This window comes from Anolis carolinensis, chromosome 6 (assembly GCF_035594765.1).
Source record: "Anolis carolinensis isolate JA03-04 chromosome 6, rAnoCar3.1.pri, whole genome shotgun sequence".
Taxonomy (NCBI): domain Eukaryota; kingdom Metazoa; phylum Chordata; class Lepidosauria; order Squamata; family Dactyloidae; genus Anolis; species Anolis carolinensis.
In genome coordinates this window covers 19,185,871-19,246,115 of record NC_085846.1, presented here as the reverse complement: position 1 = coordinate 19,246,115, position 60,245 = coordinate 19,185,871, and the positions used below count along the sequence as shown (strand labels likewise).

At 41.1% G+C, this 60,245-nt stretch overlaps 2 protein-coding genes across 2 annotated transcripts in view; both read left to right on the top strand.

The window, feature by feature from the left end:
- The first annotated feature begins 3,309 nt into the window (after positions 1-3,309).
- Positions 3,310-38,566, top strand: LOC100552147 (serine protease 27-like). Its single transcript, XM_062957131.1, has 8 exons — positions 3,310-3,323; positions 3,729-4,003; positions 6,546-6,715; positions 9,268-9,424; positions 32,256-32,418; positions 35,334-35,608; positions 37,250-37,419; positions 38,333-38,566. The coding sequence occupies exons 1-8, from the start codon at positions 3,310-3,312 to the stop codon at positions 38,564-38,566; spliced, it is 1,458 nt and encodes a 485-aa protein (XP_062813201.1).
- Positions 38,567-51,434: 12,868 nt separating this feature from the next.
- The window catches only part of LOC100551951 (prostasin), an 11,511-nt gene continuing 2,700 nt past the window's right edge, over positions 51,435-60,245 (top strand). Inside the window, exons 1-5 of the mRNA XM_003225260.4 lie at positions 51,435-51,873; positions 54,569-54,589; positions 55,885-56,044; positions 57,621-57,889; positions 59,235-59,404. Coding sequence (XP_003225308.1) covers positions 51,816-51,873; positions 54,569-54,589; positions 55,885-56,044; positions 57,621-57,889; positions 59,235-59,404 — 678 coding nt within the window. The 5' untranslated portion in view covers positions 51,435-51,815. The remainder of the gene's footprint in view (positions 51,874-54,568; positions 54,590-55,884; positions 56,045-57,620; positions 57,890-59,234; positions 59,405-60,245) is intronic.

Genomic DNA, 60,245 nt, shown 5'->3' with positions numbered 1-60,245 from the left:
TAAACTCTGAGACCAGATGTCTGACTCCTTAAAGATTCTCACGAAAAGCAGACTTAATTGGGTACATTCTTAGCTGCTATCCTCGCACTCCTGCGCGAAGCTGCTTCCAAACCCCTCTGTTGTTTACAAAACTCATGGCGAGAGAACACGGGAGATGTAGGCTCAGGGTTTGTTTGACATACTTCTGGGACACAACTTTCTTGCAGGTGCAAGGTTCCCAGATCTGCCTGGGAAAGATCTGGCTGAGAAGATTCCAGTTCTGACTGGGAAGGTAAAAAACCCAAGTTTTCTTCTTCATCAGGCATTACAATGTCATGAGCAGGACTACAAGGCCCATGAGTCATCACAAGACCCCACAACCTCTGAGGATGCCTGCCAAAGATTTAGGTGAAACATCAGGAGAGAATGCTTCTGGAACATGGCCATACAGCATGGAAAACTCACAGCAACCCAGAACCTATCTTGTTTGTAATTTAGGAACTGCCTGTAATTAAACACCTACATTAATTCCTTTGATTTGATGGGCCCAATGGTGAAGAGAAAGAGTGTCACTACTTTAACTGCCATGGTTCAATGTTGTGGAATCATAGAAGCTGTAGTTTCATAAGGTATTCGTCCTCTTTGCCAAAGAATGCTAGTGCCTCACCAAACTACAAATCCCAGGATTCCAAAAAAGTTGCAATTATGTGTTCTTTATTATTCAGTTGTCTACTAAGTTTGTGGCATTTATGGGTTCTGGTTATTATTGAAAAGTGTGAAAAGAACTGATTACTGAAAAGCACACCACTCAAAAGGAGGGAATGCTATATAAATTCTACAGTCAGTAAGTATTATCTCGCTGAATCTTTTATCATCCCACTTTTTCAGCTGGGCTTTTAAATGCTCCCATTTTTGTCTCTTCTACCACTTTTCTCCTTTGTTCTCACCTTATTTCAACTGTTGAGAACTGAGCTCAAAGTGAAAAAATAGTTTGTACTCGTTTATCACAGAAGGATTGGAAGAAGAATCTTATCTCTCCCAGAAGGCTCAAGCAAAAGTAATCTGTTACAGCTTCACCTTGTTTGTGCTTTATCCTTCATTAATAACTTCTGGCATTGTGAAAACATTCTGATGTTTCTTGACCACATGTGTCCCAGTTTTCTTCTGTGAAATATTGGAGAATAAGCAACTGTCCTGTTTCTTCTTCCTCTGCAGTTTGTGGACAACCAGTGATCTGATCAGTAATAAAGAAGACAAAGCTCCTGATACAATATACCTTTGTAGGTGTAAAGGTATGGATTTCCATCTTGTTCTCAGTTTCAAGCATCAAAATATCTTGAGTTGATCCTAATTTATTTATTTCGTGTCAAAAGCATTGCATAATAAATAAGTTTAAAAGTGATAAAATAAAGGAATCACATACAGCTAAATAGTTTTGGACCAAAAGCGGGCAACAGCAATCGCACTGTCCGTAGCTTTAAACAACTCCTCCTCCGTGCATGAGGCAGGGCATTGTGGGCAAGCATACATATGAGGAGTTGTTTGTTCAGCTCCACAGTAACACAAGGTGGAAGATTCCTCCAGGTAGTGCCATCTTGCCAGTTGATCCTAATAGGTGTGCAACAGAAAACCAAGAAAACTAAGGACTGTGACAAGTTCTTCAAATTGAATTGCTCAGCCCAAGTCAACAACTTGACAGGACAAAGTGGAATGATGATTGGTTTCTCGTTTGAGATGATACTGATGGACATACTTGCTTCATGTGGGGTGGGAGTGAAAAATCCATATTCAGGTTAGGCAAATAAGTTAGAACATTTGAACCTTGCTGCAATTTGCAGCCTCACACATGAAGTAACAATAGATAACTATAACACAGGAGGAGTCAAGAGATAGTCTGCTGTTCAAAAAAGAAGATATTACAAGATCATCCTGATTACTGGACTGTGTGGAACAAAAGTAGGGAAGGAGAAATATTTGAAAATATTTGAAAATCTAACAAAAATATGTTTCCTGGGTATTGGGAAATTCTGATGAAGAAATCCTAGAATAATTAGGGTCTTCACAGTTCAGGACTTATTCTGCATATAAGAATAAAATTAACAAAGAGTTACATCCCTAACCTGGGGTAAGGACTGTGAATTTGCGAGATGGGTTTGCTAATGCCCTACCTTTTGTTCTTTCTTTTTTTTTTTTGCCAAAAATTGATTTAAAGTATATGAGTTTGGCTCCAAATGCTGCTGTAGGCAGAGAAATTTGAAAAGTGTTGGCTGAAATCACTGGGTTGCTGTGAGTTTTTTGGACTGTATGGCATGCTCCAATAGCATTCTTTCCTGACATTTCACCTGCATCTGTGGCAAGCATCCTCTGGGGTTTGTTCAAAAGGCTGCTGGAAATGAAGCAAGAGGATTGTATCCCAGTGGAGGCAAGTGGAGGGAATTCCAAACAGCGAACAATCAAGTGCCAGTTAACACCTCCCAAAATAAGAATGGCTCCAGGAAACAACACTGACTTTGTAGCTGTAAAGCTTCTCAATGCTAATCAAGCTTGCCAATTGCAACATTTACATTTGGGTTCTTTCCCCCACCCTGGACCATACATACATACATACATACATACATACATATATATATATATATATTCCACTTGCCTCATTTCCAACAGACCTGAACAAACCTCTGAGGGTGCTTGCTACAGATGCAGACAAAACTTCAGGAAAAAATGCTACTGGAACATGTCCACACAGCCCAAAAAACTTACAGCAACCTAGTAATTTGAAAAGGATAGGAGCTAATCACAACATCATCACCAAACCATTTCCTTTTGAATCACTAGAAATGCCCCTGTGTTACAAGAGAGACCTGTATAGTCATTCTGTCCCGAGGTCACCCAAACCTGTTATCTCATATATTTTTTCACAAGCATTTAAGTAGGATCCAGTGGCTAGTCCAATTATATGCTTGAATATGAGAAGGTGGTACTTCACCTCAGACAACAGAACATCTGAGCTTTGCAGTACAATGATTCTGTTTTGAGCTTTACAACACAGTTATAAAAATACAAAATTGTTAACTAGTGGGGATTTTTTTATTGTTCTCTCTAGTAAGTACACTTTATAGCAGTTTATTTGTTTCTGCATTAAAAACACAATATAAGCATTTTATAGTATACTATACTATGCTTTTTAATAACAGGATAGCATGGTTTACAGAGGTTTGTGCTAAATCAAGTCTGGACTTCCCCTACAAACAAACAAAAAACAAAACATTTAACCAAGAGTATTGTCTTTTAGATATACCACATACCATAAAACAACATGACTCTCTAGAAAAGATGAAAAGCATTAGGTAAGGGGAGGACGGAGCTCCAGGCTGATGGACTCCATCAAGACAGCCGTAGCCCTGATTCTGCAAGAGCTGAAATGGGCTCTTATTAGCAACATGTCTTGAAGGTCTTTCATTCAATGTTGTTTGTGTGCTTTCCAATCATTTCCAATTAATGACAACAATTTATGTCCATGCCATCACAGCTAAGGGGAGATACAGCGTTCTACATCTCAACAACCACTCAATTCTTACTCTTAGCCTAGTATAGTTGAGTGATAAGATTATTTGACTTTATCTGATCATAGTTCTCTGGTATCCCAAATAATCTGGCCATCAGTAGCACAACAGACGAAATCATACAAGTCTTGAAGAAACCTCAAACTTGGCACTGCAAGTTCTTGTTGTATATTTCTCTTATATTCATAGTGCCACAAACCCTGATGACTATTTCCTGGTATTTGGAGCCTATCAACTATCAAATCTCTCAACTGATAAGGTAGTCAGAGATGTGAACAGGATTATTCTTCATTATGACTACATTGGTACCTATGACTCCAGCGGGGATATTGCTTTACTTCAACTCTCGTCCCCTATGGAATTCACCAACAACATCCTCCCTATTTGTCTGCCAGAGTCATCTGCAGAATTCTATGCAAACACCAATTGCTGGGTGACAGGATGGGGAAATACACAAACTGATGGTGAGAAATGTTCTTTGCCATGCCTACTCAGTCTCTGCTGACTCTCATGACAAATATTTCATTTCACAGGTGAGAGGGACAATTCGGCTCCTTTCCTTAGGAACTTTAAGGAAGTGGAAGAAGCATGGGGTCTACAGCTTAGTAAGGCTGCCAGGCTAGCTTGCAACCAATGTCCCAAGAAGCTGCAGAAAGGATGAGGGGAGAAGTGTGGCAGTAGGAAGCAATCAAGTCATCCTGCATTCGTTGGGTTCAGGCAACCTGGGGACATGGGATGGCAGGCCCTACCCACCCTTGGCTCCATAATGTGGTGGGCCCTGGCTGTGATACAGGTCCTATCTCTTCTCTATCACTTGCTGTGACGTCAGTCACATCAATGGGGAGCACTGGGAAGGGAGGGGGAGAGGACAGATGCATTCATGCTCCGACTACCATCACCCCCTACCTCTTTTGGCTTCCCATTACTGGCTGGCATCAGTGGAAGTGTCAGGGAGCAGGTAGATCTCGTGTCACAGCTGGAGAGTGCTGTGACACAGGGGGCTGAGGGGTGGCTCCCCAAGATGCCCTCCCCCCTCCATGGCAGCTGGGGGAACAAAGTCCAGGGGGAAAAAATGACATCCAGCATACTGTATTGGCCCCAGATTTGGAGTCACTGTAGATTTGCTCTTAGTCCACAAAAGCTTATGCTACAAACTTTATTCTCTCACCACTTCATCACATTTACTAAATTCCACTGAGCCCTACATCTCACAAATGACCAACCTGGACTAAATTTGGAGCAGAGAAAGCCCCCTGACCAAATAAATATACTGGAGAAGTTTGGGAGGAATTTACTTTGATTTTTGAGAGTTCTAGTTCACCTGCATCCAGAAATACTGTGATCCCCACAGACAATGGACTGGGACCAAACTAGGCATAGAGAATCCCCATGCAGAGGTTTGGGGGGGGGGGGGGTGGCCTTGATTTTTGGGAGTTTTAGTTGCCCACATTCAGAGAGCACTGAACCCAGCTGACGTTGGATCTGGACTAAACTTGGAGCACAGACCCAATATGTCCAACTGTGAATACAGAGAGGGTTTGGGGGTGATTGACCTTGGAATATGGGAGCTGTGGTTCACCCTTATCCAGAGAGCCCTCTGAACCCCACCAATGATGGATCTGAACTACAATTGGCGCACAGATCCAATGTAGCCAACTTTGAAAACTGGAGGGATTTGGGGGTGATAGACCCACAATTTTGGGAGTTGTAGTTCAACCACATCATTATGCATTTTCTAATGGGAGCACTCATGAATAACAAAATGAAATACTGGCTTTTCCCCCTAATAAACATCATTACAAATTACCAAACGGCTATTACCAAACATCCCAAAACAAAATATGCTCTTTTCAAATAGCCCAGGTATCACTGGGCACACAAGCTAGTATATAATAAAAGTGTCCATACAAAGAAAGGGTTTCCAACACATTCCAAGGCAACATATTCTAATATATTGTTTCTGTTTTATGGACTCAACACTTAATACCCCAAAATAGTGTGTCTTTAAGTCTAAAGCTGTAAAGAAGTGGCGGGGAAAAACTACATCTCCCTAACTTCATTGCATGCAACATCCACCATAAGATTTCAAGGAGATGAGGTGTTTTTTTTTTTTCAACAAAGAACACGGGGCAGGGACAGTGGGTAGCCAGGGACAAATCTCTACAGTGAGGTGGCAAATGAACTGAAGACTGCTGAGTACAACTAACATGGATAGATTTAACAATGTGATGAAGGTAGGAAAATCTTCCATTTCATTTCAAAACAGAGTATGACTAAGCACTACTATAAACATACTCTAACAAACACTTCAATCAATTTGATGAAGTGGCCAGTCTGTAAAGTGCTGCACATGTGAAGTAGTGTCGGCAGTGGGCACCATCCCTGATTTAAGAGGGATACAACAGCAACATTCTCTTCCTTTGCTCTTCAGGCATTCAGGCAATGCACTTTGCCAAAATAACTTCATCCCAGTTGTCATCACTTTGTCCAGAAAGGGAGGTTTATCTCCTTACCTTTCCTGCATCTGGTTATCAACTCTCTGACTGCATGAAACAAGTAAAGGAAATTTGTAGGGGGAGCAGGAAGGTAGTACACAGTAGCAGATTAAAATGGGGACAAGTGTGAGGTTGGAGAGCTCTGGTTACAACCATCTTCCTAGTCTTCCCTCCCTCGGTCCACCCACCTACCTTGTCTCCTCATTTCTGCTCTCTACCATCATCCTTGTTCCACACCTCTGTAACACGGATCGGCTCTGTAGCCTCATTAAAGTTGGAGTTCACCTATTCTGATGGTGTAACCAGGTGCTGTCCTATGCATCTCTATAGTGATGCCACTGGTTCTATTGGTTATGGCAACAAGCTCTGGCAATGGGTAAGGAATGCTGTGCAAATGCCCATCATGTGTCATGTGTTTTTCTACAGATTGCTTTCTACTAATAATATGGATGTCCTCTCTCTATGTATCAAAGAGCTCCTATCATCATGCTCTGTTGCTTCTTTCCTCCAGTGCCATTAGAGTACCCAATGACTCTCCAGGAAGTGAACCTGCCTCTCATCAAATGGGAAACCTGCAACATTTATTATAATAAGAATCTAATCCAAGGCCAGAGCCAGAATCCCGTGAAGGCTGATATGCTCTGTGCTGGTTATGAAATAGGTGGGAAGGATTCCTGCCAGGTAAGAAGCTCGATCTACAAGGACCACCTGGTGGTGCGGCGGGTTAAACCACTGAGCTGCTGAATATGCTGATAAAAAGGTGGGTGGTTCAAATCCAGGGAGCAAGGTGAGTTCCCACCTTGCTAGCTTCTGCCAACCTAGCAGTTCGAAAACATGTGTGTAGATCAATAGATACTGCTTCTGTGGGAAGGTAACGGCGCTCCATGCAGTCATACTGGCCCCATGACCTTGGAGGTGTCTACGGACAACACAGGCTCTTTGGCTTAGAAATGGATATGAGCACCAACCCCAGATGTCGGACATGACTAGACTTAATGTCCAGGGAAACCTTTAACTTTACCTTAAGAAGCTCCATCACCTGTTCTTCACTGAGCCATTGCCTGCCATAGGATATCCTGTCTTATTTATATCCAAAAGATATCAGGGCACCTACAATAATACAATAAATAATAGCAGTCTTTCAGAAAGCTTAAATATATATCTAATTATTGAGCAATTAAAACTAGTTATAACAAATGTTAAATAGCACTATGTAACAAAAAAATTTAAAAATCTGTTTCTGCTTTGAAAGTGTTATATCCTGTTTCATTCTGCAGTAAGGTAAAGATAAAGGTTTCCCCTGATGTTGTCCAGTCATGTCTGACTCTGGGGGTTGGTGCTCATCTCCATTTCTTAGCCGAAGAGCCGGTGTTGTCCGTAGACACCTCCAAGGTCATGTGACTGGCATGACTGCATGGAGCGCTGTTACCTTCCCGCTGGAGTGGTACCTATTGATTTACTCAAATTGGCATGTTTTCGAACTGCTAACTTGGCAGAAGCTGGAGCTAATAGTGGGCTCTCACTCAGCTCCCGGGATTTGAACCTGTGACCTTTCGGTCTGCAAGTTCAGCAGCTCAGTGCTTTAACACACTTCGCCACTCCAGAAACTTCATTTTTGTGCTGCAACAAACTTTGTTGAATTGGTTGAGGCTCTAAGGAACTTAACACACACACATGCTGTATCGCCAGCAAGCAGGTGTATAGGCCAACTCCATGATCTCGCACACTACTTCGGTGCAGCAACTCCTAACCAGGGCAGAAATGTGCTGGCTCCATTGGATGCATCCTAGGCTGCTTCCACACTAGTTGGGGATGGAGCCTCCAGCAGAAATTAAACGGTTCCGGCCCAGCTTATCTGTTCGAACGTGTCTCCTGCTACGACCCACCTCGAAGCTTAAGATCATCAGGCGAGGCCCTGCTCGCGGTCCCGTCAGCCTCACAGGTGTGGCTGGCGGGGACGAGAGACAGGGCCTTCTCAGTGGTGGCTCCCCGTCTATGGAACGCCCTCCCCATTGAAGTCAGGCAGGCTCCCTCCCTCCTGTCTTTCCAAAAGAGAACAAAAACGTGGTTATGGGACCAGGCATTTGAGCATGAGTAGCAGCAAAAATGAGATATGAATATATGACCTACTGACATTGGCCACCTGGCCAATGTCAGTAGGTGACCACCTGGACATGGAAAGCGCCTTAAATGTGTGTGTGTGTGTGTGTGTATATGTGTGTGTGTGTGTGTGTGTGTGTGTGTGTGTGTGTGTGTGTGTGTGTGTATATATATATATATATATATATATATATATATATATAATTTTTATTGGTTTATAAGTGTAGATACAGCGAAAGCGAGGAAAACAAAATTGGTGGGGATAGTGCAGAGAGGTGGGAAGGGGAAAGTAGGTAAGGAAGACATAAGGAGAGAAACAGGATAAAGAGAGAGAGAGAGAGAAATATATATATATATATATAGTAAGGGGGAGAAAGAATACCCCCCTTAAATGTATATTGAAATGTATAATTATGTATATTTTTAATGTATATGCGGGGACATGAGAGACGCCTCCCACAAGGATGGTAAAAACATCAAAACATCTGGGCGTCCCCTGGGCAATATCCTTGCAGAAAGCCAATTCTCTCACTCCAGAAGCAACTCAAGTTGCTCCCGACATGGGGAAAAAAACTCAAGGATGGGGAACACTTTTTCAGCTTAGAGACCAAGTGTGCACATGGAAAATCTTTCAGGGCTTCCTTCACCTGTATTATGTGGGAAAGTGAAAGCTAATAGAGTAAACTATTTCATATCAATTTGAATCTGTCTAATACAAAGTTCCGGAATACCTTATGAGTACAAAATCATATATGGTCTCAGTATTTAAGCAGAGTCTACCCTGGTTTGTGCTTGGATAGGAGAGACTGCAAATGAATTCCAGGAAGAGTGCAAGAGAAAGTGACCATTATTTACTTCCTGTTCACGTCCTATTCCAGAAAAAAGATGTCTCATAGATTTAGAATGGCCCCAAAGGTGGAAAAAACATCTCCCATTTTGGGGCCTTTGGGGGAAAATGATCCCTGGCCCCCCAAAAAATGGATCTGTGGCCACACTTCACCTACCCCAATGAATTCCATTGTTTGTATTGAGGGTGTGGCTGATGCTTTAAGCCTGGTCCATACCCTCACCAACTTAGCACTTCAGAGTGTTTGCAACTGACATGTCTTACCAACCCTCATTAACCTCCACAGGGTGATTCTGGAGGACCTTTGGTTTGCAAAGTACAAGGAAGCTGGTTCCAAGCTGGAATTGTGAGTTGGGGACGAGGCTGTGCCCTGCACAACTACCCTGGTGTCTACACATCAGTGCCTTACTACACAAAGTGGATCAGTGCTACTTTGGAGGGGAGTAACAATTCCAATAGTGGGTCTCAAAATGCACCCCTTCTGGCAAACCTAGAGTTTCTTCTTCTGTTGGCCCTCCTTTTGACCCTTTGAGCTCTCAAACCTCTGTCTCACCACTTATTAAATGGAATATAATGATTCAGGGAAAATTCAAGAGTGTTCCATTTTCGTTATGGCCAAATTTTTCACAAATAATTATGGGAGTATTCAGTATCTATATCAAGCAGAATGTAGCATAGCCAGTGAGCTCATGGTAGGAAACTGGAGAAATTACTCAGGATGATCTTGTAAGATTAAATGAAAAACTTATATTGGTTGGGTTGCTGTGAGTTTTTTGGTTTGTATGGCCATGTTTCTCCCATCCTAGAAATTCCGCAGATATACATGCCACTTGCCTCAATTCCAACAGACTTCTAAACAAGTCTTTGAGGGTGCTTGCCACAGGTGCAGGTGAAACATCAATAGAGAATGCTACTGAAACGTGATCATACAGCCCGAAAAACTCACAGCAACCCAGTGATTCAAGCCATGAAAGCCTTCAACAACTTACATTGATTGTTTCATAAAATTTGTCTTGGGACAGAAAAGGAAAAAGATGAAAGATTACCAAAATCTGATAGAAGATTCCCCTAAGGATAACCCTCATGTGTGGATAAGGCTTGAGTATATAGATCAGAAACTTTCCTGTGCACTTCATTCAGATGAACTGCAATGCATTTGGATCACCTTTTTCAACTCCCTCCCCCAAAACGTTGAGACCTGTGACTTGGAGAAAATCCTGAGATATTTACATTAAACTCTGGAGCTTAGTGATGAACAATAATACTGCTTTTTCACATCACACTTAATCACAGTGTGCCCTTGATAACCACTGAGGTTTTGTTATAGGACAAAATAGGACAAAATTATATTCCTAAATCTGTGAATGCTCATATCTCATATAAATGGTAAAATCTAACTGTGCTTTTAGGATTAAAAGCTGTGGATGGTTATGGATGGATGAAGAATCTTTGCACACAGAGGGGTGACTGTGATGTTTTAGTGTCCGTAATCAAAATATGAAAATTTGTTACAGTAACCCCTTGTGATGTTTAATTTCTATGTCAAGACCCTGTTAATAAATATGAATAATATGAAAACAACTACCGTATATACTCGAGTATGAGCCGACCCAAATATAAACCGAGGCACCTAATTTTACCACAAAAAACTGGGAAAACTTATTGACTCGAGTATAAGCCAAGGGTGGGAAATGCAGCAGCTACAGGTAAATTTCAAAATAAAAATAGATACCAATAAAATTACATTAACTGAGGCATAGGTGGGGTAAATGTTTTTTGAATATTTACCGTATTTCAAAGAAAAACAGTAAGCTAACTCTGTAAGTGCATAAGTAGGGTCAACAAAAACAATATGGTATCAACAACTTTATAATATCATTATCATCATCATCAACAATAACAACAACTTCCTTTGTATCCTGCTCTATCTATCTCCCCATGGGGACTCAGGCCGGCTTCCAACATAGTAACAGGCAAACATTCAATGCCTATATAAACAATGCAGAGCTAGATATAGCTCTATAATTAAATATAATAATTTCACATTTGCATTTCCCCCCTGAAAAGTTTGCAAATCCTCTGTACATTTCCCTCCTGCAATATTTGCATGTCCCATTTATCTATGTTTACATCTATCTAGATATCTATGTGCGTGAGAGCATATTTAAAAAGCCTATATCTATATTAATATCTATCTATCTAGACATTGCTCTATATATAACTATATCTTTATAGGACTTGCAGAGACTTTCAAACATATGAGGGGAAAATTCATATATTAAATTAATGTATTTGTAGGGGAAAATCTATATATTATTTACAGGCTTTGGGGCATGCATTTGCCCAAGAAAGAAATGCAAGCAAAGCCCTCCTAAAAACAACTTCTTGTTTTCTCCTCCCCTTTCCCACCTCTTTTATTTATCCCTTTTCAAACTCTAAAAGTAGCCAGAAAAGGCTTTTTAAAACTTCCCTCCCTCTCCCAAAAAACCCACCCCATTTTTGTTTCCTTAGGAATAAAAAGAAATACACACCTTCTGTTGCTCTTCTTTCCCTCCTTCTCTCCCTATTGACTCAAACGTTCTTGCAATAATAGTAACAATAATAATAATAAATCCTGCAAGAGTCTTTTTCTTCCCCTTACAACCATGCAATATTTTTCTTCTTCCTGGCTTGCAAGAGGTTCTGTCACTCACTCTCCTTTCGCTTTTGAAAACATTCCCTTGTCTCTCGCTCTCTTAAAAAATAAGATAACCCCTGCCTGGGAGGAGAAGCGGAGAAGGGAGGTTTTGGAAAAGAAAACATACGGTGGCCTCCAGGCTCTGCTGCCTGGCTTGACCTTGACCCGATTATAAGACGGGGGGAGGCTTTTTCAGCCCCCAAAAAGAGATTTTTAAAACTCGGCTTATCTTCGAGTATATACGGTAATTAATTTCTTCTCTGGTGTCTGTTTTTTAAAAAATGTGTGATCCTTCTAATACAAGGAGATTGGTTTGTCTTTAATTTATAAAGAATGTATCTGATATTAACATTGCCAAGATTAAACAACTTTGAGCCAGTGTGGTATAATAGTTGGAGTATTAGATTATGAATCTAACAGACCCGGCTTCAAAACCTGCTTGGTCATGGGAATTCACATTGTGAACTTAGGTGAACCATATTCTCTCTGCAAGGAAATCTGAACAAATCTTACCAGGAAAACCCATGATAGATTCACTTTAGGGCTGAAAGTTGAAGGCACATATCAAACAACAAAAGTACATCAAAATAAGAGAAAGCATCTCAAACCAATTCAAGGGGAAAGGACAATCTGTGCATCTGTGTATGAGATATTTGGGAGAGCATACAGTACTGAAGATTCACAAAAAGCATATTTGTGTTGTTAACACTCTCTGCCTTTTATTACTTTGTTCAAATTCTGTTTTGTTGTTGTAGTTGTAGTAGTTGTTGTTGTTTTTTGCTTACCCCAAGAAGCAATTTGTGGTTATTTAACAAATGAGTGCAGCTTTTATTCCATCTGATTTGGAAAAGTAGGTCTTCTCATTTACAGAACATAGGCTGCCCTCTGCTGAGTTAACTGAGGATAAAGTATTGGGTACAGAATACTCACTTAAAACAAAGCTAGAAAGTACGAAGGAGAGAACTAAATACAGTAGAGTCTCACTAATCCAAGCCTCGCTTATCCAAGCCTCTGGATAATCCAAGCCATTTTTGTAGTCAATGTTTCCAATATATCGTGATATTTTGGTGCGAAATTCGTAAATACGGTAATTACAACATAACATTACTGCGTATTGAACTACTTTTTCTGTCAAATTTGTTGTATAACATGATGTTTTGGTGCTTAATTTGTAAAATCACAACCTAATTTGATGTTTAATAGGCTTTTCCTTTATCAGTCCTTATAATCCAAGATATTCGCTTATCCAAGCTTCTGCCGGCCCGTTTAGCTTGGATTAGTGAGACTCTACTGTACTGGCAAGATTGATGCCAAGTATCTCACTCCTAACCCCAGTATTAATTACAGACAATTTCACTGGAAAAAAATTAATTTAAAATAGAACTAGAAAAAACGTTAAAAAGAAGAGAAACAATGAAAATAAAGGCTCGGATTTAAAGATGACAAATAGAGAAATAATTAAGGATCGATTATTAGGAAATAATATAACATAATATAATATGATAAGATTTGGGAAGAAGAGTGAATAATCAAGAATGGAAAAAATATGAAGCATGTGCATATTAAAAATATGTCTATAAGAATTAAAGAAAATTATTATAAAATAATACAGTATTGAGATGGTACTACTTAATACCAGTTAGATTGAATCGGAGGAGAAGCATTCAAATCAATGCTGGAGAGGATGCCAAGAATTAGGCTCATATTATAAATATGTAGAGGTCATGTAATTCTATACAAAAATTTTGGAAAATATTTAAGGAAATAAGAGTGATAATAAAAATAGAGATAAAAGGTACATCAGAAAGAGTATTATTGTCATTATATGATAATATTGTATCCTCACAAGAAATGAAGGAATTAATTTCCAATCTATTAATGGCAGAGAGACTGATAATTGCAAATAAAAATTGGAAAGATAAAAGCAAAATTCAATTGGAAGAATGGTATAAAGAAATTTGAAACATAGTAATTAATTACAAAGGGAATATAGAAACAAATGGACTTTTGGAAAATCTGGGGAAAGTTTATAGAATTTGTATTTATAGAAGGACAGGGGGATAAACCTGCAACAGAAACAATGAAATTCTGAAGAGAAATTGGTCCAGGTGAAGGTGGCACAAAGAAAAAGGAAAAGTATAGGGAGGAAAAGTTAAACATATTCAAGTAATTAGAAAAATTATATTAGAAATATAAATACAGTATACTTCAGATGGGGAAAGTTTTAAACTACATTAGATGCTTTTTGTTACCCTGTTTCCCCAAAAATAAGACAGGGTCTTATATTAATTTTTGTTCTAAAAGATGCATTAGGGTTTGTTTTCAGGGCCATTCTTATTTTTCCAAATTGACTTTTTAAATGAACTGTAGGGCTTATTTTTGAAATAGGGCTTATATTTCAAGCATCCTCAGAAATGCTGAAAAAACATGATAGGTCAAATTTTTGGGGTAGTTCTTATTTTGGGGAAACAGAGTATTACATCTATCAGTATTTTATGTTAAGTTATAATAATGATTCTATCTTTGTTGACTTTACTATTTGACCTTACTAATATATTAAGAACACTCTCTACTATGATGTACTTTCTCAATGCAGATGCTATTTTAATATGTTTTTTTTGCATATGTTTTTTGTTGCTTACTATATTTGGAATTTTGTTTTCTTGAGTAATAATAAAGGTAAAGGTTTCCCCTGACATTAACTCTAGTCATGTCCAACTCTGGAGGTTGGTGCTCATCTCCATTTCTAAGCCGAAGAGCCGACATTGGCATAGACACCTCCAAGGTCATGTGGCTGGCATGGCTGCATAGAGTGCCGTTACCTTCCTGCAGAAGCAGTACCTATTGATCTACTCACATTTGCATGTTTTCAAACTGCTCGGTTGGCAGACGTTGGGGCTAATTGCAGGAGCTCACTCTGCTCCCCAGATTCAAACCGGCAACCTTTCGATCAGCAAGTTCAGCAGCTCAGCGGTTTAACTTGCTGCACCATCAAGGGCTTCGAATCAGTGAAGCTCATTAGTTTTAAAAGTCAATTTACATTACAGCTAATTGCAGGCTCAGCCTCTCATTCAATTTGTCTCTCTTTTTGGGGGGTAATATATTATTCTTGAATTAGCTGTAAAATAGTAGGACAGTTGGAGCTTCTTAAGCATGCTGTTGGCTGCTTACTCAGAAAAATATACAGTACATTTAAAACAAAATTCAGCTAAAGATAACAGCATGTGGGCCAGAGAGGAGGAGAATATGGTGTATGAAAACGCCTCTAGGGGTTCCTCAATAATACCTAGTAAGGAGCTACAAAAACGTCATGACAATAGGATTTTACAAGCAAACCAAAAAATGCTGCAAATTGCCCACATTGGAATAAATAAGGGCAAATAGAATTCATTTAGAGCCGTCAGAACTACTTTGAGCCAGCTATTACAGATACACCCACATAGTATCGTTTCCAGAGTGTTGGCTCACGACAGGATTCTCATATTTTTTGAGCCCATGACAATTCCCAGTGTGCTGGTGAAGATGAACCTCTTTCTATCCTGTTTTCAAATAACACCAACAAGGGTGTTCCGAGATTTAAGCATCACCCCTTTGACAATTCCTTTGCACAGAAGCAATTGCGTACTAAATCCCAAAAGAAACATTTCGCAAAAACACACTGCAGTCCAGCCTAGCCAAACCCCCTAGTCCCCTAGTCCCCATGCAATTTATCCTTTTCTGCTTTCACCAATGTAAATCCTAGCTGCAAATTCTCAGTTACTCAGTCAGTAAAAGACAAAGTTCTAAATAGCTTATTTTCTCCTACTGTATCAAAATGTTTTCCTAAAGCATTTTCTCCATTATTTGCAACATTATGTTCTTCTTTTAAAAAGAGAGAGAAAGAGAGAGAGAGTGGCTAAATTGATTGTAGACTTTTCAGCCATCTTCCTCCTTACTGGTTTTTTCTCAAACACTTCATATTTTTCAAATAAATAATTATTTGGCTTGTGTCACCAGCGTTGCCAGGCATCCCGGATTTTAAGGGATAATTGTGTATTTAAATAAAAAGTCACGCGCCGCGTTATATCCTGGGCCAGGATGTCAATTGTCTTGTATTTCAACCAATTACATGCACCAATCTGAGCATGCACTTCTTTCTGGCGGGAAGTGAGTTCAGACCTCCTCTGCGCCTTCACCTTCCTCCGGCAGCATCTGCAGTGTCTTTCCTTCTTGGTGCCCAAGTGAAGCAGGCTCCACTCTGGGCAGCGGGAGGCTCCTTCTCTTGTGGACCCATCTGACTCCCCTTCTAACCCTTTTCTGGAGGCCGAACGCGGATGGACAGGCATCACTAGCGGGCAGGACTGGGAAAGGGGCAGAGCTCTTCCTTCCCAGAGTGTCCCTTGTTTTCACCTTTGACACCTGGCAACCCTGTTTCACATGATTGCTCCATAAATCATTTTGTTTGGAAAAAAAAACATTCCATTCATTTACTTCCTGGTAGAAAATAATCAATCCATTATACAATATACACATCAAAATTAACTGCGAAGACACTATTTATTCTAGGGGTGCATTTATACAGTAAGCATTAATGGCACCACTTGAACTGCCATCCCCAGTGTTATAGAATCATGGGGCTTTTAGTTCTACGCGGTCTGCCAAAGAGTGCTGGTGCTCCATCAAACTATAACTACCAGGATTCCATACCATTGAAATGTGGCAATAAAAAAGCACCTGTATTATCCCTACAGTGTAGATACACCTCCTGATACCATCTAAAGTAAATAAGATTACAAAACTATGATCCTGCCAATATTCTGAGTCTGACATGGAAAAAGTTATTAATATTTAAAATATTAAATGAGAAGGAAACATTTCCACCCGGAACACCAGGCTGAACTTTCATTGGTCTTCTTTCTTTCTATGAAAATACAAAGGAGGAACCTTGTTGGAGGTGAGAGCTATTGCCTGTCAACGATCAAGGTCCAAAGGAGCTTTTCGTTAGAAAACCTGCCTGGTTTACTATCCAGATATTGGTGTTCCTTCAACAATTTAAATAGAAGACTCAGGTGGACTTTGAGACATTCCCCTACAGTCTCAGTATTACGAGGGCTTTATATCAGTTTTATTAGGTTCTGGATACATTTCAAAGATGTCATGAAGCATTGAAATTAGACCAATCACAACTCAAATGATGTCATTACCTGGAGTTAACGTTGCTAAACATCACCACAGGTAGTCATACCTCAAGGAACAGGATGCAAGAAGCACTGAGGTGATTCAATTTATTTCCACCTTACTTAGTTCTGAAGATCTTGTGAAGAAGTAACTGTAAGTTCTGTGAAATCCATTTTGGGATTGGTGGAGGGAAAAGGCTTTGAAAGGACCTCTGTCTTTGTAGAGACATTGAGCACAGTGTTATGAGCCAAATTTTGTATCCTAAATAACTTTTGTCTTTTCATATTGTATTGGCTTCTATGGTTTTTTTTGGGGGGGGGGGGCACAGCTCAAAGTGCCAATTATCTTCTTTTCTGCTTCTGATCTTCAGCTTATAGGTCCAAATGCTCAACTATTGAAAGGTCTTCCCAAACTTTAAACTACCCTAGATTTCTTCTTTTATGCCAGTCATGCCTTGCAATGTCTTAAAATGCCTCTGAATTATAGAACCATAGAAATATAGAATTGGAAGAGACCGCATAGGCCATCCAGTCCATCACTTGCCATGCAGGACCATAGAATCAAAGCACTCCTGACTGATGGCCATTCAGCTTCTACTTAAAAACTTCCAGAGGATGAGACTTCACCATACTCCAAGACAGCATATTCCACTGCCAAACAGCTCTTACCATCAGGAAGTTCTTCCTAATGTTTAAGTGGAATCTCCTTTTCTGTAATTTGAATACAATTCTCTGAGTCCTAGTCAAATATATCCTCAAAACCCTCCTTTGCTATAATGTCTACAACTTAACTACAAATTCTGATACATGCATAGTATACATTATAACTTCCACTCTTTTCTGGTCATTGAAATAAATATTCACATGTCAACCACACTTTGATGGAGGCAATATGGGGACAGGCCATTCCTTTCTCCTGCTCTAAGCAGTGCAGGGAAAAGATGATGGCAGCAGATGAAGGTTTAGAGGGCATGCTTATCAAGTTTGCAGATGACACCAAATTGGGAGGGATAGCTAATACTCCAGAGGACAGGATCAGAATTCAAAATGACCTCAAGAGATTATTTATTTATATTTATTTATTTATTACAACATTTATATCCCGCCCTTCTCACCCAACAGGGGTCTCAGGGCGGCTTACAATAAAACACACATATAAAACCTGTACAATACACTATAAATCAGTTAAAAATTAACTTACATAAAACATTCATAAAACATATTATAAAATACAGATAGGCGTGTTATATCCTGGGCCAGATTAGAGAGCTGGGCCAAAATTAACAAAATGAATTTCAACAAAAAGAAATGTAAAATATTTCACTTACACAGAAAAATACAATGCACAGATACAGAATGTCTCGACAACAGTCCATGAGAAAAAGATCTTGGCGTCTTAGTGAACAACAGGCTAAAATGAGCCAACAGTGAGATGCAGCAGCTGAAAAGCCAATGGGATTTTGGGCTGCATCAAAAGGAGTATAGTGTTGAGATTGAGGAAGTCATGACGCCTCTCTATTCTCTTGGCCAGACCTCATCTGGCATAACCTTGTGTTGAATTCTGGGCATCAAAATTAAAGAGACAAATTGACAAGCTGGAATGTGCCCAAAAGAGGGCAACTGAAATGATCAAGAGTCTGGAGACCATGCCCTATGAGAAGAGGCTTAAAGAACTGCCATGTTTAGCTTGCAGCAGAGAAGGTTGAGGGGAGACATGATAGCCATGTATAAATATATGAAAGGATGACATAAGGAAGAGAGAGCGGGCTTGTTTTCTGCTGCCCTGGAGACTAGGGGCCCTTCCAGACAGGCCCAAAATGCAGGACCTGTCTCACTTTTTACCTGAGGCATCCAAAGATGCCTCATGTAAAAGTGAATTATCACTGGAGTCATACTTTTAAAATGTATGTCTTCCAACTTACATACAAATTCAACTTAAGCACAAACCTACAGAACCTATCTTGTTTGTAACTTGGGAACTGCCTGTAATTCAAAACTTACATTAAATTATTTCATTAGATGGGCCCAAATCTGGTGAAGAGAAAGAGTGTCACTGCTTTTACTACCATGGTTCAATGTTGTGAAATCACAGAAGCTGTAGTTTTACAAAGCATTTGGTTTTCTTTGCCAAAGAATGGTGGTGCCTCACCAAACTACAGATCCTATATCATCGAGCCTTGGCAATTTAAGTGGTTTCACTCAGTGTAGATGCACATTTTTAGGACTAGGTCTTAATCTGATTCGATTTTTGGATTGTCAAGTATAGGCAGCACAGAACTAGAAGCTACATTTCAAAAGATATTTGTTCCATTGTTCATTAGGTAAAGGTAAAGATTTTCTCCTGACATTATGTCTAGTTGTGTCCGACTCTGGGGTTTAGTCTCATCTCCATTTCTACGCCAAAGAGCCAGCATTGTCTATAGACACCTCCAAGGTCATGTGGCCGGCATGACTGCATACAGTGCTATTATCTTCCTGCCAAAGCGGTACCTATTGATCTACTCACATTTGCATGTTTTCGAACTGCTAGGTTGGCAGAAGCTGGGACTAACAGCAAGAGCTAACCCCACTCCCTGGATTTGAACCACTGACCTTTATGTAATAAAGATAATAAACAGCTCCCTGGAGCAAGGAGTCTTTCCAGAGGGGTTAAAAGAGGCGGTGGTCTCTCCCCTGCTGAAGAAACCAGATTTAGATCGTTCGGTTCCCTCCAGCTATCGCCCAGTTTCGAACCTCTCGTTCCTGGGCAAAGTGATTGAAAGGGCAGTAGCGGAGCAGTTGCAACAGTTCCTAGACAACACAGCCGGATTGGATCCCTTCCAGTCCGGCTTTCGTGCGGGACACGGGACAGAGACTGTGCTGGTCTCCATCACGGATCACCTTCGATGCCAGCTTGATCAGGGCGGGTCGGTGTTGCTCGTGTTATTAGACCTCACTGCAGCATTTGACACAGTCAATCATAATCTTTTGACCCACCGCCTTGCCGTTGTTGGAGTCAGGGGGACAGCTTTAAATTGACTGGCCTCCTTTCTTCACAACCGTGGACAGCGAGTGGAGAGGGGAGGCCTGGTCTCTGAAAGGTCCCCTCTACATTGTGGGGTTCCTCAGGGGGCCATTCTCTCCCCTCTGTTGTTTAACATCTATATGCGACCACTTGCTCAGTTGGTCCGAGATTTCGGGCTCGAGTGTTCTCAATATGCTGACGACACTCAGCTTGTGTTAAAGATGGAAGGCCGACCGGATTCTGTACCTGACCATTTTCATCAGTGCCTCAAGGCCATTATTGGATGGTTACGTTCCAGTAGGTTAAGGGTGAATCCAGCAAAGACGGAGATCCTATTGCTGGGCCGACCAGGCAGTGGGGATATCCAGTTGCCAATCCTGGATGGTGAAGCGCTACACCCGTCTTCACTAGTAAAGAGTCTGGGAGTCCTCTTAGACCCTTCACTGACGATGGAGGCCCAGGTCTCTGCCGTTAGCAAAACCGCCTTTTTTCATCTTCGGCAGGCTAGACGGCTAGCCCCCTATCTGTCTAGGGACAACCTGGCTACAGTGATCCAGGCTACAGTCATCTCGAGACTGGACTACTGTAATGCCCTTTACATCGGCCTTCCTGTGTCGGTGATCCGGAAGCTCAAATTGGTACAAAATGCAGCTGCCCGGCTCCTTGCGGGAGTCCCGATGAGATGCCACATAACACCAATCTTACGGCAGCTGCACTGGTTACCAATTGAGCACCGGATCACTTTCAAAGTGATGGTACTTACCTTTAAGGCCTTACATGGTCTAGGGCCGATGTACCTGAGGGACCGCCTCACTCCCTACAAACTCCAGAGATCCCTCCGTTCTGAGGACCAAGACCTGTTGGAAGTCCCCAATTTTAAGGCCTTGCGTCTAACAGCAACTAGAAGCAGAGCCTTTTCAGCAGTGGCACCATCTCTCTGGAACATCTTGCCACCTGAAGTCCGTGCCTTGCGGGACTTGTCGGCTTTCCGCAGGGCATGTAAGACACACCTGTTTCGGCAGGCCTTTGAGTTCTGTTAGATGTTTTAAAAGGTGCTTTTAGGATGTTTTTAAGATTTTTTAGAGATGTTTTAAAGATGTTTTAAGATGTTTTTAAATTGTTGATTTTGGCCGGTTCTTGTAAGCCGCCCCGAGCCCTAGGGGAGTGGCGGCATATAAGTTTGAAAAATAAATAAATAAATAAATAAATGTCCGCAAGATCAGCAGCTCAGCTGTTTCACCTGCTGCGTCATCCGGTTAATTGTTCATTACTAAGCTTAAAAGATAACAAAGTTCTGATTTCAATGGTGGGATGGCTTAACATTTCATATTATATTGCTAATTATTTTTCCATTACTTTGTGTTACTTTTTTATAGGAGGGAAAAACCTTACAGTTGATAAGAAAATGATTTAAGTCCTGAAAGTGGGGCGGGATTATCAAATGCTTCTAAAAACACAAATTAAAAGTAAGTTTGTGACTATAACATGAAACTATTACAACCATAAAGTAACATTGCGTAAATTATTATAATTAAGTTAAAAGAGTTCATTGTTAATTTGAGGAAATACATGGTTTGCAAATAGAAACTTGGATAAGGTAACAATTTTCCATGCTGTTATGCCTTACATAGGCTACTGCTAAGACTATGCATAAACTGACTCCTGAAATTGTTTTTCTCTTATTGTTATTGTTATTATATAGTTTCTGATTTATGTGGATTCTAAGGCAAAACTTGATGGGATTTCTTGGCACTGTATGTTCAAAGGGAGGTTTGCCTTTTGTGTGTTTGTGTGTGTATTTGAGAAGGAGGAGAGAAACAGTGATGTTGTAAAAGCAGTTGGAAAATGGAGCAGAAGATTATCAAGCTGGAGTGGTTGGAGTATATGTGATTGGGAGCGCTAGTGATGGAGGCCCCAAAATTTCAGAAACATTGGCCTTTTAAGCTACATCTCCAAATTGAAAAAGGAAAGGTATTAGTACCAATGTCACAGTTGATTTTTTTAAAAATCTTATTGTTCAGGTACCAGAAGGCATTGGAATTGGAGAAAAACTTTGGTTGTCCGGAACTGACTGCAGCTGAACCACAATTCGTAACACGATTTCAGATGCTATGGGGACCATTCAATTTGTGCCTTGTTTGCTGGCTGTATGGTTGCTGCAACTGATTCCAGCACAAGGTGATTGGGGTAGTCTAAGAATTCATTTCTAAAATGAAATACAGAGGGTTGCTGTGAATTTCCTGGGTCGACTCCCAGAAGCCACATAATCTCTGGAGCAGCTGATGCTCCATAACATCAGTCATAGTTTCCCCTTTTTACTGATGGTTCAGAAATGTAAACAACAGGAACCCACATGCAACATTTTTGGATTCCAATGCCCAGAATCCTCTGAGTAAAAAAGTACTGCTTAGTCTCATCATAGAGATCAAGCTCTCTCTCTCTCTGTTCTATCAAAAACACACTGCATTTTTATAAAAAGAAGGAACAAAGGAATGAAGCAAAATAAAATGAAACAGTGAGTTGATCTGTATGCCACAGAACAACCTTTGCCTTCCCAACTCCCACAATCTCATGTTAGATGGGTGAGGTGTAAAAGAATTATATACCGCAGCAACTGGAAGGCTGTATGTTTCCTATCCTTGCCACAAATAAAAGACCAGTTCAGTCTCAAAGAGAATTGAGGAGGTCTCTGAAGCAGAAAAGGCAACAAATGTTTGGGTAACAATTGAATAGTGCCACAATGATGAATGTACCAGTAAATTCCAGAGCTAAAACCTGCATTGGGTCAAGACTGAGATTAAGCCCTGAGACTGACTATATTGACCAAATCACGCTTAGCTAGTAACTTGTCCTAGAATGCTTTTATCCTGGCTTCGGGACAGAGCCCCATGCTGGCCATCACACAATGTTGTGTGACTTCCAGCTAAGACCCAACCCCCAACTGGCATTAAAGCATCACCGCAAGTTTTGCTCACAACATGGGAGTTGTGCTGCCAGCAAGGTAGCACAACTGTGGAACCACCAAATAGGAAAAGTGGCGCTACCCCTCGCCTTTTGCCCCAATGCCAAGCAAAGCAGGATGCTTCATCTGGATTTTATGATAAGGTCATATGATGAATACACATATTGTACATTTGGCAGACATGCTGATTTTTCGAGATGTTGAGAACAGATCAGCCACATTGGAGAGGTAGTCACTTTTGCCCAAACCACAGAAATCCCTTTGTTTTTCCAAATGTTGCGATTACATTAATTGACTATTTTTCCATTTCATTCAAATCAGAAAACTATAATTAATGCCTTTTTAAAAAGCCAGGATACTAAACCAATGTTAAATTATGATGCAATATCTTGGCAAACCATAATTTTCCAGTTCGAGTGAAATGGAACACTATGACCCAATCTACACAGCCATATAATGCAGTTTCAGAATGCAGATTAACAGCATTGAACTGGATTATATAGCAGTGTGATTCAATTCAATGCAGTTCAGTCTGCATTATATGAGTCTATATTGGCCATTATAATGCAGTTTGAATTGCATTATATGGCAGTGTAGATGGGGTTCACAGATTTCTCAGATGATTAAGTCAAGCTGTGGTACATTGTATATGTTTTCTACAATCTAAAGCCTATTTACCCAAAATATCTTCCCCTTTTATATATATTCTCAGGTGCTGCAAACTCACCAGCAGGTAAGTGATCTGCCAATTTGAAAACATTTATACACAGAATTTGGAAGTCAGAATTCAAAATAATTCAATCCTTTAAACAAAAACAGGATCTCCCTTAATTCACCATTGCTTAATGCACCTTTAGGGATGAATATTACAAATATTTCTAGCATATTGTAAGTAAATAACTGAGCTTGCATCTAAGATGTGGTTCTAGATGTGGCTATCAGTCAAAATCAGGAAAAAGAAATGGGAAATGTGCCGTCGCGCCTGGGGCTGTAAACTCTTAGTGAAAGAGGCATGGACGTGATCTTTCCCCAGGGGATTGCTTCTTGCCCTCCTTTAGGGAAACTGGAACTCCCAAGGACCAAAACACTGTAGTTAACTCAAAAACTGGGTTTATTCTTCACAAAGGGGGTAAAAGAAAATATACATTACAGTCTTTGATTGTTTAAGTCCATGAAGCTTGTCCAGATCCCTCTTTCTCTGGCTGTGAATGCCGGAGCAAACTCAGCCTCAGTCCAATGACCTATATCTGAAGACAAGAGTCTTCCTCTGTTGCCAAAGGACTGATATGAAGGCGCTTGAGACTCCTCAACGTTGTTCAGGTTGGCCCTGAACATGAAGTGTGAGTCCCAAGGGTAAGAACCTCAGAATTGGTGCTGAGAGGTAACTTTTGAAGGGCTTTCAGAGCCAAGCCTCTCTTTCACGTCCATCCGATAGAGTGGAATGAAAAGGAGGAAACACAGTCCTACTCCAGGAAGAGGTGGAGCCAAACAGTTTTGCTGAGTGAGCAATATAACAGGTACAAACAACACTGATTGACAGATATAAATAACCAATCCAAATACATTTACAGGGTAAGGGCAAAATCAGGCATGATACAACAATTCAAATCTTGAAACTTATAGTTTGACATATAAATGGCGCCACTCGCGCCGTCACACTCCCGGCCTAGATTTCCGGACTTTCGGAAATCTAAACAAAATGGAGTTAAATACCTTCAACTCTAATAACTTTAAGACTGTACGTCTTGTGAAAATAACTCAACCATGTCGCTAATAGGCCTGTCAAATAAAAAAAAACCTTTTCGTTAGAGACGACCTTAACCTGGGCCTTGCGCACTCTATTGTCAGAGCTAAGATATAATTTTGACACAATACCCTTAGCCCATTGGTATCTAGGAGCATCTTTGATTAAGTAACACCAAATCCCCAACCTTTACATTGGCACCTAACAATCCAAAACCCATAGTTTCTTAGGGCAGACTGAGTAATTGACCTTCCTTGGTGTTTGACTTTGCGTGGAAATGCTGTGTCAACAGCAGAGCTATGTGGCTATGGTGTGGCAAAATAACAGGATTTTTAACACAGGATCTAATCTTTGCTCTCTTTAGTCTGCCTCCAACCCTAAGGAGACCCTCATTGTCCAGGAAAGGGTTCAAGTCCTTTAAACAACTATTTTTGGACAAGGATGCTTTTCTTTCTAAACAAGCTATTTCTTCTGAAAAACACTGTCTTTGAGTGGATCTCAGGATGACTGTTGAGGCTTTCGAAAGATCTTGGGGCTGAATTGCACCACTGTTTTTTGTAGTGATGTAATGTATGAGCCTGGCAATGGCTGCCTGAAGTCTAGTCCATTTTGAAAATCTTTCAAACTTGGCTGGATTTAAACCTTGCCTTGATAAGTCTTGGCCATTGATGGTAGATTTGCAGGACTGAATTTCTGGCAACTCAGTGTCTTTGAGCACGGAGATGCTTTCTGGAAAGGAAGGATTTTGGAGACATTTGGGTCCAGTGATCCAGGATGACTTGGACAACTTTGCGGCTGATGTTCCTCGGGATGCCACATCTGCCGGATTTTCTGAAGTGGATATATAATGCCACTGCTTGCTGTTAGAGCTCTTCAGGATGGTGTTAATTCTGTTCGAAACATAAACTTTATATCTATTGGTGGTGTTTTGCAGGTAACCTAACACAACCATGCTGTCTGTGTGAAAGAATATCTTTTGAAACAATTTTGATGCATCCTTTTCCACCAAGTCTTTTGGTGGGAAAGCCTGAAGTATCTCTGGACTATTTGAGTTTATTTTGTGAAGGCGAATGTTGGCCTTGCCCAGCATTTCTTGAATTTCTTTGACTGACTTTGAAGCTTGCTGCGCAGAATCATAGGATACAAGAAGATCATCGACATAAAAGTTCTGGTTGACAATCACTGATGCTGATTGACTAAACAAATGGCCAAATTTGTCTGCAGTCCTTTTTAAACAATAATTGGCAACTGCCGGAGACGGAGTGTTACCAAACACGTGAACCCTCATCTGGTATTCGGTCACATCAGAGAGGGACTCAGGATCTCTAAACCATAAAAACTTCAAGAACCTTCGATGTTCTGGGCAAACTAAGAATGCGTAAAACATTTTATGTATATCGGCTATTACTGCATACTTCTTTTCTCTAAACCTTAAAAGAACTCCAAGCAGGCTGTTAAGCAAGTCGGGACCTTTAAGAAGAACATGGTTTAGAGCTTGACCTTGACATTCCGCACTAGCATCAAAAACAATACGGACTTTGTCAGGTTTCTGAGGATGAGTCACTTTGTGGTACGGCAGGAACCACTGCTCTTCTCCCTCCGCACACGCGCTAGCTGGTTCAGCGTAGTTGCTTCTGAAGAGGTCTTCCACAAACTGGGTGATCTGGGTCTTTACCTTCGGATCCTTTAGCATCCTTCTTCTTAAGGACAGGAGACGATGAAGGGCAACATCTCTGTTGTTGGGTAGAGATGGTCTTTCCGGCTTGAAAGGTAAAGGTGCTATCCAATTACCTTCAGGGTCTTGAGTGACTTGGTTGTTCATCATCTCAAGAAACTTCTGTTCATTTTTAGAGAAGGCTGTTTGCTCATCTCTCTCTGTGACTTCAAAGATGGAAGAGTAATCGGGCATTACTCCCTGGCAGCAAACTGAGATGTGGCTGGCACATCCTTGCATTAGTGAAGGCCTTTTAGTGACAGGCTGGAACATCTTGTTCAGGCAGACTGGGCCTAACACCGTCCATCCTAAAGGCAACTGCTGGGCCATGGGTGATCCCTTAGGACCTTCAATCTGGTTGCTAACACGGAACAGTGTGGGACAATTTGCACCGATAAGCATTACGATGTCTGTTTCTAAGTCCAAAGCTGGAATTAGATCTTGAATACCTTTGAGATGAGGATGGGCTTGTACCACCTCTTTCGTGGCTATCTGTTCTTTGTTCCTGGGAATCAGGCTGCATTCTATAAGGTCAGGAAGATCGTACCTGACCTTTTGTCCGACAGGCGAGATTTTGAACTTTGTTGCAACTCTGCCATTCATCTTATTCTTTCCAGAACAAGTGGATATGGTGCATTCTATTGTCTCTGTATGAAGATCGAACATGTCGAAGAACTCTGGGGTTGCAAGAGATGCGTCACTTTGGGCATCCAAGGCGACGTAGACCCTTTTCTTATTCCACGGCTGCTTGTCTGGATACACCTCTGCCAGGCAGATTGGGTGGCAAATCCTGGGCTTGTGGCTATTTTGACAAAGCTTGGTGCAGGCAACCGCAGGAGCCTTGAGGGCTACCTGAGGTTCTGTAGGCTTTTGGTCTTCTTTGGTTTCTTCTTTGGTAGGAGAATTTGACTTTGCTTTGAATTGAGGGGAATCGAAGTTGTGCATTGCAGAGCAATGCTTGATGCTGTTGCAGTGTTGGCATTTAACCTTTTCTTTGCAGTCTTTGGAGAAGTGAATAGTGGCGCCGCAGCATCTAAAGCACACCTTGGCCTTTTGAATTATTTGGAGTCGTTCTTTGTAAGGCTTCTTTGCGAACTCTCTGCATTCAGCTAGGCTGTGTGGCCTTTGATGAATGGGACAGGATATGCTGTTGTTGCTGACTGGTTGAGCAGAAGTTGCAGGAGTTGCGTCTGTCATCTTGACACTCAGGTTCCTTCTAAGATCTTTGCCCTGGGCTTTGTCTTCTTTGGAGGTCTTTTCAGGCTTTAGGTCTTGGTACAAAGCGAGAAGACCTGTTTGAGGGTCATTCCTCTCACGGGCTGCTCTAGTGACGAAATCCACCAAAAAGGTGAAGGGCGGGTATACATTTGCATTCTCCTCTTTGTACTTGAACACCTATTTCCCCCAAGCTTCTCGAAGAGGAAAAGGAAGTTTGCAGAGGATGGCACTCTGAGACGTGTGCTGGTCCAGACATGCTAAACCTGGCAGCTCTGGATTTCCTTTGGCTGAAGCTAGCTCTAGTAAAAGATCACTAAAGTCCCAAAGCTGTTTGCAATCTTTCATCTTCAGTGATGGGAAGCTGTTGAGTCGATCCATGAGGGATGCTTCTATCTCAGTGCTCGCACTGAAGCGCTGGTCCAAGCGAGACCACGCTGTGGACAAAGCTCTTTGGGGGTCTGCTACTTGAGCAGCATAAAGTCTTTTTACTTGCTCGGCTGAGCTGGGTCCAAGCCACGCCATAAGAAGGGACAGTTCTTCATCCGCTTCTAGCTTGAAATCTCGAATGGCCCTCATGAAGGTGATTTTCCACAGAAGGTAGTCATCCGGTCGGTCAGTGAATTTCTGGACGCCTTTGTCTCTGATGTCTCTTCTTGGATTTCGCAAGAGGGAACCCAATTGAGACTCCAGTGTGTAAGGGTACATCTGAGTAGTGTGATGTGGCATGACAAACTCAATGTTCTTTGGTTGAACACATCTTGTTGCGATGGTAGGCGATGCTGGGTTCAGCAGATTGCTGGCAGGCAGCACCTCTGAAGCTTTTATCTTCAGCGATGGGAGAATTGACTTGGTATAGAATCATAGAATCATAGAATCATAGAATAGTAGAGTTGGAAGAGACCACATGGGCCATCTAGTCCAACCCCCTGCTAAGAAGCAGGAAATCGCATTCAAAGCACCCCCGACAGATGGCCATCCAGCCTCTGCTTAAAAGCCTCCAAGGAAGGGGCCTCCACCACGGCCCCGGGGAGAGAGTTCCACTGTCGAACAGCTCTCACAGTGAGGAAGTTCTTCCTGATGTTCAGGTGGAATCTCCTTTCCTGTAGTTTGAAGCCATTGTTCCGTGTCCTAGTCTGCAGGGCAGCAGAAAACAAGCTTGCTCCCTCTTCCCTATGACTTCCCTTCATATATTTGTACATGGCTATCATGTCTCCTCTCGGCCTTCTCTTCTGCAGGCTAAACATGCCCAGCTCTTTAAGCCGCTCCTCATAGGGCTTGTATGCAGGGATGAATGTGGTGGTTCACTCCCGGCCATGCCTTGCCAATCTGAATGGACATCTGGATGTTGTTGAAAGACGTCATCCTTTCGTTCCCAAGTAGACAGGTGGTATCTCTGAGGCCCAAGTGCAGGGATGGACTCTGACAGAGATGATGGCACTCTCCCGGCCGTGCTTTGCTGTACTTCTGAGGAATGGGCAGGCCTTGAAGTTGCGAACACTGGAACAGGTGAGCAATCTTCAAGGTGGCGAAAGGAGATATGACTCTGCACTACAGGTGATTCCAGTTGCAGATGTACTGAAACCTTTGCTGTAGGCTCTTGTGTTGGCAGGAAACTAAGGTTTTCTTGGGTTAGTTCCTGTGATAGGGCTTTGGCTAGAACGTTAGCTCTGACTATCTTTTGTGCTGTGTCTCTTTTTACTTGAAGCAGATCTAGATCCCGTTGCAGCTCATCTTGCTTGGCTTCAGCCATTGCAAGCTCTATTTCTCTCTGGGCCCTGGCCTGTGCTAGGTCAGCTTCTTGTTGGGCCCTAGCCTGCGCTAGGTCAGCTTCTTGTTGGGCCCTAGCCTGCGCTAGGTCAGCTTCTTGTTGGGCCCTAGCCTGCGCTAGATCAGCTTCTTGCTGGGCCCTAGCCTGAGCTAGAAGCAGTTTCTGCTTGGCTTTAGCCTGTTGAAGGAGGAGTTCCTCTTCATTGAAGGCAAAGTCTTGCCTAGCCATTTCTGCAGACGCCTCTGCTTCTAAAACCTCTTTTCTAATTTTCAAACGGACAGCCTCTCTGTTGTAGTGGGCTGCTTTGGAAGAAGTACTGATGAATGAGTGTGTGGATTGGGAGGAACTGCTATGCCTAGATGAATGCTTGGATTTAAGGCTAGCATCATTAGATGGAATCTTGAGCAGACTGGATCTAAGGCTTACACATGGGGAGCCTTGAACCCTTTCTTCTGCACCTTTGAATAAGGAACTGGGCTCTGGTTCAAATAGAACTGCGCTGTAGCGCCTCCTCTCTTCTTGTAGGCTAAAAGAAATTTCCTTAGCCCTATCTAAAGACTCTGGAATGTTAATTTTGTTCAGTACATAGATTATTTCTTCTGCAATAGCACTCCCATTATTGAAGGCCTTTAAAAATTCTTGCCTAAGAATTTCCTTTTCCTTTGGGCAAAGGGATGCCTTTATTGCATCAGCTATGGTTGGCAGGTTTTGCCAAGCTCTGTTAAACCTCTGCCTAAGCTGGCCTTCCTGCTGCAAAAGGCAGAGCATTGTTTTCTCTGTGGGGTGCCTTTCTCTGACTGGGCGGGGAGATTTGACCCTTGTTTGCAAAATCTCATTGCTATGACTTGACATTCTGTAATTCAAAAGGAAACTTATCCCAAATTTCAAACAGTACAAAATGCAATACTAATTAACTATACAATTAAAGGCACACAAAAGGGCAATGCAATATTTTAAACAAGACAATTAAAACAGCTGCTTAACTGGGAAGTTAAGCCTGGGCTTTCATAAACTTGCAGCAGGCTTTGAAGAAATGGCAGGAACTGCAGAAGGTTGGAATTTATTGCTTTGCAAACTGGTTTCTGGAAGAGGCTTGGTTGCTGTAAAGGCTGGCTTCTGGAGAAATGTATCTACTTTGCAGAAACCTGGATTTTGCTGCAGTTGCAAGAGCTGGATGTAGCGATTTGCTGGCTTGAGAAACAGAAAAGGCGGGAAACTTAGCAAATGTATCAATTTTGCAAAGGCTAGGCTTCTAGCAAATGTATCCACTTTGCAGAAGGCTTCAACTTGCTGCAGCTGCAAGAGCTGGATGTATCAATTTGCTGGTGGCTTGAGATGCAAAAGAGCGGGAAAGCTTGTAAATGTCTCAATTTTGCAAAGGCTAGGCTTCTAGCAAATGTATCCACTTTGCAGAAGGCTTGAACTTGCTGCAGCTACAAGAGCTGAATGTAGCAATTTGCTGGTGGCTTGAGATGCAAAAAGAGCGGGAAAGCTTGCAAATGTCTCAATTTTGTGAAGGCTGGGCTTCCCTCTGGAGGCAAAGGCAGGCTTCTTTTGACTTCTGTATCTTTAGGAGACTATGGGCTTGGCAAATTCAAGGCCCTTCCTGGCTCCTTCTTTTCCCTTCTTAGCACTTCTGGAAGGCTTCTTTCAGCAGTTCTGGAAAAGAAGGCTTCTCTCTCAGTACTTCTGGAAAAGAAGGCCAGCTCTCAGCACTGTGCCGTCGCGCCTGGGGCTGTAAACTCTTAGTGAAAGAGGCATGGACGTGACATCTTTCCCCAGGGGATTGCTTCTTGCCCTCCTTTAGGGAAACTGGAACTCCCAAGGACCAAAACACTGTAGTTAACTCAAAAACTGGGTTTATTCTTCACAAAGGGGGTAAAAGAAAATATACATTACAGTCTTTGATTGTTTAAGTCCATGAAGCTTGTCCAGATCCCTCTTTCTCTGGCTGTGAATGCCGGAGCAAACTCAGCCTCAGTCCAATGACCTATATCTGAAGACAAGAGTCTTCCTCTGTTGCCAAAGGACTGATATGAAGGCGCTTGAGACTCCTCAACGTTGTTCAGGTTGGCCCTGAACATGAAGTGTGAGTCCCAAGGATAAGAACCTCAGAATTGGTGCTGAGAGGTAACTTTTGAAGGGCTTTCAGAGCCAAGCCTCTCTTTCACGTCCATCCGATAGAGTGGAATGAAAAGGAGGAAACACAGTCCTACTCCAGGAAGAGGTGGAGCCAAACAGTTTTGCTGAGTGAGCAATATAACAGGTACAAACAACACTGATTGACAGATATAAATAACCAATCCAAATACATTTACAGGGTAAGGGCAAAATCAGGCATGATACAACAATTCAAATCTTGAAACTTATAGTTTGACATATAAATGGCGCCACTCGCGCCGTCACAGGAAATAAAAAGATTTTCCCTTCACCTGCTCTCAGCAATTTATTACGGTCTATGACCAGAATATATGGAAATGGGCACAGGTGCCCGAAAAGGGGAATCGCAGTTCCCATAAAAGTCAAATAAAAAAACAAGTTAAAAACATGTTATAATAAAAACAAATTCACCTGCTCCCAAAAAAGTTGCAATTATGTGTTCTTTATTATTCAGTTGTCTACTAAGTTTGTGGCATTTATGGGTTCTGGTTATTATTGAAAAGTGTGAAAAGAACCGATTACTGAAAAGCACACCACTGAAAAGGAGGGAATGCTATATAAATTGTACAGTCAGTAAGTATTTTCTCGCTGAATTCTTTATCATCCCACTTTTGCAACTGGGTTTTAAAATGCTCCCATTTTTGTCTCTTCTACCACTTTTCTCCTTTGTTCTCACCTTATTTCAACTGGTGAGAACTGAGCTCAAAGTGAAAAAATAGTTTGTACTCAATTAGCACAGAAGGAGAGGAGGGAGAAGAAACTGGTCTCTCCCAGAAGGCTCAAGCAAAAGTAATCTGTTACAGCTTCACCTAGTTTGTATGTTATCCTACATTAATAACTTTTGGCTGTCTTGTTTCTTCTTCCTCTACAGTTTGCGGGCAACCACTGATCCCCGGACGGATTGTTGGGGGTCATGCAGCCGCAAACGGGGCATGGCCTTGGCAAGTCAGCGTTTTACATTTTGATGGTCATATATGTGGAGGCTCTCTCATAAACAATGAATGGGTGTTGTCAGCAGCTCATTGCTTCTATAAGTAGGTATTTGGGCAATGCTATCATCTAGCCATCTATAAAGATTTGTTCCAGAGTCATTTGAGAGATGTGGTTAAAATCCTCTGTCTACCAGCCAGACTGTACAATGCAAGAATTTACAGAAGAGAAGAATCTGATGACAGATGAGTGAAGGGTATTGCGACAAGCTAGTCATTAAGCCAAGAACCTGGCTAACAAACTTGCAGTCAGTTACTTAAGCACCCAGAAGACTAGGCCCGCTATCTGGCTATAAGATCACTGTATCATAGGAGGCACAAACTAAGGCCCCTTCTACATTGCCATATAGACTCATATACAGTAGAGTCTCACTTATCCAACATAAACCGGCCGGCAGAACGTTGTATAAGTGAATATGTTGGATAATGAGGAGGGATTAAGGAAAAGCCTATTAAACATCAAATTAGGTTATGATTTTACAAATTAAGCACCAAAAAATCATGTTATACAACAAATTTGTCAGAAAAAGTAGTTCAATACACAGTAATGTTATGTAGTAATTACTGTATTTACGAATTTAGCACCAAAATATCACGATGTATTGAAAACATTGACTACAAAAATGCGTTGGTTAATCCAGAACGTTGGATAAGCGAGTGTTGGATAAGTGAGACTCTACTGTAATTCAGTTCAAAGCAATAGTGTGGATTATCTGCTTTGATAGTCTAAATTATATGGCAGTGTAAAGGGGAGCTAAGATTGATGTGACTTTCCAGACAATCTGCCTTCCCCTCAATGGCAACAATCTAGCCTATTGCCATCAGATGTGAATAAAGGTGTTATCCATCAGCAGTTGTTGTTATTGTGTGCTTTCAAGTCATTTTTGACTTATGGCAAACCTAAAAGGAAATTCTTGACCAGATTTCTTCAGAAGGTGTTTTACTATTGCCTTCTTCTAAAACTCAGAGAGTGTGACTCACCCAAGAGCGTTTTCACAGAGTGGTGAACCCTGCTCTCCAGAGTCATAGTCCAAGTCTCAAACCATTGCACTGTGTTGAGTTGCCTGATCAACAATACAGAAGACAAATTAATCTCCTGATACAATTTACCCATGTAAATTGTGTAAAGATATGAATTTTCATCTTGTTCTCAATCTCGAGCAGCAAAATATCTTGAGCTGATCCTAATCGGTCGGCAACAGAAAACCAAGAAAACTAAGGACTCTGACAAGTTCTTCAAATTGAATTGCTCGGCTCAAGTCAACTTGATAGGACAAAATGGAATGATGATTGGTTTCCCTTCAGAGATGACATCTGATGGGCATATTTGCTTCATGTGGGAAGGGAGTGGAAAATCCATATTCCTGTTTGGTAAATAAGTTAGAACATTTGAACATTGCTGCAGTTTGCAACCTCACACATGAAGCAACAATATATAACTATAACAGAGGAGTCAAGAGATAGTCTGCTGCTCAAAAAGGAGGAGATTGCTAGTTCATCGAGATGACCTGACTGTGTGGAACAGGGGTAGGGAAGGAAAAATATTTGAAAAGCTATTAAAAACATGTTTCCTGTATGTTTGGAAATCCTGATAAAGAGAATCCCAGAATAATTAGGGTCATCACAATTCAGGACTTATTATGAATATAAGGATAAAATTAACAAAAATTGCATCCCTAACCAGGGATAAGGACTGTGAATTTGGGAGATGGGTATGTTGATGCCCTTTCTACACCCACTCAAAAATAAGATGGAAATAAAACCCTTTTTTGGACAAAAATAGATTTAAAGCATGTGTGTTTGGCTCCAAATGCTGCTTTATGCAAAGTAATTTTAAAACCACAACATCATCACCAAACAATTTCTCTTGAATTACTGGAAATGCCCTTATGTTACAAGAGACACCTGCATAGTTGTTCTGTTCCGAGGCCACCCAAACCTGTTGGCTCATATACAGTGAAGAACCCCACTTTTTTCACTAGCATTTAAGTAAGGTCCAGTGGCTAGTCCAGTTCTATGCTTGAATATGAGAGGGTTGCCATCTGGTAATTCACCTCAAGCAACAGAACACCTGAGCTTGGCAATACAGTGATAATTTTTTTTTAAAAAATGTTAACTAGTGAGGATTTTTATTGTTCTCTCTAGTAAGTATGCTTTTATAGCACTTGATTTATTTCTGCAATAAAAAAAACCCAAAAAGTATTTTATACTATACTATAATATACTTTTTTATAACAGGATGGCATGGTTTACAAGGGGAGAGGTGGACTCCAGGTTGATGGACTCCATCAAGACAGACATAGCCCTGAGTCTGCAAGGAATAGGCTGTTATTAGCAATATATCTTGAAAGTTTTTCATTCATATTGTTTTGTGTGCCCTCCAATCATTTATCATTAATGACAAAAAAAATATGTACGAGCCATCACAACTAATGGGAACTACATGGTTCCACATCTCAACAACCACTCGATTCCCACTCCTAGCATAGTGTAGTTGAGTGATAAGATTATTTGAATTTATCTGGCCATAGTTTTCTGGTATCCCAACTATTGCAGCCATCAGCATCACAACAGGTTTTTTTTTCATGTCAGGAGCAACTTGAGAAACTGCAAGTTGCTTCTGGTGTGAGAGAATTGGCTGTCTGCAAGGATGTTGTCCCTGGGATGCCCGGATATTTTTTTTTTTGATGTTTTACCATCCTTGTGGGAGGCTTCTCCCATGTCCCTGCATGGAGCTGGAGCTGATAGAGGGAGCTCATTCACGCTCTCCCCCGGTTGGATCTGAACTGGCAACCTTAGGTCACAACTCAACCTTCACGTCATCAGTCCGGCCAGCACAAAGGTTTAACCCACTGTGCCACCGGGGGCTCCTATCACAACAGGGGAAATCAGACAGATCTCGAAGAAACCTCAAACCTACCATTGCAAATTCTTTTTGTATTTTTCTCTTGTATTCATAGAGCAGAATTTCCTGGCTTTTATATGCTGGTATTTGGAGCCTATCAACTATCAAATCTCTCAACTGATGTGGTAGTCAGAGGTGTGAAAAGGATTATCCTCCATTATGACTACAATGGTGCCGATGACTCCAGCGGGGATATTGCTTTACTTCAACTCTCGTCCCCTGTGGATTTCACCAACAATATCCTCCCTGTTTGTCTGCCAGAGTCATCTGCAGAATTCTATGCAAACACCAATTGCTGGGTGACAGGATGGGGAAATACACAAACTGATGGTGAGAAATGTTCTTTGCCATGCCTACTCAGTCTCTGCTGTTTCTCATGACAAATATTTCATTTCACAGGTGAGAGGGACAATTCAGCTCCTTTCCCTAGGACCTTTAAGGAAGTGGAAAGAGCATGGGGTTTGCAGCTTACTAAGGCTGCCAGGATAGCTTACAACCAATGTCTCAGGAAGCTGCAGAAAGGATGGGGTATTGATATTAAGCATAAAGATTTTTGCATAGTCCATGGGGGGAAGCAGGAAGCCACCAAGCAGATCTTGTGAAGTAGCATTCAAAGACACTGAACTTGTCACCTCATCACCATATCCAGAGGTTTTGCATTTTGATGGCTATTCACACAGAGAGTCACCAATAAAAGTCAGTTCCTAGGCACTTCATTCTATCCATCTGAGAAAGTAGACATTGATCACTTAGATCTGTGTAGACGAGGCTCAGCTCGACAGCAATCAAATTCCGCAGAGAGGTGATGCAGGGTAACATGGGGCAAAGCTACCTTAACATAGCATTTCCCCACATTAGCCAAAGCTGGGGGGGGGGGGGGGGAGGGGAAGTCTGAATTCTGCCCCAACTTATGGCCAGTGGGAATTGTTGGACTGCTTCACAAACTGTTTCCACAGCCATCCTGCATCCCTTGGGTTCAGGCAGCCTGGGGACATGGGATAGCAGGCCCTACCCATCCCTGTCCCGATATTGTGGTAGTCCCTGGCTGTTATACAGGTCCTGTCGCTTCTCTACCACTTGCTGTGATGTCGGTCAGGTCAATGGGGAGCACTGGGAAGGGAGGGGAAAGGAGAGGTGAATTCATGCTCTCCCTACCACCTTCTTCCCTCTTTTGGCTCCCCGTCACTCTGGCTGGCATCAGGGTAAGTGTCACAGAGCAGGTAGATCTCCTGTCACAGCTGGAGAATGCTGTAACACAGGGGACTCCCCAAGACTCCCTCCCCACTCCACAGCATCCGGGGAAATAAAATCCAGGGCCAATCTGACATCCAGCACACTGTATTGGCCCCAAGTCTGGAGACACTGTAGATTTGCTATTAGTCCACAAAAGCTTATGCTACCAACATCATTCTTTCATTCTCTCCCTAAAATGCTGCACTTGTGAAGTAGTGTTGGCAGTGGATGCCCTCCCCCATTTAAGAGATGGGTGGAAGCAGCTGTAGCATTCTCTTCCTTTGCCCATAAGGCGTTCAGGCAATGCACTTTTCCAGGCATTGTCAGATGAGAGTGGGAACAAGAATGAGGCTGGACAGCTGGAGACCTCTGGTTACAACCATCTTCCATCTTCCGTCTTCTTTCCCTTGGTCCACCTACCTACCTTGTTCCCACTTCTCCCATTTCTGCTCTCTGCCATCATCCATGTTCCACACCTCTGTAACCAGGATCAGCTCAGTAGCCTCACTAAGGTTGGAGTTCACTCATTCTAATGGTGTAACCAGGTGCTGTCCTATGCATCCCTATACTGATGCCACTGGTTCTATTGGTTATGGCAACAAGCTCTAGCAATGGGCAAGGAATACTGTGCCTATCATGTGTCAAGTGTTTTTCTACAGATTGTTTTCTTATATGGATGTCCTCTCTCTATGTATCAAAGAACTCCTATCATCATGCTCTGTTTCTTCTCTCCTCCAGTGCCATTAGAGGACCCAGTGACCCTCCAGCAAGTGAACCTGCCTCTCATTAAACGAGAAACCTGCAACAGTTATTTTAATAAGGTTACAGTCCAAGGCCTGAGCAGGAATCCCGTGAAGGCTGATATGTTCTGTGCTGGTTATGAAATGGGTGGGAAGGATTCCTGCCAGGTAAGAAGCTCCATCACCTGTTCTTCATTGCGCCATTGCCTATCATAGGATATCCTGCCCTATATTCAAAAGATAGCAGGGCACCTACAATAATACAATAAATAATAGCAATCTTTGAAAAAGATTAATATATATATATATACATCTAATCATTGAGCAATTAAAAAACAGACCATGTAAAATGGTTATAAAAATGTTAAATCTCACTATGTAACAAAATTTGAAAAAATCTGTTCCTGGTTTGAAAGTGTTATTTCCTGTTTAATTGTGCAGTACTTACTTTCTAGACTTATACATGAGTATATGCAATTATCTTTCTGGTGACCCGAACTGCAGGCTCCCCAGATTCCTGTGGTTCTGTTAAAGCCTAGGAAAATATATCTTGATGATATAACTCAAGGGTGGGGAACACATTTTCAGCTTAGAGACCAAGTTTGCACAGGGGAAAACCTTTCACGGCTTTCTTCAACTGTATCATGAGGGAGAGTAAAAGCAAAATGAGTGAACTATGTCTGGTCTCAGTAGTTAAGCAGAGTCTACCCTGGTTTGTGCTTAGATAGGAGAGACTGCCAATGAATTCCAGGAACTGCAACAGAAAGTGACCATCAATTATTTCCTGTTCACGTCCTATTTCAGAAAAAGATGTCTCATGGGTTTAGAATGGCCCCACAGAGGCAAAAATCATGGTAAAAAACGCCTCCTATTTGGGGGCTTTTGGGGGGAAATGATCTCTGACCACAAGAAATGGATCTGTGGCCACACTTCACCTACTCCAATGGATGCCATTGTTTGTATTGAAGGTGTGGCTGATGCATTAAGTCTGGTCCGTACCCTCAGCTACTCAGCACTCCAGATGTGATCTTCAGAGTCTTTGCAACTGACATGTCTTACCAACCCTCATTTCCCTCTACAGGGTGACTCTGGAGGACCTTTGGTTTGCAAAGTACAAGGAAGCTGGTTCCAGGCTGGAATTGTGAGCTGGGGAGTAGGCTGTGCCCTGCAAAACTTCCCCGGTGTCTACACATCAGTGCCTTACTATGCCAAGTGGATCAATGCTGGTTTGGAGGGCAGGGATCCAAATAGTGGGTCACACAATGCTCCCCTTCTGGCAATCCTCGTGTTTCCTCTCCTGTTGACCCTCATGTGAGACCCCCCCAAACTTCCAACCTCTGCCTCACCACTCATTAAATGGAATATCATGGTTCAGAGAAGACTGATAATGTTCCAGTTTAATTATGGCCCAAAATTTCACAAATAATTATAGGAGTATTTCGTATCTATACCAAGCAGAATGTCTCATAACCAGTGAGCTCATGGTAGGAAACAGGAGAAATTACTCAGGATGATCTTGCAATATTAAAAGAAAATAAAAACTTACATTGATTGTTTCATAAAATCTGTCTTGGTATAGAAAAGGAGAAAAACTACAAAGATTACCTAAATTTGATAGAAGATCCCCTAAGGATAGCCCTTATGTAGGGATATAAGCCATTTTGAGGCAGGAATATCATGGATGCTCCCTTCCCAAAGGAAAAAAAAGGTCTAACTAACTATTTGAAGAAGAGAAAATGGACTTATGTGGACAAGAAAGAAGCAAAAAAGGCTTGAGTATATCAATCAAAAACTTTCATGTGAATTTCCTTCTGATGAACTGTGATGCATTTGGATCACCTGTTTCAACTCTCTCCCTCAAAATTTTGAGACCTGTGACTTGGAGAAAATCCTGAGATTTTTATATCAAACTCTGGAGTTTGGTGATGAACAAAAATACTTAGCACTGCTGAAGGTTTTCTTGGCCAGAATCACTGGATTGCTGTAAGTTTTCTGGGCTGTATGGCCATGTTCCAGAAACATGCTCTCCCAAAATACAGTAGTGCCCCTTATAGTAAAATCTAGCTGTGCTTTTAAGATTTTTTAAAAATGTTTTCAAGCCATGGATCGTTGGATCAACGGATGCAGAATATTTTGATATGGAGGGGCAACTGTGATGTTTTAGTCTCCGTATCAAAGTATTAAAAATATTACCTCTTGTGATGTTTAGCTTCTGTGCTGAGACCCTGTCAATAAATATGAATAATATGACAAACAACAAATTAATTTCTTGTCTGATGTCAGTTTTTTAAATGTGTGATTCTTCAAATACAACGATATTGGTTTGTCCGTAACTTATCAAGAATATATTTACATCGCTGACTTCCGGTTGGAGCTGAGGAGAGAAAGCCGCATGGAGCCTCAGCTCCGTGTGCATCGGAGATAGACGGTGAGGGGAAAGGTTATCTTCACCCCTCAAATTCCTCATCTTTGGGCGAGACAAAGAGAGGAGAGTGTCTGCCGGCAAAGAGCATCTCGAATGGAAAGCTCGAAGGCACAGAGAAATCCTCCCGTCTCCACGATCTCTCCGCATAAGGCTCCAACTCTTCTTCTCTTAAGTAAGCACATGATTTACGTTTATTTGATTTAGCACTGAGCACTGAAGCTATAAATAAGTTCCTTTGACAATTAAAAGCTTCGACTTTTCCTGCTGGAGATAAGATAAGATAATTTGCTAAGCTAACTCCTTGAGAGACAAGAGCCTAAAAGTATTGTATTCCAAAGTTTAAAAGCTGCACTGTAATACTGTGCTGAAAGAGGCAGGTCGTAACAAAAGACTATGAATATGCATGCTACTGACCATGCCTGATAGGAGGCTTGATCCAGATGTCTCCAATCCAGAAGATGTATAGTTGCAAGGACTTTAATTGAACTAAGATTCAGAAGAATAATAATTGGATTAAAAGATACTGTTTTCCTCTTATGTTTGAGGTTTAACTATACCTATCCCCACCACCACCCATCTTGGCAGATTCCTATAAGCAGCACTCTCCGGAATAGTTGTTTTGTCTACAGAACTGAACAGCCTTGAACGGCCTTGAGCAAGGAGGAGGAGAGAGAAGGAGAGGAAAAGGGAAAAAAAAGTCAAGATCTAGATACAAAAAGGAGTGGGGAAAAAAAATGGATAAACGCTCCCCCAAAGTGACGGGGCCGGGGATGAAAGGCCTGATATCATCTTATGCCACAGTCCCTGCAGCATCTGAAAAAATAAAAAAACAAGTCTCCACAGCAGCAGCAGCAGCAGCACCAGACCAAACCCTCCTGGAGATTAGATCAATGTTTGAAAATCTAACACAAGCAATAGGAGCAGTGCAGCAGGACTTACAAAAAATTGCTAATAGGCAAGACCAAATGGACAATAAACTTGCAAAACTGGACAAAGACCAAAAATCTGTTTAAAAAAGAGTGGAAAGACTGGAAGAGCAGAGTCAAACCTATGAAGACCACCATGAACAGGTCTTAGATGCCATAGCGATGCAAGAGTTGAAAGCCTGTGAGTGCTCTTTGAGGATACGAGGTCTTAAGGAGGGCCTGGAAAGAGAAAGTCTCATCTCTTTCATTGCTAATATGTTGGCAGGGCTGCTGAAAGAGCAAGATCTGGACATTATTCATGCTTCAATTTCGTCTTGTTTCAGAATCAACTCAGCCTTCGCACGACAAAAAAAAGTACCTAGGGACTGTATAGTACAATTTGTTGCCAAAACATTTAAGGAGATAGTGCTGAAAAAACAATATGAAACCCCAATTGTGATTGAGGGAAAGAAAATATTAATGATGAAGGAGATCCCGGGAAGGCTTCTTAGAAAAAGGAAAGAATTCAATGCACTGGTGGTTAAACTGAAGAACAAAGGCACCCCCTTTCGTTGGCTCTTCCCAAAGGGTATCTCCTTCTACCATAAGTCAAAGAGACACTATATTACAGATGCAGGGAAGGTTGAACAGTTCCTAAGGAAATATGCCCAGGACTTTCCGGGGGGAGAACAACAGCTTGCAGGCGATGAGAGCCAGGGGCACAGAAGGGGTAAAGGGGTGCCACAGGAAAGGAAAGAGCGAAAGCAGAAGGAGCAGGAGGAAAATGAGAAGGAGGGCACCCAGACAGATGAAGAAAAAGAAGAGGAAGATGAAGTTGAAGAAGTGGAAGAAGAAGATGAAAAAAGTGGGGGAACAGACTAACAAATAAAGGGACATTAAGAGTAATGAACTGATTATTGGGAAATACAATATGTTTCTTTTGCTGACTGGGATGGGGAAAAGGTGGGGGGATGGGATTGAGTAGATTCAAATGTCTGTACAAAATTTAAAAATCATGTCTTGTAACATTAACGGTTTGAATAATGGCTATAAACGTAAGAAAGTGGTTCATTTCTTGCAGAAAATCAAATCAGACATAGTGTGTTTGGTTGAGACACATCTGATATACAAGGATAGTCACCTGTTAAAAAGAGAAAGGCTGGGCCATTTATTCACAGCATGTAACAGTAAAAAGACCAATGGAGTACTCTTCTATATAAAAAATGATCTGGCACCAGAGAAAATATTCTGTGATGAGGATGGCAGAATATTAATAATTAAAGTATATATACAAAATGCCCCTGTACTATTAGTTGGAGTCTACGCACCAAACAACAAACAAAAACTGTTCTATAAAAAATTGACACGTATATTAGCAGAATATGGGGAAAAGGAAATGTTATGGATGGGGGATTTTAATGGAGTCATGGTGCCCAAAGAGGACAGAGATAGTAAAGTCAAAAAGGACAGGAAGGAAGGCCGACTCCCAGGATCCTTCCTAAGGGAAATTCAGTATTGGGAACTTTATGATATCTGGAGAGTCCACAATCCAACAAGGAAAGAGTATTCATACTATTCACATAGACATGGCACATCCTCAAGAATTGATCTGATATTTGGCACTAAGGAACTAGTGGGTAAAACAGAGAAGATTGAATTATTACCAAGAGTATTAGCCGACCATAATCCGATATTAATGAAATTAAGAGTGGGATATAAAAGAAACAGAGCCTGGAGAATGAATGATTATATTTTGAAAATCAAGTCACATAGGGAAAAAATTAGAATGGGGATTAATAATTACTTTAAGGACAATGCTAAAGAAGAAATGAAGGAGGGAATAGTCTGGGATGCTGGTAAAGCAGTAATTAGAGGGTTATTGATACAACAAAACTCGATCTGGTACAAAGGAAAAAATAAGGCCCAACTGGAGCTGTTATCAAAATCAGGACAAAGGAATTAGAAATAGAAAAAGAAAAAGGTACAAAGACAAGACTACAAGGTGAACTAAAAAAATTGCACCAACAATACGAACAGCTAATTGCTAGTGAAATAGAAAGGAAAGTTATGTATAATAGATACAACTTTTTTGAAAATGCAAACAAACCAGGGAAATTATTAGCTTGGCAAATAAAAGATGCAAAGAAAAAACCATTGATAATGAGGATAAAAAATAAAGGAGAAACTGTCACCGAGTCACAACAGATACAAAAACTATTCGAAGAATATTATGCCAACTTATACAAAAAAACTCAGGGGGAGATTAAGACAATCTCCCAGTATGTGGAGGAGACAAACTTAAAACAAATTTCAGAAGCAATGAAAGCTGACTTAGACAAACAAATTACACCAGAGGAAGTAATCAGGACAATAAATATGGCTAAAGTAAATAAGTCCCCTGGGGCAGATGGACTTTCGACCCTATACTATAAAACGTTTAAGGAAGAGCTAGTACCACAGTTGGTGTCAGTGATGAATGTGGTCTTGAAAAAGGGGGAACTTCCAGAATCTTGGAAGGAATCCATAATTGTTTTAGTCCCTAAACAGGATAAAGATTTAGACTTAATTAAAAATTATAGACCAATATCATTGCTGAACTGCGATTACAAAATATTTGCCACTATATTGGCAAATAGAATTAAGCAAGCTCTAGCACAGATCATTCATAAAGACCAGGTGGGGTTTCTCCCAGGAAGACAAGTAAATCAAAACATCAGACTGATATTGAACACCCTGGAAGTAGCAGAAAAAGACCCAAATAGAGATTTGGCGTTGTTCTTTATTGATGCAGAAAAAGCCTTTGACCATGTTAGATGGGATTATTTGGAAAAAGTGTTAGAAAAATTTGAAGTTGGCCACCAATTCAAAAGGGCAGTAGGGGCTATATACACTAATCAAAGAGCAAGGTTAAACATCAATGGTCAACTATCAGATTACATCGACATACAAAAAGGGACCAGACAAGGTTGCCCGCTGTCTCCACTATTATTTATTATGGGCCTGGAAATCTTAAATGTTAGAATAAGAGAAGAGAAGGAAATTACGGGTTTAAAGATCAGTGACCAAGAACTAAAAATTAGGGCTTATGCAGACGATATAGTCTGTATTCTAACTAACCCACTACAAAGCATTAAAAAAGTATTGGACATTATTCAAAGACATGGTGACATATCAGGATTTATTATAAACAAGGAAAAATCTAAGTTTTTAGTAAAAAATATAGATGCTAAAAGCTGTAAGAAACTGGAGGCCGCAGCAGACTGCGAGGTGATCCCGAAAGTAAAATATTTAGGTATATGGGTCACAAACAAAAATATCAATTTATTCCAGGATAATTACGTCAAAGTATGGGAAGACATTAAAAAAGATCTTACTAGATGGCAAACAATCCCACTAACATGGATGGGCAGAATTGCAGTAATAAAGATGATGGTACTCCCCAAAATGCTATTCCTGTTTCAAAATATACCCATTATCAAAGGAATAAAAAATTTTGAGAAATGGAAAAGAAAGATTACAAATTTTATTTGGGCTGGAAAAAGAGCGAGGATAGCATACCGGAATTTAATTGACGATAAAGGAAGAGAGGGGCTAAGCTTACCTGATCTAAGGACCTATTACGAGGCTGCAGCTCTGTCCTGGATGAAGGAATGGATAAAATTAGAAAATAAGACCCTATTAAATTTGGAAGGATATGAATTAAGATTCGGCTGGCATGCATATGTATGGTACGATGGAGACAAATTAAATAAAGACTTTAATAAACATATAATTAGAGGGGGACTATTAGACATTTGGAAAAAATATAGAAAAGGTATGGAACCGAAAACACCTCTTTGGTTGAGGCCATTAGAAGCAGTTATAAGACCAGCCTTAAGTGTAGAAACAAGAACATATAAAGAATACCTTATTAGAGAAAATGAAGAATGGAAATTAAAAGGGCGGGAAGAATTGGAGATTAATGATTGGTTTCGATATCACCAATTGCATGAAAGATATAAAAAAGATATGAGGGTTGGTTTCGCAACTAAAAAATCAGAACTGGAAAGAATATGGGAAAAGGGAAATAAAGGGTTAATATCCAGATTATACAAATACATATTAAGTTATAATATGGAGGATAATACAGTCAAGACAATAATGATATCCTGGGCCAAGGACCTAGGTAGGCCAATAGAATTGGATAACTGGGAGTACCTATGGAACAAAGAATTCAAATTCACAATATCTGGATCAATTAGGGAGAATCAATATAAAATGTTTTATAGATGCTATATCACCCCAGCAACATTGGCAAAAATAGATAAATCACAACAAGGAATTTGCTGGAGGTGTAGGAAACAGAAAGGGACATTCATCCACATGTAGTGGACGTGTATGACCATACAGGCATTTTGGGACAAGGTAATTAAAGAGACTAATAAAATGCTACATAATAAGATTAAAAAAAGCCCAGGATTGTGTCTATTAGGTCTACATAGAGAAAACAATAACCAAAAGGACCAAGAAATTTACCAATATAGCTTTGCGGCAGCAAGATTGACCATAGCCAAAGACTGGAAAGGGGAAAAAGGTTTAACTAAAAAGGATTGGAGAGAAAGAATGCGGGAATATATGCTAATGGCCAAACTTACCAACAATAGGAAGAACAAAAGTAATGAGGACTTTTTAGAAACATGGAAGCTGGCCATAGCATATCTGAATAAGGAGTCAGTAACATAGAGGAGTTCCATTAGGAATTTAGGGTTACTATTAACAAGGATAGATAAATTGGCTTAAAGGCTTCATAGTGCTTCAGGGTTGGAAGTCATGGTGAAGGGTGCACGGGTGTGGGGAAGGGGTTTTATTTTATGTGGGATAGGGGTTTTGGGTGCGTGCAGGGTTTGTTGTGTGTAATACGTTGTATGTTTTTGTTTTGTTTGAATGTTAGGGTAAACTCTTATATTTAATTTCTTTAAAAAAAAATGAGTAGAAACCTGGATTGAGAGTGGTGGATGACATGTGGAAAGAGCAGTTCTATATGTTTTGAGTAACAGATAATAATATGTACTGTGTTAGAATTGGCAGGCTGGTTGACTAATGTAGATATGCATGTACATTTCAAAATGATTGTTATCTGACTATATTTGCGATAATTTGCTGTTTTGTTATGTAACGTTTCATTAATAAACTGTTTACCCACAAAAAAAAAAATATATATTTACATTGCCAAGATTAAACACTTTGAGCCAGTGTGGTATCGTCATTGGAGTATTAGATTGTGAATCTAACAGATCCAGGTTCAAAACCTGCTTGGTCATGGGAATCCACATTGTGAACTTAGGTGAATCACATTCTCTCTCAGCTTCGGTGAAAGCCAAGGAAATTCCATCTGAACAAATCTTACCAGGAAAACCCATGATAGATTTACTTTAGGGCTGAAAGTTGAAGGTACACAGCAAAAACAAAAGTAGACCAAAATCAGAGATAGCATCTAATAGGCATTCAAGGGAAAAGGACAATCTATACATCTGTGCATGAGATATTAGGGAAAGCATACACTACTGAAGATTCATAGGGCACCTTTTCACAAAAGCATATTTATGTTGTCAACACTCTGCTTTTCACAACTTTGTCCAAGATCTGTATTTTTGTTTTATTTTTTGTTTTGTTTTTTGTTTGTTTATTTGTTTGTGCTTACCTCAAGCAGCAATTTGTGGTCATACCAAATGATTGCAGCTCTAGTTTCTTCTTTGCTTTTACTCCTTTGGAAAGGTAAGTCTTCTCATTTTCAGAGCATAGGCTGCCCTCTGCTGAGTTAACTGAGGGTAAAGTACTGAGTATAGAATACTCACTTAAAAGTGCTATCTACAGCTGTTCCCTCCTCTCCCCAGTTGCTACAAACTCTCACTACAAAGGCAGGAAAATTATAACATTTTAAAAAGAGGCTAAAAAGTGGGAAGGAGAGAACTAAATAGTGGGATCTTGGCTGACTCGGGACAGTTGAAGGTATGAAATTTGGTGACAATCAGTTTTACCTGTGGAAGTGACCATAGTGGAGAAGACACAACATCTAACCAATTACATTTCCTTATGTATTCAACTTCATGTCATTCATATTCATGATGCTACACAGCATCTAGCACCCAATCAGATCTAAGGGACCTTATGCCAATTTGTGCAACAAAATACTCTTCTTATTCACCCTCTCATGAACATCTAGCAAATGCAGTAATCCTTGAAACTCAACACAATCAAATTATTTGCACTGTTAGTTTGGTGGTAAACTAGTCTATCTAGGAATATTACCCTTTAATTAAAGATTAAAATCCAAACAAGCACAATTCAGAACTTCGTTGCCTGCAGCAAGAAGAACTGAAGAAAACCTTTCAAGGAGGAAACCTTAGCAAACTGAGATCTTCCCTTTGGAGAGACTAGTTCAATTTCATGGGTGTTTGAAAAAGGAAGTGGTCTTAGGTGTTATTACCAACTCATAGGTTTTTTAAAGGTTATACTAAGGCGGGACAAATCCAATGGGATCTCAGAATGCAATTTAATTTTTCTGGCTTGCTTCACATGGAGGAGGCTGGATCCAGAGACAATCCAGTGTTCATGTATCAGAAAGATCCACCGCTGTACATTCTGAACACCTGTTTGCAATGCAGGGCTTCACCTACATGATAACAATGCAAGCAGAAAGAGCTTAAGCAGTATTTTTGTCCTCTTCTGCTTAGACTTCCAGAATCCAACCTTCAGTTCGGATGACGGCATGTCTCTTAACAAACCCACTCCTCCAAAAGTGAAATGTAACTTAGAGCTATCATAGCTGTGTCTAGGGAATTTTGTTCCTCAGGAAAATTCATACCTCTCCCCACCCCAAGTTCTGGAAAAGAAGGAGGATATCCTTTGCCAGGGCTGTATTGTGCTGGACAGCACCATAGAGCAGGAGTCCCCAGGCTAAGGCCCTCCAAGGTCATTGACCTGGCCCCTGTCCTAAACTTTAGACTTAGGGTTGACCTAAGTCTGAAACTACTTGAAGGCTCACAACAACAACAATCCTAATTTTGGACTATTTCATCATAGTCCGGCCCCCCAACAGTCTAAGGGACTGCTTCACTTTAAAAGTTTGAGGATCCCTGCCATAGAGTGTCATTGCTGTTGCAGTTACTGCCCAGTTCAGACAGCAGTTATGCCAGCAACCTTAGTGGTCCCATGTTTTCTTCACTGGTTGCAGTGTAAACCTTTGGGAAATAGACAAGATTCAGCACAGAATTTATTGCAGGAAAGTTTGCCATTTGATCGAAACATTACTCGAGTAACTACTGGTGGTGAGAAATTCTTTTCAAGGGAGTATGCAGGCCGGCAGAGGAGAGACAGAAGCTGCTACCTCTTCTATATTTAGTGCTGAAATGAACAAAGATAAGAAAAGTTGTGTTTTGGATTACAGTCCCTAGAATTCCCCACTTGTTTGTGTGGTTATTCTGGATGTTGTAGTCTAAAATGTAGCCATGTTTACTGTTCAAGTATGTTGTTCAATATGTAACTTTCTCAAACTTTAGAGATGGCGTCTGTTACTGCAAGAGGAACTGAGTACAGATTGAGTCTCCCTTATCGGAAATGCTTGGGACTACATGTTTACTGAGCCCCGGTGGCGAAGTGAGTTAAAGCGCTGAGCTGCTGAACTTGCAGACCGAAAGGTCCCAGGTTTAAATCCCGGGAGCGGCTCCAGCTCCTGCCAACCTAGCAGTTCGAAAACATGCCAATGTGAGTAGATCAATAGGTACCACTCCGGCGGGAAGGTAACGGCGCTCCATGCAGTCATGCCGGCCACATGACCTTGGAGGTGTCTACGGACAACGCTGGCTCTTCAGCTTAGAAATGGAGATGAGCATCAACCCCCAGAGTCAGACATGACTGGACTTAATGTCAGGGGAAACCTTTACCTTTACCCTTACATGTTTACCAGATCTTTGCATAACCATACTAAATGACGGGTAGCACCTTGGGGCTAAATTGTCCTAAAGAATGGGTCTGGGCATTTATAGAAGGTGTGTTTCCCTCTCTCTCAGCCTTTCCCTCAAAATCTCAATATCTCTCTCTCTCTCTCTCTCTCTCTCTCTCTCTCTCTCTCTCTCTCTCTCTCTCTCTCTCTCTCTCTCTCTCGTCTGTCTTTTGTGACATGATCTTTTCAAGTGACTCCTGGAAGAACAAAGTGTAAAATGCTATGGCTAGCAAAAAATGCTTGGATTCCGGCTCACTGTGTCAGAAAAATTAATACCATTAAATGTAAAGTGAGAGGTGATAAGGAATATAATCCAGATTGTGTTTAATGGTCATACTGAGTCTCAAATGAGTTCCAACAAGTCGTGAAGTTCAGAGTTCTTCTGTATAAAGGTTACACACCATCCACCTGCGGGTTGAATATTAAACTATCAACCTCCTGGCAAAACCAAGAAGGAAACTCGAAACCAGTTCTACATTTATTGCTCTAAACTGGGAGGAGTGCAAAGAGGAATAGTATGGAAACTCTGGGAGCAGGGTAGTAGCTAGTAGCTAGTGCAGTTCTAATGTACCAAATTTTTCCTGATGTCTTTTTTTTTTGGGGGGGGGGGTAATCAATTTCTCCTCATTTTGTTTATAATTGTGATTTTGGAGAATGATTGCAGTTTTAGAATTCTGTTAACCTGGTTGATCTTCAAGAAGATGCTACCTCCATGTGTAATTTCATTCTTTGACAGAAAAGCTATAGAAAGCATCTTGTCCTTGGAGCACGTGTAAAGTAAGAACACACATGCCATGTGTATTTGGGCATTTCAAATACTGTTGGTGCATAGTAATATTGATGGATTGATTTGAATGATATCGTAGTGAACTGATCATTTTAGATAACCCAAAGAACTAGAAATTTGCACTTTTAAATACATGGACAGATACTGGAGAAGGCTTTCATGGCCGGGATCACAGGGTTGTTGTATGTCTTTCGGGCTGTGTGGCCATGTTCCAGAAGCATTCTCTCCTGACGTTTCGCCCACATCTATGGCAGGCATCCTCAGAGGTTGTGAGGTATGGAGAAAACTAAGCAAAGAGGTTAATATATATCTGTGGAAAGTCTAGGGTGAGAGAGGTCAGTGTGAATGTTGCGTAGTTAATCACTTTAATTAGCATTGAAAAGCTTATCTGCTGTCTTCTTCCTGCCTCTGGGGCATCCTTTGTTTAGAGTCGTTAACTGCCCTTGGTTGATTCATGTCTGGAAATCCTCTGTTTTCAGAGTATTGCTTTTTATTTACTGTTCTGATTTTTGAGTTTTTTAATACTGGTAGCCAGATTTTGTTCATTTTCATGGTTTCTTCCTTTCTGTTGAAGTTGTCCACATGCTTGTGGATTTCAATGGCTTCTCTGTGTAGTCTGACATGATAGTTGTTAGAATGGTCCAGCATTTTTGTGTTCTCAAATAGTATTCTGTGTCCAGGCTGGTTCATCAAATGCTCTGCTATGGCTGATTTCTCTGGTTGAATTAGTCTGCAGTGCCTTTCATGTTCTTTGACTCTTGTTTGGGCGCTGCGTTTGGTGGTCCCTATGTAGACTTGTCCACAGCTGCATGGTATCCGGTAGACTCCTGCAGAAGAGAGAGGATCCCTCTTGTCCTTCGCTGACCGTAGCATTTGTTGGATTTTCTTCGTGGGTCTGTAGATAGTTTGTAGGTTGTGCTTCTTCATCAGCTTCCCTATGCGGTCAGTAGTTCCCTTGATGTATGGTAAGAACACCTTTCCTCTGGGTGGATCTTTGTCTTGACTCTCATGGCTTGTTCTTGGCCTTGCAGCTCTTCTGATGTCTGTGGTGGAGTATCCATTGGCCTGTAGAGCCCAGTTTAGGTGGTTGAGTCCACCTTGGAGGAGGTGAGGTTAGCAGATTCTTTGTGCACGGTCTGTCAGGGCTTTGATTGTGCTCCTTTTTTGACTTGGGTGATGGTTGGAGTTTTTATGAAGGTATCTATCTGTGTGTGTAGGTTTTCTGTAAACTGTGTGGCCCAATTGTTGATTGGGTTTGCGGATGACCAGAACATCTAGAAATGGCAGTTTTCCTTCCTTTTCTTTTTCCATGGTGAATTGGATGTTTGCAATACTTTGAAAAACAGGCCCTAGAAACAGCACCAAAAAAGCCAACTGTTTGGTTCAGATACGTAGATGACACCTTCACAATTTGGAGCCATGGAGAGGAAGAACTCAGCAAGTTCCTGGACCATCTTAACAGCATCCACCCAAACATCCAGACATGAATCAACCAAGGGCAGTTAACGACTCTAAACAAAGGATGCCCCAGAGGCAGGAAGAAGACAGCAGATAAGCTTTTCAATGCTAATTAAAGTGATTAACTACGCAACATTCACACTGACCTCTCTCACCCTAGACTTTCCACAGATATATATTAACCTCTTTGCTTAGTTTTCTCCATACCTCACAACCTCTGAGGATGCCTGCCATAGATGTGGGCGAAACGTCAGGAGAGAATGCTTCTGGAACATGGCCACACAGCCCGAAAGACATACAACAACCCAGATACTGGAGAGCAAAATCGCAGCACAAAAGGTTAAGAACTGGGCATGCTGTTCAGGAAATGTTCCTTATTAGGAAATGGAATTAAACCAAGCATAACTATTCATAACAGGTGTGATCAAGAACTGCAGGTCTCTAAGGGATACTGGTTTATTTCTCACCTCCCCAGAAAATAAATGTAAACCTTAAAGAACACATTTTAAAAAACAAAATCCTCACTGTATGCATATGTATGTTGGGTTACTCACACAAAATGCCAGTGATTAATTACTTAACTGAAATGTCTTCATCAACCATCATAGTTTTTAGCTGTCATGTGGCATGTTATATAGTTACTTCCTCAAGAAGAAAAATAAAAAACAGTAACAACATCCCTATTGAAGGTGTGTAAAGAATGTTTGCCCTCTGTGCTGCAGTTTTAAGGAGAGAGAAACCCTGCCAGAAATTAGGATTAGAGCTGGTAGTGAGCTAGGATATCTCCAGTGGTGGGGGACAGCTAGAATATGGGATTTTGCAAATGCTGAGAGATTCTAAAGACTGAAACATCAAGGTGTTGTCCTCAGAGTCCGGAAGGAGGAAATGCAGCAAGCCCTACCCTTTTACCTTTGCTATGAAATTTTTATAGCACAAATACTGAGACTGAAGTGAAACAACCTTTCCATTTGGAGCAAAAACCCTTCAAGGACACTTCAGGACAGGATCATGATAGTTGTACCCTCTCGTCTGGTGGTGTGGCTGCTTCAGCTCACAATGCTACAAGGTGATTGTGGTGTGGGAGACCTGGGAGGCTGGAGAGGGAATCTGGTGATAGACCCTTAATGTTTCCCATATCTTCCATGGGATAGAGAAGGGAAGGAAAAGAGGGTCTTTCAATAAGAAACTCAAAATCAAGTGGGGAAAGTCATGATTTGGAATCTTAGAACCTTTGGAGGGCCACCATCTCAAAATCTGCCATTCAGCATGACCAACATTAGGCCCGATAATGAGACTGTTCCTCATCTTATGCTCCCTTGTTTATCAATTGGGAACCTATACATCATCCATGTCAGTACCTCTGTTTTTATAGACTGTTTTATTGAAAACCTACAACTATTTTATTTACCAATAGTACTCTGATTGTGGGAAAACGAAAGTAAAGAAGAGCCAAGGAAATGCACTTTTGTTTCCACTGTTACCTTTCCTCTATATAATTGAGATGTCCTAGCTTACTGTAATAACAATGGCAGAAATAACAACGGCAGAGCAGGCTCCTCCAGCAATCGTCTCCCTAGTCATGGGCGCCATCTTTGCCTGAACAAAGTTGTAGCTGTAAGTCAGGACTGGGAAGTCCCATGGGTGTATCTAAAATCTAGAATTACCAGTATATAATTAATAACTAACTGTAAAAAGCAATCAAACAATCAAGCAAATAATATTTGCCTGAAGTTGATGGTAGACATAGTAAATGTGAATGAAAGGCAAATGGCAGATTTCGATATCTAGTCTCAAACACTTTACAGATTTTCTCCTAAGACTTTTTTTTTATTTTGTTGTTTAAGAAAGTGTATGTTGTTTGTACTTAGGTTGGAAACTGCCCTGAGTCCCTTTGGGGAGATAGAGCAGTATATAGATGATGATGATGGTGATGATGATGATGATGATGATGATACCAGTTTGGTACCACTTATCATGACTCCATCCCATGGAATTCTGGAAAGTAAAATTTGGTGAAGTTCTCAGAGTTCTCAAGTTTTCTCAAGAATTAGGTATTGTTGTGGACCTTCAAGTCCTTTCTGAGTTATAGTGACTCTTTAGACCAGTGGTTCCCAACCTGTGGTCTGTGGACCACAAGTGGTCCCCAAGAACTAAAATATGTAATGCAACCTCACCATTACTACAACTAGAGCAGTGGTTCTCAACCTGTGGGTCTCCAGGTGTTTTGGTCTACAACTCTCAGAAATCCTAGCCAGTTTACCAGCTATTAGGATTTCTGGGAGTCAAAAGCCAAAACATATGGGGAACCACAGGTTGAGAACCTATTAACTAGAGCAACTGGTCTCGCGAAACCCTCTTATAGTGCCGAGGCAATGGGGATATCGGGAGGGGAGAGGCTGGCTATCCACAAAAGGCACGACAACAAGCCTCCTGACTGCTGCTTCTTCTCCTCCCTCCTCTTCCTAAGGGGAGCTATTCCATGTGGCACCTAGAAGCAGAGGTGCACCTTGGTGTCTTAGTTTTTAGGCCTGTTCCTGGGGTTATTTGGAGTGCTGATTCAGAAAATTTCACATCAGCTCTAGATTATTAAATATGGTTTTCTGTGGGTGAGCAGATGGTGACTACTGGATGGCAAATGTTCTGTATCAGAAACTAGAGCTGATGTGGTCTATCCAATGCAATTTTCTGAATCAGCACCTCAGATAACCTAACTGAATCTAAAGTTGACCAACAACTGATACAAAACCCTTTTGGTACTAATGTTGAGAGTGGTCCCTAGTCAAAGTGGTCACTGGTCAAGTGGTCCCTGGTTAAAAAAAAAAAGGTTGGGAACCACAGCTTTAGATGACCCTATCTGTGACTTTGTGATTCTATCACATGGTTTTCTGGGGGTTGAGAGAACATGGGTTTCCACGGCTGAGCAGAAAATCAAATTTGAGTCATACTCCAACGCACAAATCATTTCATGGCATAAAACTCTCTGGCAGTGAAGTAGCCCATAAAACAGTAAATCCTAGGATCCCGTATGATGATGCCATGGTAACTAAAGTAACATTAAATTGCTGTAATTGCTTTAATTAATTAAAAGAAGTCTAGCTTCTTTTTTAAAAAATTAATCTTACTAAGGCTGTGAAATCCACTAACCATAAAACAATACACATACTCAGCATAGATATCGGACCCAGGAATGCATTTTCTCCCTCAGATGTCAGTTCCTGGCTATACCAAGTTCTCTTCATTTTAACAGCCCAATTTAGGTGGAGAAAGTAAATTTGTTAAACGTTTAACAACCAAGGACCATCGCCAATCTACAGCAAAGCAATCAGTTGTCTACCATTAGATACTGCCACACCTTCTATTCACTTCTGCTTTAGATCATCTCAGAAAATGTCAGAAATTGCATGATTTTTTTTCTTTTTTTCCAACTACACCTGCATACAGAATGCCTGTTGCTTTAACAAGGAAGGAAAACACTTTCCATTGCAAAATGGAACCATTCAGTCTGCATATACACATGCCTCCCTCCATCACATGTACATATAGAAGACTTTGGGTTGGATCTAGATACTCAAATCCTATTCAAATATCCAGAAGGAGTTTATATCAACATGCAAAGAATCAAGTTTGATCACAATAAAATTGGTGGTCCTGAAGTAATGAACCCTATACTCTGGGCCTTTTTGCTCCTACCTGCCTAGTTTTGTATTCTTCTTCTCCAATGTCTCTTATGTGTAATACTTTCTCTTTTTTCATTTACTTAGGTGCTGTTAGCTCCCAAGCAGGTAAGTGATAAGATCAAGATTCCTTATGCATAAGAGTTTCACAGACAAAAGTGAGGCAGAATTTAAAACGTGAAAACACCTGGTATAGAGGAAAGCAGCTACTGACATAACATCCAGTCCAACTTTGGACATATATCATAATATGCCTCTGGTCATTTAAAAGCCATACTGTTCCATTTGGGCATTACATATCCTCCAATATTTCACAGATGAAAACCAGGTCACAATTGGCCAAGCATCATCAGTGCGTGGGCCAGATGGCACAAATTATTGCTATGGAAAATCACAGCTATTTGCTTTTGGCAGAGTCTACAGGGAAGGACAAAACTCTGCTCTTCAATACAGAATCGAGTGCAAAATACTCTTGCACTTCGAACCGTTTGCAGCTATTGGACTAAGCTGAGGACCAAAACGGAACAGGAAAGAAAAACTGAGACATTTTAAAAGCAACTGGAAAAGTGGGGTGACAAATCATTGATGGGGGTGTCCCTGCCAAATTAGATGCAACAGTAATCTGCAACAAGAAATGTAAATGTGAACATCCTAATAAAATATAGACATTTAAACCTATTTTGAACAACAATAATTTCAAATCCATTTTATCTTTATCTTAAGGCATGCATTTGCAGGTAGAAATTCCCTGTAAAATGTAGTATATCATCAGAGGTCAAAATCCTAAAGATAATCATACAGTGGGTTCTCCACCTTTATGGGGGTTAGGGATTCAAAAATGAAAAAAAGGTAAATAAAATCACTTTTAACCTTGATAGGATTCTCTGGTATGATTTTGTGAAGTTGACTATAGAGTCAAAATATTAATGAAATCCATGAATAATTATATCCTCAAAAGTTAAACCCTGATAATGTGATTAATGATGATGATGATGATGATGATAACTTTATTTTTATATCCCGCCACCATCTCCCCTAGGGGCGGCTCACATGGGGAAAAGCCCAACAAAACAGTTAAAATGAAAATTACATAAAAAGCAATTCACATAATAAAAATAGAATAAAACAGTAGTATTGTAACAATAAATAATGGCATCAACTGGCATATTATGGCAATTGCATATCAGATTGCTTTGTGTTGGAATGCAGAAAGGTGAGATTCTTCAAGCATTCCTAGCACTGACATTTGAGTCTCCTTGTGGAGAGAAAAAGCAGGGTATAAATATAATCATAACAATTGCCAGAGAAATGCTCACTTACCTGTTGCTTTGCGATTCTACCCTAAATATTCACAAGTCTTGTCTTACTTTTTCACACAACCCTTCCCTTTCTGTCCTCCACAGACTGTGGGCAGCCAGTGATCAATCCACGAATTGTTGGAGGGGAATCAGCTCCTGATGGCGCATGGCCGTGGCAGGTCAGCATCTATGAAGACAGCGGGCATGTATGTGGGGGCTCCCTCATCGCCAGTCAGTGGGTGCTCTCCGCTGCTCACTGCTTTCAGTGAGTATCTGGGATAAGTTGCCAAAGCAGGTCTCCAACAGCCTAAGGTGGGAAACACCATTGTTATGGAAAAGTTAATGCTAGCATGTTGCCGTGTGATGTAGCACTATAACAGTGTAGTATGATAGGGAACTAAAGGCACAGCTAAAGTGACATTATGATGCAACTTGGAACCAGTTTGGGGGAAAACTGGTTTTGCTAAGGTGCTTGTTAGATTGGCAGGACTGGAACTGGTTTCAACCAGGTGAATGATGACATTGAACATGGAAATTGGCCTCAAATATTTTTTTTTCCATTTGGGGGAAATATTTTTTTACATTTGAGGGAGAGATGTGCATCAGCACACCAGAGGGGTTCGGGGTGGGAAAAGGGGAAAGTGATAGGATCAGAAATACTGTAATCCATTACCACCCCCAGAGAACTAATTGGACCCTTGCTGCCCAGCCATGCCCTTGGGGTGTTTTTCAGCAGCCCCGTTCTAGAGTCTGTAATGTGTTTCAGCGGGGTGGGGTGGGGGGTCTACAATGTGCATTTTGCAGAGAACTCATCCGAGAACTGGGATACACTGGCATCTACTGACGTACATTATTTGGCTGAACTCGGACTTTTCTCTGACTTTTTTAATGCACTGTATACCTTTAAATGCATGCTGCTGCACACATTTTGGTGTGTATATTGTGAGCACTGCAGTTTCAGGTCCTCTGGAAACTGCATTATAGTGACATAGTAATTGGGGCCTAAATTACTAGTGTAGAACACAGTCCACATTTTTTTCATTATTTTTGAAATATTATTTTCATCCCTAACTTCTGACCATTTTGATTTATAGAACATATGACAGGTTGAGAGTAGGCTGTCAATCTTACTTGGTATTGAATATGTCTGGCTTTCTGGTCTCTCAGTTTGAGTGAAAAGGAAACTCCAAAAATGCAGCAGTGGAACCTGTTGGTTCCAACCTGCAAGAATTGTTCCCCAGAAAAATGAATGTGGAAGTTTTTATAGCAGTCAGGCAGTGCTTCACCTGACCAAGGTAGCCTTTTGCTCTCTGGAGACCTGGATTGGCTGTCATACCTGCAGTTCTCTCTGTTGGCCATATAGAGTGGTCAGTGAAGCCCAGCATCAATCCCTGCTGTGTATCACAGGGTGCATCTGCACTATAGAATTAATGCAGTTTGACAGTACATAAGCTGCCAGGGGCTCAATGTTATGGGATCATGAGATCTGCCATTTTCAAAGTGCTTAGTCTTCTCAGCCAAAGTGTATTAGTGCCCCACATAAGATTCCATCACATTTAGCTATGCAGTTGAACTGGCGTCGATTTTCATGAATTCTCAAGTATAGATAGATACACCTATAGTCATCGATTCAACCTATCTTTCCATCGAAACAAGTTATGTGATCCCCTCAAGTCTTTCTTTTTATTAAGGCAAGTTGCCTGACAGGTGGAGGAGGGATATGTTTAGGGTAAAATAACACCAGGACTTATCACTTACTTTAAAATCAATCATCCAGAAATGATGGGAAGAAAAAACACTTAGTTTTCTCATTAAATTTGTTCTCATTGTGACTTTTCCAGAAAAGAAAATGAAAAGGAATTGCTGCTGGGTGCATATCAGCTCTCAAACCCCTCACCCAACATGAAGATGCTACAGATACAACAGGTTATCCCCCACCCGGACTACAAGGGCTATGATGGCTCTATGGGCGACATCGCTTTAGTGAAGCTGGCCTCCCCAGTGAATTTCACAGACTACATTCTTCCTATCTGTCTGCCAGATGCCTCTACCCAGTTCCCTTCAGATTCTTACTGCTGGGTCACTGGGTGGGGAAAAATTAATGAAAACGGTGAGAAAAAGAGAGGGGAAATGTTATGCTCCTCTCAGTTAAACTCTGCACAACTGAACTATATATGATGTTATTTACTAATTGAGAATTGTTAGGTATGATCCTTTGTATTTAAAATATTTTATAATACAGTAGGACCCCCTTGTCTGCAGACTTGATATCCACAGTCTTACTTACCTATACTCCAAAAAGTATTTCCCCTCCCCAGAATATTTCTCTGTGTCCTCCAGTGTGTTTTTGTGGTACGCTTCCAGACCCATTATAGGGCTTTAATACACAAGGCATGGAATGCAAGCTGTAGCCTTTCCAATCACAAATCTAATTAGTGTCTAGATCAAGTGAAATCATGGTGGCCCTCTATTCTGCTTTGGTCAGACCTCACCTGGAATACGGTGTTCTCTTCTGGGCACCACAATTTAAGAGATATATTGGCAAGCTGGAATGTGCCCAGAGGAGGGTGACTAACATGATCTAAGTTCTGGAAACCATGTCCTATGAGGAGCTGTCAAGAGAACTGGGCATGTTTATCCTGCAGAAGAGAAAGTTGAGAGGAGACAAGATCACCATGTATATATATTTGAAAGGCTGTCATAAGGCAAAGGGAGCAGGTTTGTGTTTTGCTTCCCTGGAAACTAGGACTCAGAGCAATATATTCAAATTACAGGAAAGGAGATTCCACCTGAATATAAGGAAGAATTTCTTGACCGTGAGTGCTGTTCAGCAGTGGAGGCTACTTCTTTGGAGGCTTTTAAATAGTTGGATGGCCATATGTTGGTGCTTTGATTGTGCTTTCCCTGCATGGCATGGGTTTGGACTATATGGCTCACATCATCTCTTTCAACTCTATAGTTCTAGGGTTCTGTGAAATGCTCTGTCCCACATTTATCCTGGCAAATAGTTGCTGAACCCAAAATAGGTTATGTGCCTTGGTATACTCTGGACTTTAAAGTCCAGACTATAATCTTGAATGAACTTTCTACCTTGTTGACACAGCAGCCAACAGCTGCCTTTCTCTATGGAGAAGGAATGAAGGAAGAGCTCTCCATTCCTTCCCACCTACATTTTCTCCACCAGACATCATTACATAGATTGCTTTTTTCCTTATAACATGCAGAGTGGGGAAGAAGCAATCCAGATGAAATGGGGAAGAAGCAGAAATCCTTGAAACCCCACTAGAAAAAGAGGCAAATTCTCAGAACATTATGATGGAAGACAAACTGATTCTATTTCCCACAATTGATTGAGAGTTCTTACTTCCAGTGGAATTGTTATTTTGAATATATTGATGTTCCCAAAGAGTACTGTACCCACATTTCACCAATATCCTATTTTCCTACATTTACAGATGTCTTGCAGTCTCCAAAGACTCTTCAAGAACTGCAGGTGCCCCTCATAGGCCGAGACACATGCAATAATCTCTTTAACATGGACCCAAGTGACGACATAGGCACAGATCCTATCAAGTCAGATATGATCTGTGCTGGTTACCCAGATGGTGGAAAGGATGCCTGCTTTGTAAGTTGCCGTATAACCTTCTCTTCATAGAGCCACTGGTCAGTATGTACTTTAAAAGGCTGTGGCCTAACCACTCAGAAAGAATGATCCAGGCTCAGCACTTAGAAGTAATTTGTTGTAAATAACATACTATGTGTAATTGATCCCTTTTTGGCACAATCTAAGACAAACCTAAGGTATATCAGTTGAGGGTATATTAGTTGGACTGGATAGTCTTCCAACTCCATGATTCTGAGATATCCTAATCAGTACTTAAGAAGGAACAAATGTATTCCGTAGCTGAGATCTTGCAGCGCTACTGCTGCCCTTTCTGACAGCCAGCTAGTGGAGAGTGGGAGAGATTGGAGAAGTATCAAGCTGTATCCCTGATGTAGATTGATGACATTGTTGCCCAACGACCTCATCACAAAGGGCTAAAATCTGTGGCATATGCCAGTTAAGCCCAGGTCACCCACAGAGCTAGCCGGCTCCCATCAGAGAACGCCGGCAGGGCTCCGTGGGTGAGGTAGGGTGGAGCGGGCGCATGCTGCTGCCACAGCAACATGGGAGGCTTCCCTTGTTGCCATTGTATTCCATGGGGGGAAGCCACGTGATTGACGCTTCTCCTTGTGGGATCGCCCTTTACTAGAGCCAGGTGATGTAGGGCGCCAGAGTCCCCATGCCTCCCAACAACACGGAGCGACTGTGGTGGCTGTGTGACAAGGTCACAAGATCCATCATGGTCCTTTAGAGGTCTTGGCAGATGATGTAGTTGTTCTGTTTCTAGTTATGGGTATCAGCCAGGCATTTTCCCCAATACTCCAAGCTCTCCAACAGTCACTCAAAGGCTGTGGTGGAGTTT

Coding starts and splice junctions, on each gene's coding strand:
- LOC100552147 (XM_062957131.1), top strand. Junction 32,419..35,333: donor GCAGCTCATTGCTTCTATAA/GTAGGTATTTGG, acceptor TTGTATTCATAG/AGCAGAATTTCCTGGCTTTT. Junction 37,420..38,332: donor GTGGGAAGGATTCCTGCCAG/GTAAGAAGCTCC, acceptor TTCCCTCTACAG/GGTGACTCTGGAGGACCTTT.